Below are 72,089 nucleotides of genomic sequence, written 5' to 3'. Positions count from 1 at the left end.
CATGAAAGTCGCTGAACAAATGGTTAACATCCGTTGAACACGAACAAATTAACCTACTTGATACTTGACGATGATGTTGATAAAATGAGGTCTTTTTTAAAGCATTTGTGTTGAAAGGACCATTAATTATTTGAAATGTGCAACATTTTGTACGCAGTTACCTTGAAACTGAAATTTGGTTTTAAAGGTAAAAATTGTAATCGTATATGGCAGACCAGCGACCAAGAGGTAAAGTCACTGAACACTGTATAAGGTATTTCTCCCGCCATCTTAGCGTGCCTTCGTGGTGTAGTGGTCTGAACGCTGGGCGCGTATTCCAGAGGTCCGTTGTTCGATTCCCGGTGAAGGAGTTGCTCATTTTACATCTCTCCTGCTTTTAAATAACCTAATGATTCTACAACTGCTATTTTGATCTGGGATCGAAACTCGGCGAACAGGCTAGCTGCATGGCTAGTTTTCCCCATGTATAACGTGGAGGCACCGTTTCCTATAGGAATACAATCCTCCAAGTTACTTTGCCCTAATCAATTAAATTAATCTAAACATAATCGTATACATACTTCAGAAATACGATTTTTAAGTTAAAATCTTAATCGCGTTGCAAATAAAGGCTTCATCTGCTAAGCCTTACTGCTCCTGAGCTTTTAATTTATTTCATGACCATTAGTTTTGTCGCTTTCAAATTAACATGAAATAACACCATGTATCCATTAGTTAATTATTAAAATTATAAAGGAATTACATAAGTTTCTGTGTCAATTTTAAAAGATAAAAATATCAAGTTAAAAATTACACACGATTAATAACTAAAGCAAGAATGGTATTTAGTAATCATTAGTTTTCAGCCGTTTGGAATAATAGTTAGCCATCTTCGAAACAGGTGCACAGAATTGTTTCTTTGTATTCGTATCACATACTTCAACTATAAAAACACCACAATACCTGCTCCATCTATTGAAATATATCAGGAATATATCCAGCTGCCACCCACGCATTTCCACAGCTCAAAATTTCATTTTGAATGAAAGATGATTCAGATGATTACTATCCTCTTATGTTTCAAATAGTAACAATGGAAAATGATCTGCCATCTTCCCATTGTTCCCTGAAATATGAGCGTTTTTCACTGAATGAATGAGATAACAGTATTTCTTTCTCGGCATTCCGATATGAAGTGTTATATGATAAATTGGCCATTGTATCAAAATTTGGAGGTTTGAAACAATTTATGACTGAGAAGCATAAAAATACCAAATTTCATTCTTTTAGGTACCAGGGAGTCAAATATAGATTTTTAAGAATGATTCCTATTAATGAAAGATTATTTCCTGTTAATAAAAGTTAAATTTCATGTTGTATTATAATTTAATTACTATTTCGATAATATTATTTTCCTTCTAAAGAAGGACGTGTTTTTCTTTTTATAAATATATTATTATATTAACATTTTTGCAGATGGAAAACATTCATTTTCTTTTATAATATTTTCTCCATGAAGATTGTAGAAACATTGGGTTATTTGGGAAAGCCAGAGAGATGAAAAAGGAGCAATCGCCTTCGCCGGGAATCGAACCACGGACCTTTTGGAATATCAACCCACCGTTTAAAACCCCTACACCACGAAGGCACACAAGGAAGGCGGGAGAAATAACTTATATACTCCCTCATTTAAAGCGCGACTGAGATTTTTCTTAGGTGACCCAATCATCAAATCCTGGGTGAGGAGAATCATCATCCAAAACCCCCTTTTTTTTTAGTTCGGGCGCCACTGTGGAGACATTAGGTTATTTGGTAAAGCCAGAGAGATGAAAAATGAGAAATCGCCTTCGCCGGGAATCGAACCACGCACCGGCCCAGCGTGCAGAATCACTACACCACGAAGGCACGCTAGGAAGGTAGGAGAAATACCTTATAAGATATTTAAATGAAACCTGTCAAGTTTCTCTCAGGCAGCTATCGTACGTTTCTTAAACATGTCAAATGTATTTTTTGAGAATTCGTAAAATTTAGCATTGGTTTTAAATCCCTTCTTACAAGATGTAAGCATATCTCTTATTTTAATTCCTGTTCGTAGAAGAAAATTAGAACGCTAAATCGTTGAAAAGGAGTGAAGGTATTAATTACAAAAATATACTTAAGAATCGTTAAATACGTCAATATACGACGTTATCCTTTAAGTATTAAAATGTGATATAGCACAATCTTGTTTAATGAATGTAGAAAGACGTGAACAAATGTTTCTTGACGTCTTGATGGGGAGGTATAGACAAATTCACTAAGTTACTAGAAAAACCCTGATATTGTCACATTTGTCCATGGAAAGCAGTTACAAGTTCATAATATAGGGCATTTAACGCAGGATCGCTTAGTGAGCAAACTGCTCCCATGCTTGCCTTCAGACAAAGAGGCAAGATATTTTTGTATATGAATGAAAAAATTTAAATTTGTTGTTGTGTTATTTATTTATTAGCTTTGTAATATTTATGGTCACATTTATTTTTACTTCCTTGTACCAAAAGTATCGCAATAGCGAAAAATTTCGAGCATCATATTGTTGCGTTTTTCTTTTCTGACACCAGTTGTTACGTTATTTTCTTCCTTCACGTGCGTACGGGGTTCGTGTGGATTTGAAGTGAATAACAACGAAATTTGATGAAGTATCGAAACACATTTTATTTGCCAGTATTGTCAGGACAGCTCCAAAACACGTTTTACAGTCGTCTATGAACTACTATAAACACGCTGACACGATCAGCGACACAGCCTTCATGTTATCAGGCTATCACGGTGGACACAGCTTCACTGTAAAGCACCAGAGTACAGCTACGCACTCTGCTCGGTCGTTCTCGGATCTCCACGTACTCTCGAGACTCTCCACGTTACAACTCGCGATGGACTCGTCAACACACAGAGCACGGCTCCCGGCTCTTCGGTTCAGTCGTTCCCGGAGCTCAACACGCTCTCTCGACGATGCACTAACCGCGATACACGGTGAACTCCTTCGGTGAACTCGACGACCCACTCGGCACTCCGGCTGTCAACTCTATCGACTCCACAGGGATTGACTCGCTGACGAGACACCAACTCGATACTGACCATCTCACACTCTATGCGAGGCAAACACTCTCGCCTTCTCGACGAGGCACACTCTCTCCCTGACTGCGGACCAGCAGGGTTTATATAGCTTTTGGCTTGTGTTCGAGAACATTCTGGGCTAAACCGGTAATTATTCGTTCCAGAAGGTTCTCCCATCCGTCCATGGCATATCGCCAATTTTGTCGCCAAATGGGACAACCCTGCCTTATCTTGCCATTTTATGGTAACCCTAAAACTACTTTGCGGGGAAGCCATCTTACCGTGCCTGTACATTTCATAACACTATTTAAACGGAAATATCCGTTCTGACAGTTCTCGAATCGATTTGAGCAATTTGTTTTTGCGTGGCATCTTTATATATAAAGACTTTATATGGACAGAACAGAGGATTTTGTTTCCAAAGCGGATTATAAAATTGATTTAAAATAGATTAAAAAGGGTATAATGAGGTATAATTTACACTTAAGAATTAAAACGTGGTCTGATTATAGATGTAGAACACTTTTGTCAACAATTTGATAGCCTAGATCAGAGTAAGCCGTCTTTACTGATCAACAGAAAGCTGTTAGCTTTTTCCTAACGGAATAAAACGCATGCAGCGCGGAAAACACAATAGAAAATTAAACTGAGACGATTTGCTCCACTCACTATATCTACCAGAAATTGCTCTGCGAGATTCACATCTGTTTTAATTCCTAAAGCACTTTCAGTAGGGGGCATTATTCCAAAATATCGCCCAAATCAAAACATGGTCTTTCAAATTTTTTTGCCTTCCTACACATTTCACTTTACAAACAGGTTATCAAGCACTTTGCTTATGACGGCGAAGCGCTATGGGTAACGATGGCGACTATATAATTTATTAACATATTAAATATTGTCTGTTACCATTATTTTCGTCTGTCGTTCTAAAATGTGAAATTCTGATAAATGTTATTTGGTATCAATATTAGTTTCATTAGAATTCCCCCAAAACATATATTGTAAGTCTTTCACAAAAATTTGAAAATTGCAAACTTCTTTTCTCATTTCTTTGATGCTAAACTATTCAATTTATTTTTCGTTTTAAATAATAGGATAATTAAAAAAATCTGAAAAGGTTCAGATTTTAACGATCATCCAAAAGGATTTGTTAAGGTTTCTACATCGTCAACTCACAGTCTACCAGTCTGCTGTTGCACTCAGTCCTGCTAACCTGTTTCTTTTCGTGTGCTTAGCTTTATGATTAAGCATCATTTTCTTTGTACTTACGCCATATACAATTCAACAGCAAAATTACAAACTTTTAAAAGCAGCATATGTTTAGAATTGCAGATGAAGTGTCGGCATATGCTTCTCTATTTTTTCAGTGTTTTCTCAGTTCATCACATCAGTGTTCTGTTTCCTTAGTAAGATGACAAAAATGGTCATCTTCCTTAGTAAGATGACCTTTTTTTTTGTCTTTTTATTATTAACGTTTTGTGTGTTAACTTCCAACAGCAAAATCATAAGACATTTAAAAATAGCATATTTTAGAATTTTGGATAGACAGTCTTGCACGCTGGAGATAAAAATGTTTTATTTCATACAGTGCCTGTCACTGCTCGTTTTCAAATTGTTGAGTTTATTAATCAAAAATTCATTAAAGATTTACAAAATATGAAATATAAAATTCGACTTTCCAGGTGCACATGTTGGGGTGTTATTCAAAATACAGGGGGTTAGATAGACTCAAAACGTTTCATGACGCTTGTCAATGAACTTCCACGTGTGCCCTCTTCGTCGCACGGAGAATATCAAGTGGATATTCAATTTCACTCCAAGGAATTGGACCTCCTCGCCCAATCCATCTTCCTGTAAAATGGTCATTCAAAGAACAACGAACGATGGTATCCCAATGAGGTGGTGCACCAACTTGTTGCGAAAAAGACATGTGGCTGAAGCTCTTCTAGTTGTGGAAATACGAAGTTTTCCAACATGTTTAAGGATACGACTGATTAATAAGCAGACGATATTTAGAAAAGTACAGATATTTAGACTGGAAAATGAAATTATCTGAAATTAACCACACTCGCAGAAAATATTTACAAAAGTAAAGATATTCAAACCTGAAAAGGAAAATATATAAGTTATTCCATCAATAAATGCCATAAGTTTGTTTGTATCTTCATTATTTTATGAGTTATTAAACATCAAAATGGGTCCGGGACTTTATAAGCATCCTAAATGATGGCTCTAGATACCGCTATTTTTTCACAGGGCGCGGAACATACATGCATAGTGCAAATTATTGATTATTAAATTTTTTTAAAAATAAAACGGGGCGATAATATTTGGTGGTAACAATTTGAGAAGTTATACAGCCGACGGTAAACGGGACCAAATGTAGAGTCGCAAACTAAATATGGATGCAACATGACAAAACTTCGAACCATGCATCTCATTGAATGCCAAATTTTACCAAAAAAATGAAGCAAAAAATTAATAACATATTACATTTAATTTTAAATTATTTTCATTCTTTTGATGCATTTCCACAACTGAAAGTTAAAAATCACAAATTTATTATCTAAAATAAGTTTGTAAATTTCTGCAGCTAATTTGGTATACCTTTTAATTGTTCACCTGAGGCAAATGACTCACATGCCTCACCCTTATGCCGATTTTTGTATAAATCAGTATCGTAGAAAAAACAAAGACAGCACTTGATAAATTAATTTTCTTTCAATATTTCTTGTTTTAAAGAAGTAACCATTGGATCATTTCCATTGTTATGACTATGAAGCATTCAAGCGTAACGATCATTCTAACAATCAGTTTTCCTAGAAACGATATTCAGAGACACGGAAAAACGCTTGGGTGATGATGGGATATAAATGTGCATAATAAATGATGATATGCATCAATTGATATACACTCTTATCTCCAATCTTTGACAATGATCATAGTCAATCTCTGGTAGTGAATGAAAGGTCGCACACAGGTTTAGGGGTCTTTCGCTTATTGAATAGGTTACGGACTACTCTTCCAGAAATTTCTAGAAAATTAACTGCCTCCTTTTTTAAAAACTTGTAAATGCATTTTGGTTTTGAAGAACGCAAATAAAGAGCTGTGTATCACTTGTATTTGAAAGCTAATTAATATATTACTTGTACATAAAGTTGCAGTAAAAGCGAACTTATGAACGATGTATGCCAGTTACAAGCAGACTTTTAGAAGTTACAAAAAGTATAAAAATTTGAGAGGTACAATTAATATTTCCAATATCAATCGTCATAAAGTTACAAAAAATGCTCCGAAGACTAAACGCGCCAAAAATAAAAGTTTACTTATTTGGAATTATGACCCATGCTTAAATCTAATGGTTAAGTATAAAGTCGTTTACAAACAATAAGTACAAGACTTTAGGCGCCTCTCGGGAAAAAAAAACTAGGATTTGAAACTCTTAAGGAACATGCAAGGATTATTAAACATCCGATTTAAAGCCATAAAATGTTTCAAGCAATCATAATTTAATAATTTACGAGTTTATATACAGAGCGGAACGGAATGGAGCAAACTAAAAATGACTGACGTCATATAACTGAACGTTAAGAATTGACGTCAGGTATTTTCTGGGATGAAGCAAAACTTGATATCTTTTAGTGCTGCAGTTTTATTGCCATGAAATCACTGAATTATTACATTAAATCTTGATCTACATGAAAATTTTAAGAAACCTTTGAAATTAATACTATACATTTTAATGAATAGGAAAGAAATATATTAAATTAATCTACCCATATAGCGCTCTATTTATCATTGTATAGGCAGTACATTTTACCTTAATTTTTTAATCAAAATTATAGTGCAGCATATATACTTCAGATAATGCACAATTAAAATAATATTATTATTGCTTCTTCACATACCCTTAGGACAATCAATTTTATAATCAGTATCTATTTAAGATTGGCAACTATTAATTTTTTTCTTCATTAGAAACTTTAGTTTTAGGCATTAGCTACTACTACTACTACTACTACTGGCATTATTTAAATTGTTTCTGTTCTTTGTCATGTAGATTATTGCACAGCTGTATGTTACTGCTTTGATTTTTTGAGGTGCTGTCCTATTCGTCTTAATATTTGAAGAGCATTGCGGCCAGAAGCTGGCACTTGGCTTTTTGAGCTGGTAGTCTGCCCTGAGAGGTCAGGAGAAGAGGTGATGATTAGGGTCGCCATCCTCACCACATTCGCAGTCGTCACTGTCACGAAAGCCAAAGCGAAATTTGTATGTGAGGAATGCGCTATGTCCCGTCAGAAATTGTATCAGGTAATAATTTTGAGTTTGCATTTCTGTTGATACTTTTGGGATAAAGCTATAGACCCGACGACCAGTGGCGCCCTGATTCCATCGCTGTTGCCTTTTTTTAATGTATGAGATTAGCAATAAAGTGGCCAGAAGCGGTGACACCTAATAGGTAGCCAATGTTACCTCCTGTGAGAGGACAGACACTTTACATCTATGCCTTCTCTGAGATTCGAACCCCGGTCCTTCGGTATTGTAGTCGGCTTCCCTACCCACTCTACCATCTGGGCGGCTAGCAGATAAATATGAAAACCCTATACATCATAACAAAGTGATATCCAGTTTAAATAAGATTTAAATAAGAAATAAAATAAATTAAAGTTTAATAAGAAATAAAAATAAATATAAAAATAAAAATAATCAATCTAAACTAAATAACAGTTTAAATAAGAAATAAAAATCCATTTTCAGTAGCTAATCATTTAAAAACCTCATTTCTTGTAGGAGCCGCAATAAGCATTGTAGCAGCAGTAAAATAAGTCGGAACAACATTTGTCTCCACAGAAAACATATAGTGAGTCCATAAAATTCAGTTTTATTTTAAGCCACACACACAGACATATATATATTTTCTCAATTTTGCAGACACTTCTTTCAGTCATTTTATTTTTCACATCTTTGATTAATACATTGCAAATCAAATTTCCAGTTTAAGTTCACTTCAAAATTTTTATACCTTTTCATAAGATTTTTGTAATGTTGTTTAGTATTGCATTCAAAAATATTTTATTATCTTCAAAATATAATACTGTCTATCGTTGCTATCATACATATTTTGACTTTAAATTTCTGTTCAACTATAACATTCCAATGTACTGTTACACATTGCTTAATGAAAAGGCAGTAAATGTGTATATTTCTGATATTAACATACATTTAATACAATACTTTTGAATACTTGAGATTCCATGAAAAAAATAATCTGATGTGGCCAGCACCAGCAGCAAGACCTCCCACCAATTTCATGTTTTAATTACCAACGAGATTTAAGTAGATAAAAAGGTTGTAGTGTCATTAGGTTATTTGGAAAAGCCGAAGAGATGAAAAATGAGCAAACGCCTTCGATGGGAATCAAAGCACGGACCCCCTGAATACAGGCCCAGCGTACAGAAGCACTACACCACAAAGGCACGCTAGGAAAGTGGGAGAAATACCTTATAAGGTATTTAAAGATATTATATAAATTTACAACCAGCAATGATTTCGAATTTCTAATTTTGCCAATACTTTTTAAAATTTTGTCACCATTGTAAGTCAGAATAGTTGCTCCAGATATGCATTTTATGCAGATTCATCCTTTAAATCATATGCGTTAAATACACAATTAAGGCAAAAAAGGAAATGCAACAAATATGTCATGCAGAAATACGAGTAAATTAAAATATTTAAGTTTTATGAAGAAATTTCGATTTGATGAATACAATGGAGCTGAAACTAAAGAGACATTTCTGTGACAGATTTATAGATAGAGCGGTTTTAATTAGAGGATTATGATTAGGTAATTATTGTGACAGAGAGGTTGTAGAGTAATTAGACAGGTTGTAGAAAAATTAGGTTGTAGAACTAAGAGAATTGAATAGTAATTTTTTCGAAGTCAGGAAACTGAAGAAATCCATAGCATCCACTCCGAGATTCGAACTCTGAGCCTCCCGAACAATCATCGGACATGCTTCCAATTACATCACGAAGGCAAGGGGGAAAAGGAGGGAGAAGCTATCTTATATACTCGCCCTTTTAAAGGGCAACTGGGAAGCAGTGGACCCATTCACCAAATTTTGGTGGGAAAAAATTTTCGCCCATCACCTTTTAGTCTAAGGGTCACCTGTACAGTCTTTTAGAAGTTTTCGATGTTAGGAAACTGAAGAAAACGCAAAGCTTTCGGTGGGATTCGCACTCAAGGGTTCCCGAATGCGTGTCGAGCATGCTTCCAGTTATACCACGAAGGCATGCGGAAAAGTGGAAAGAATATACCTTATAAAGTGTTCCCATTATTAATATTAATTATGCGTTAAATTCATTATTAAGGTAAACAATTCGACAAATTTTCCAGACAGACCTTTTTTTTACAGTGATTTACTTTATTGGGAAACGCAGTAAGAGTTCTGCAGTCCTATTTGAAAAAAAAAAAAAAAAAACCACGCTCGAGGAGAACCTACAAGTTCTTTCCAAAAGTCACGGGCTCAGTTAATACAAACAGCGGAGCACAAACTCAATTCTACACTGGCCATGGTCCCTTCCCACATTATCTTAAGAGATTCGGCATACAAGCATCAGATTTGTGTGAATGTGGTGCGGTAGGTGATGCAGAACACTTCCTCTTCAACTACCCACAAACCGATAAACTGCATTTAAAAATGCCAAGCAGTGAATACTGGCCGCAATGGGCGGAGAATACCCGCGGCAACAAGCAGACGAAAACTAAACTAGAGGAGGTAATCCATGGAGGTAGGAAGTAAGAAGGAGTCGCCCTAAACAAGTTTCTCCGTACCCTGCTCTGAAGCACCGGCGATCCCTACGTGGTGACCAAAACATTGGGTCATTTACCATTGAATTCTATGGGATTTGACGCGTTCGGGTGTAAATATTTTGTAATTACGTCGCAAATATACATATAAATGTATATATTTTCTTTTTCTACAACACTTCAGAGTCCTAAGTATGTGAAAACAACATATTTTTAAACAACATTTCATTCTGAACGGAATTAAATGCTATACTTTTCACAGGACAGTTTTCTCAGAATAGTTTAATTTGAATGAAATATTTTCACAAGTTTTCGTTAATTACATTAGAAAAAAAAATTAAGGTAATTCGATTTTATTCGGTTAAGGTACAAAAATTAAGATCAAAGTTTATTGTATTATTAATATTAAAATTATGCATTATTTCTTTTCTATTTATAGAACTTCTTCCTAAAATACTTTCTTAAATATGACATGATTTTTTGGCTTCTTTTAAATCGAAAAATGTAAGTCAATTTATAATTAATGCTCTATTCGGTTCATTTTAAATTAGAGAATTATTAGGAAAATAGTATTTGACTTTCTCTGAACATTTCTGAAAGGGAATAAAATAAGTTTTTTTTTTTAAGTATTATTTAAAACTTGTAACTGAGTTATTATAAAATGTAAAGGGAATAATTCGTTTAATTATACTTACCAGATTTTTTTTTTACCCTTCATTTCAACAATACATATTCCAAAACTCTTTATTACGTTCTTAAGTGCGCATCTCATAGCATTTGCTTTACAATACCTTTTAACAGATCGCTTTCCAATACGAACAATTCTTGCTTAAATAGTTTTATAACGTATTTGTCAACAGGATTTCAATTTATGTTTACAATTCAATATTAAGATTATTATATATTTAGATAACATTTATAATCATTATAAATTAGATACATTTAATCATTAGATTTCTTCACAGTACTATCACAGTTGTTTATAAGTGAATAAATTCTTCATTTCAAATACATTTATAAATAATTTAATGAATATTTAAGTATTTTGTCAAAGACAGATACATGCTTTTTGCAAGCACATGCATAAATACCCATACATATTTCCTATTTATCATTTCCGGCATGTGCAAATCTTTAATTTCTGTGCATTCACTATATTTTTCGTGTAAAGTAATTTACACTAATTTAGCATACACCCGAAAGTTTTACATAAAAAATATATATGAATATAATTTGAATGAAAATTATAAGTATTATTTTTAATACCCACTCAAAGGTCAGTTTTTCTTCAAAATTCCTCCACGATGGCATCTCTCTCTTTAGGCAGATAGCCCTTGCATGCGTTACTCTATTTAATAAAAACTTAATCTGACCTATGTGCCTAATTACAAATATTTTAACATACATAATTTTATATTTACATTTAGCCATCAAGTTTCAAACTTTTCAAATCTTCTAGAAAATAAATTTTGGCAGATCTCTTTTAGCAATTTTCTTAAAATCTATATTTTTGTAGTGCAACAGCTTAGAATTTTATAAAACAAATTCATAATAGAAATCGCTGTTGTTAGTTATCGAAAAATAACCAAGATGTGATTTTTGCGTAAATGTCAGTAAACTATACAAATTGCTATTATCCATCACACTATGAATGTTTCTTTCATGCGAGAGTGTCCCTTTTTCGATTTCTATGGAACTGTCGTGTGTCGAAATACTATCAGAATTTTGTCAAGCGAGCTTCTGAATGTAAACAAAAACACCCCGTCTGGTGACCCAAGCTTCAAAGCAGTGCTTCACTTCTAGCGCGGAATGGCCCCTCCTCCCTTTCCTACCTCCATGAGGTAATCAGGCTTTGCTCAGCAAAATACTAAGAAATTCTCCCCCTCTCTTGAGAATTGTATCTTCGCAGCATAATTTTAATAGCAATTCAAAATACTACAACAACTGAATATCAACGCTAGGAAAATAGCTCACCCCGTAGAATAATAACAGGACTGTAAGAGCAAAACTATTGTAATGTAAGCATATTACTATGCAGTTTGTATGTACTTGATAAAAATAATATTGTAAAGCCGTTTAAATGATATTGAAAACCCAGTCAATGTGTAAATGAATTACAAGTTTAATTTGATTATCTCAGTAAAAGTATTGTAAATATGAATTCAGATATCGTTTAAATGTACACATAGCTGTCATGATTTTATGTATCTATCATATGTAACTTGTACAAGACAATGATTGTAATCAACATATCTATGCTTATACACAGGCCTTGTATGCCCATGTAATATTTATATGTATATTTTTACACGGAGAAAATTTTCCCTTCTGCCAGGATGACTATTAATTCTGTAAAACTTTTACAACAAAGTCAGGTCAGTGGTTATCCCAGGTGGCGCTCAGTGATTTACTTTTACGCCAAAATCTGTTAAGTTCTGTCTATGTAAATTACCATTTTCAGCTTATAATAAAAATCTAATATGCTATTCTGAATCATTTACGAGTTTTAAATACATATTTAAGAAGTATAGGATTCTAACATAATTCATTTTTTTCGCGAAAATCTTTTCAGATTTCTTTTTGAGGCTTACTTCTGGTTTATCATTTTTAAACAAAATCCAATATGTTGTTTCTATTGATATAAAACTCTTAAATACTGAAATTCAAAGCTTTTGGATTATATTTTAATATAGTTTTTATAAAAAACTGTTGTGGGTTTCATATAAAGTACTGCTTCAAGTTGTCCATTATAATCAGTTACGGGGTTCAAGTAAAGCATCACTTCCGTTTGTCCGTTATAAACTGTTATGGACTTCAAGTAAAATGCCAGTTCTGTTTGTCCAATTTTACCTAAAATCTAATCAACTCTTGCAGAACTAATTCAGAAAGCCTAAATACGAAAAATGAAAATATTCGGTAGTTTGGTATCAGAGTTATCGTGGATTGAAAAAATCGTCAAACATATAAACACAGATATACTAAATTGTACAAATAGTAAAAACCTGTTCACAGAAAACTCACTATTAAATTTTTAGATCAAAAGCATTACTTTCCTTACCAATGTATATAACTTGGCGAAAGGTAAAAAAAATCTTAAGACACTCGAAATAACGTTTCTAAATGTTTTTGACCAAAGTTAAATGCTTTTTATTTGAATGTTTTTGTGTAATTTGTTTTGTCTAAACATTACAAAAGGAAATTATATATATTTGGGGGGGGGAAGGGGAATGTTTGGTGAACCAGGAAAAGATGAAATTAGATTGTATGTATGATACATATGAACTAAAGATATTGGATGCTAAACAAAGGTTTAGCATTCTTACCAAACAATATCATACAAAACAACTCTACCATTTTCTCGAATATGTAACTTTTTTATTTCATTATGAGTGCTAAAGTTGTTGTTTGAGTCATACGTATTTAGTTCAGGTAAACTGAGCGCTGAACCGAATATCTACCTTCTCTTATAAAGAGGCTAATGGGATTTCAAGAGTGTAATTTTCTTTAGAGATCGCTAGTAGGAGTACATTATATCTTTTCTTCTTCCAAGGTTAAGAATAAATAAGTGAAAATATATTGCTAAAATGTTTTAGAAGTTTGAATTAGCTCTCTATTTTAGTTAAGAAACAAATTCTCAGTTACGTTTTAGTTAACTGCAGACTTATTTAGTTTGCTACCTTAGCCAAAACGTGTCAAAGAAAATGATTAAAGAGTAAAATTCTTTTATTTCTGTTTTAACGCTATTAAATGGTATGATATTCTCATTTGCTGATTAAAGTTCAAATTTAATAATTTTCTTAAAAGTTAACATAGTCTTACAATAAAAAGTATTAAAGATTTCTGATTTTCATAATGTAATTTTGGGCACCATATTAAAAATAGCTTTAAAGATTATTACGTACTAATTTCCTTGAACTTAATTTTTTTTGTGTACTAGTTAAGTTGTTGTTGTCCATTAATTTAATGGAAGAATCCATTAATTTCATGGAATTAATGTAAATAATGGAATCTTGTCCTTGAATTAATCTTCATTAATTTCATGGAATCTTGACCATTAATTTCATGGAAGAATGGCTGCCAGAGCCTCAAGGAGATTGAACTTCTATTTCCACACCAATTTTGAAGAAAAGCACACTGAGCGGTGGTGGTCCGACGGTCTCCCTTCCCTCTCCCCTACCATCAATCCATACGAGAGGACTTTCGGCTCGCCATATATTTGGAGTGCACCTATGCCGCAAACACTATACATTTACGAACATCTATGCGTCCCCCGGGTTCGAGCCCGGGCCCTTCGGTAACACAGTAGGCTACCCTAACCACTTGTCTGGTCTGGCGGCACAAGTTAATATTTGCTTATTAAAAGTCCAGCTCATACATTAAATAAATTAAGGAGAAATTTTGATAAACAAAACTGAAGACTTAAGCAAAAAGATTAAGAACTGTTACTTATTCATCTCAAATTATGAGTTTTAGAACACATTAAACGCAGACACAGTAAAAGTAATCTTTTAGAACTTCCTTTAGATAATGGAAAGAGTTAAATCTTACACCTGTTAGCTGTTCTGTATATCTCTAAGACAAAAATGCAAGTTTTAGATCAGTTCTTAGGTAATATAAAATGCAATGATCTTCATTATATGATTTAGACTAAGATATTTTGATGGTCAGTAGAACTGTTATTCTTATGTTTCCATTCTCTGTATCAGAATAAAACAAGTGTTAACATAAAGCGAAATCTCATATTGCAGAATAAGATCTTGGAAAGGAATATGCAACATTAAAATAAAAAAATAAATAATTAAAAAGTGCAGTATTTGCAAAAATTAAAAATAAATGTATGTGATCTGTGCCCAAGAATGATATGCCAAAATTAAAAAATCTGTGATGTATGAAACATTTTAAAAAACGTACATAATAATATGGAAAAACATATATAAAAGGAAACTGGTATGCAAAGTTAAAAAAAGTGTACAGCTTTATTTAAAATTCCTTGAAACAGGCAAAACCTTCGTAGCAAATAAGCTATGTAACTAAATTTTATTACATTAAAATAATGTATTTTATTACTAAAATAGAGTAAACAGATAATTATTAAATATATAATTAGTAATTAGATAATTAGTAAATAGAGTAATCAATATATAAATAAAGAAGAATGCCTGTGTGTTTGTTCGCGATTAACTCAGTCACTACTATAGCGATCGTCACCAAACTTTCACCAATTCTTTTCTGGGTCTTGGAAAAGGTCGACGTCCACTTTTTCCCATAAAAAGGAGAAATTGAACATTTTCACTGTTCAATTTCTCCTGTAAATGATTGTAGTTTAATTGAACAAATGGAACAATAGGAAAAATTTCAATGTTCAATTTTTTTCATAAATGTCCCATAAAATCAAAGATATTAATTAAAAACTCTGAAAATGCTAGTTTTCGCCCTCGTTTTTCCGAGTGGCAACAGTCTCGCGCTGTAGACATAAAAATCTGCTTGATTTCGGTGAGTGTTGCCAATGCTCGCTTTCAGATCGTAGAGTTTGTTAAAAAAAATTTCGAAGTTTCACAATGAAATAAAAATAGCACTGCCAAACATTAAATATATTATTCCGATTCCAAATTTCTGGGAAGCCAGTTTGACTGTGTACGACTTTAATCAGCCGAGATATTAATTAAAAACTCCGAAAATACTAATTTTCGCACTCATTTTTCCGAGTGGCAACAGTCTTGCGCGTTGGAGATAAAGTGCTTTATTTCGAAAAGTGTTGCTGCTGCTGGCTTTCAAAACTAAAATTGTTAATCCAAAACTTGTAAGTTTTACAAAATCTATATATATAAGGAAGAATGTCAGTTTGTGTGTTTGTTTGTTCGCGTTATTGATTTCTGATTAATTATGATAAATGTGTTGCCTGTGAAATATTGGATGGAACTTGAGTTTGTCACGTCTCCATCATAAAAAAACTTTAATGAATCTATACCATTATAAATGACAGTACAATTTCTAACCAAAATCTTATTGAGCTGTAATTGGGAGATATAAAGTTCGAGCTAAACTAATGAAGGCATTTGTTCCAGAAATCTCATCTCCATTCGTCCATAGATCTATGTGATTGTAGAACACAGAAATCAAAATTTAGTTTACTCGGTTTCGTCAAATTTTATCTATGTTCTTTTCTTTGTGTAGCGATAGTTTTGGGCCTGCAGTGCATTAATTTAAATAGTATTATTTAAATTTTAATCATTAAGCACGTTTAACTATATAAAAGGCGCACATTTCAATAGTGTAAAGATGCGATTAGTTTTAATGATAATTAAAAAACATAAAGTATTACTGCATATCAATAAACGAGTCTTAAGACGATGGTTTTACTTCCGGTTACAAAAACAGGGAAAAAATAAAATCACTTCTAATGAGAGTCTGCGTATAAATAAATAATAAATAAAGCGTAGAAATATATCAAAAACATCTTCTAAGTTGAGGAGCTATGTAAGATTTAACAAATGACAAGAATGATAAATTAATTTTGAAAGAAGAAATAACAAATGACAAGAATGATAAATTAATTTTGAAAGAAGAAGTAACAATTGAATGATCATTTAAATGAGTTCAAACAAGAGAAGAGTTTAATGGCACTATTGGATCACGTATTTATTGCTTGAGGCAACATTCGTACAGAACATATTTTTGTATTTTAAATTCATTGCTGTCAAACTAGCTTATTTCACAGTCATCTAGAGAAGTGTGACCTTGTTTGAAGGTCGCTGAAAGTTCAAATAGTTCTTTCAACTATGATTTGATCTTATTAAATGGAACAACATTTTTAAAATAATATTTACATAGCTTTAAAAAATGTGAAAATGTTCATAATTGGAGCAATTTAAGATATATGTTGGCACAAAGGTTGTGCAACGTTTTCATAAGGTATTTCTCCCGCCTTCTTGGCATCCCTTTTGGTGTGGTGGTCTGCACGCTGGGCGCGTATTCCAGAGGTCCATGGTTCGGTTCCCGGCAAAGACGTTTGCTCATTTTTCACATCTGCTACTTCCCCCCCCCAAAAAAAAAGAATCCCAATGACTCTACATTTTGATCTATCAATATTTAAGAATACGTTCTGCAATGATGAAAGCCAGTTATTTCGATATAATAATTATCTGTTATATCGGGATAACCCGAAATAACCGGCGATCACTTTGTTAACAATACTATCACATTTTAAACAATATCGCAGACGAAACAAGACCGAAAACAAAAGAAAATTTACAAGACTGAGAAATTTAAGATGCTATTTATATAATTTTCAATTTTTCATAAAATATTTAAGGTTTAAAATGTAATAAAATTAAGCAAGAGCTCTGCAATCGACCAGGCAAATCTATACCTTCAATAAAGTTTAGTGACATAGACGATGTTCTCAGCAAGACCTAGAGATGATCAGAAGCAGGAAAATACAGTAAACCCTCTCAAAGGTGAGCATCTTCTAGAGCCATTAGGTTATTTTGTAGCAGGAGAGGTGAAAAATGTTCAATGTCCTCGTCGGGACTCGAACCCTGAACCTCTCGATTACGTTCCGAGTGTGCTATTGTTACAAAACGAAGGCATGATAGAAGGAAGGAGCAAATACCTTATAACTTTTCGTAGACGATAACATCTCAAAGGGCTGATGTTTTTAAGAACTTGAATAATCGCACTGATAACTCTTATGTCATTCTCTAAATTGATTACTGTTTAATCCACCAAATATGCGCGAATGTTATAAACAAAATATCTCATTTCATTACTACGCAAAAATACAATTCGGTCATTTTAGAGAAGCTTTTCTTTGTATGCACATCGAAAATTCAGCATTCAATAATGGTAATAAATTTTATAAAGCTGTACATTAAGAATTAATAACAAATGATTCGCGAAGTCTTTTGTCAGTCTCTTTTACCTTTGATTTCAGTTATGGAGTTGTTTTAAGTTTTAATAACGTTTAAGCGTTGGTTAAACACTTTCCGATTTTCGCTTTGATTCCCTTTACTTATATTATCTTGGACCAAAAAGCTATATAAACTAAAGCACGCCTATTGTAGTTTAAATGCTGTGGAAAGTTAACTACAACTTATGCATTGTTCAGCGAACAGCCGTCTTGCTATTCATAGTTGCCAACATCACTCCAACTATCTGTATCTGAGTTAAGATCGAATGGAGCTCGCATCAAGCCTTTTTGCCGCCCGAGGGTTTTTTTTTTTTTTTTTTTTTTTTTTTTTTTTTTTTTTTTTATTTCTGCCTAATCACTCTTCCGCCTCAACAGACCTGGTATTATATTTCAGATATTATTGACCGTGTCCTCTGGAGGAAATAATTACTATCTGTGCTAAGGCTCCAGAGGAAAAGCATAGTTTAAACAATTATTTTTGAGCTTTATGAGCACACAAGGCCCTTGAAGGAAGTATATTCGAATTACGCGTTGCTAAGCAAACAATATATCATAAGCTTAAACGTTGCACTGCTAGGATTATTTACATCAATTTCATTGAATCCCATACTGTGCCACATATTACAGGAGCATTTACAGAATATATGCAAGAATCAAAATAATAATTCATTGAAATATTTACATATCAGTTACAAAATAACGGTTTAGACAACCTGAAGAAAATACGCGTATTATAGATTACACGTTATGTGAAACTGAGCAATGCACTTTGCAATAGACATTTTAGAGTTAGTCGTACTACACTGTGCAAAGCTCTTTTAATAACGATTAGCCAAATGTATAAACATATTTCTAGAAGATTTCGTTTTGATACTTGGATACTCAAGGCAGGCCACCTGACTGTTAACAGCCATTGTCGATACATAAACTATCTTTCAGTTTATAATATCCCAGGAAAGGGCGAATAAAGTTTGTTGAATTTTAATCGTAAAATGATTGTGGTCAGAGAGATTATTTAGAAAGTAACTCTTAGAAAGTGTAATTAGGTGAACATACTTTTAAGAATAAGTAGTTTAAGCTTAGCTTAGTTATATAAAATTAAAAAAAAAGAAAGCACATATTTTCGAGTTTATTTAAAATCAGAGGTTCAAGATGAGGTCTGAGATATTGATGATTATATATGGATGGTTACCCTGTAAAACCTCTAGATTTATTTCGGAGCAAGAAAAAGGAAATATCACCTACACCGTCGAGGGGATTAAAGCTCTAGACCCTCACCTGCTAGCCGAATGTGCTTCCAATAACAAAACGAAGACATCTGATGGAGCTAATTCTTTACATTCTTCTCCACTTAAAAAGTTGCAGTAAAGAAAGGAACCCAGTCGGCAAACCCAGATGGTGACAAATCATCGACTTCCACATGTAAGTCCAGGCGCCACTTACAGAAACATTTAGAATTTTTCGAAGCAAGGAAATCGAAGACCTCCACAGTGCCCTTGCCAGGACCTTCCTATTACCAGCCGTACGTGCTTCCAAATACACCACAAAGGGAAGATGCGAAGAAAGAAATAATCGATAACAACAATATAATAATAATCCATAATATTTAAGGGCGACTAGGAAGGAAATGATCCAATTGTTCATCCCTGACATTTTAGTTCGAGTTTGCTTTACTCTGAGCTGCTTTAGCAATAGCTGTTACTCATTTAGCACCACCAAGGAGGCACGTGTGAATTAAGAATATCACAGACGTGAGTAACATTGCCTCCCACCTTACCTTTTTTCTAATTAAGGTAAACTTTTTTTAATTTAACATATATTATTATTATTATTATTCTATTTTTATCATAAAATCTTTTTTTTATTACTTTTCATTGTTCTTGTGTGATACTTGAGCTGTTTTAGATATTTGAATTGATTTTTTCAATTAAGCCATATGCAACAATATTTCAGCTCGAGTGGCATTTGTATAGATATTCAAAATTTTTGGAGAAGAAAACATGGAAAATGAGCAGTGCCCTCCCTAGGGTTCAAACCCCGGAATTTCCGGCTGCTACCCACAAAATCACGCGGTGAGAAGTGAGAAGATTCCTTACAACTATTCCTTATGTGTATTCATTTGGTTAAGGTACGGGCTTTTAGTGGGATTTGAATTCAGACTTTCATCTTCTGAAGATGGATGCCCCAGCAGTAAGCACCTCAGCTGATAAAACGCGTCTTCAAACATATATCGATCTGCTAATAGACAAGGTGTGCTTTTATAATTTGAATTGAAAAATTTCATTCAATTATTCATACTGAGACGATCATTAGGTAGCCACGCGAGAGATACGGAGAACATGTAGGTATAATACAACTGAAAAATTTATTCTTAATGAAACATTTATTTCTTTATATTCAACAAATCTTTGCTTTGTATCCACAAATCCGTACATTTATTACTTAAATATTATTTGATCTTAGCTGATTTTTTAACAAACTGCGCAATTACTTTCACTGAAACATTGTTTACATGAATATTATGACTGTTGGTGGCATTTATTGGAAGTACACGATTACAGAATTTTTGTCAAATGTTTTTAAAATTCTATCCAACCTCTTATAGTATACCACGCATGCAACCTCACTTTTTAACTGCAAATTAAAGCAATGCAATAGCAGCTTCCCGTGGAGAGAGATCTTAGATTTGCTCGGAAGTAAACAGAAATTTCTCTTTTCCCTTTAAACTGGATACGAGTCATGGGATTTTGTTTGCCTTAGCAATTTAGGAGATTATTCAAATAGAATGCTAAATTATAAAAGGGAAATGCATAGTAAATTCTGTTACTGTATTTAATATTACAATTTGAAAAGAATTAGGGATTACTAAAATGCACATAGATCACACTGATCCGTTTGTTAAATTGTTACATAACGCTTTAAAGATCGTAAGTTTTACTAACATTTATTTTATTTTAAAACTGTACTATCACTTCTTATTTTCTTCTTCTTATTTTTAATTCCGGCCAGAATTAAATGCTTTAACTTGTTTATGCAAATTGTCTTTCCATGTTTCCAAAGCAAATCAAGAGAAACACAAGTCCTGACAAATCAATCTTTAAATAATTTAAATTAAGATATATTAATCAAAATAAATAAGGGAATTATAATAAAGAGTAATTAAAAGTCCGAAAACACTTTTCTATTTCGTAAACAATATTCATACTGAGAATTACAATTACAGTAATTTAACAAGATGTCAGGTATGGCTAACGAGTAGAAAGCTATTAGTAGCCGTAAAACCTAAATTTTAAATTTTGCTGGAAGTTTTCAAGTGGCTGTCGTGTAGTTGTTTTTAAAATTCTTATTCATTTGGAATTATAATTGCATATGCGATTTTGGTAAGGAGTTACAACTTTCACCTGGATTCAAATCAAGGAGAAAGGACTTTGCAAATGGCATTAACGCTCATGCTGTTGGCCATGCTTAACTCGTGATTGTGATTTAGACTGTGATTCAGATGTGTAGTATAAGCAACAGCAATAGCAAAAAGCTTCATCATGTGCATGCTGTAAGGTGCGCTAAGAGTGTTCCACATTTTGCCAAACATACAGGGACAGCCGTTTTACGCAATCTTCATTGATGTGGACTAACATAGTTGTGAAATACAATGCTAGGTATGAGGGATTCGTTTGTAGCATATGCTCAAAATATTTTTAGTATTCAAAACTAAAGACAGTCGTTTTAAGCAGTCTTTGTTGACCCTGGAGTTACAAGCCGTTAAAGTTTGCAATGAACGTGATGGACTGGTTGCTGCAATTGGACAATATGTTAAATTTTAAAAGCATAAATAAATCTCATCAAGTGGCCTAATAGAAAAAACAAGCATCGAATAGTTATGTTAGAGTATGGAAAGATGTTTCCAGACTTCTGAAATTTTCTGTATTTTTATTAAAAACTATGCAAATCCTAAACACATAGAAACATTTTGAGTTTGGCATTATGGCATAAAAGACAAATTTTGCTCTTGAGAAAATAAGAAAGATTCTTTGTTTTTGGCTTAAACGTGCTCTTTTTAATAGGCATACAAATGAGATAAAGTTATCCAACTGTTAATGTTTTTTTAAAATTTAACCTACATTCTGAACAACATGCGAGTAAAATAAAGCCTACAGGTTTTTTAAAACTACATAGAATGAATAATATTAACGCGCATCAATGAAGCAAAATCCAAACAATGAAAATTTCACCAAGTAAAAAAAGTATTGATGATATTATTACATAATTTGAAGCACTATGCAAAAAATGCATTACACGGACAATTTAATCATGCTAAGGAATATACGCAGCAAAAATTAATAATTCAAGTTATTGTGTAACCGGTTTGGCTGTTAATAAATTAATTAAGCCTTGGCTATTTTTTTTATTAATATCAGCTGTGCAAGCAAATTTATTTAACGCAGAAAGTATTTTTCCATTAAAAAATAATCCTCTTTAATTTTCGCTTTCTGTAACTCAGTTTTTTAATCATACTAGCGCAGATGCATAATTAACGCACGAAAATAAGATATGAGCTTGTGTTGTTTTAAAACGCCGCGTATTTTAGAACTGAAGATGCTAAGTGATTGAGAAAGAAAGAGATACAAATAAATTAGTATTAAAAAGCTTTGGAAGCACTTTAAACAAAAAGATGCATCTGAAAGTTTTCGAAAGAATACTGCTCTGCGTTAGTAAAATATTTAGTCTACCTAATTGAAGAAATAAAGCATTCACATCTATTATCTCAAAATAAAACGTTAAACTTAAATGCCATTTAAGGAACATTAACAAGGTGATTAAAAAATTTTCAAAACGCATATATCAGTGATGACTTTTATTACAATGAATTCAGTCTTGATGAATAGTTTCAGTCTGAGTTTTCAGAGTCTGTGAAGTATACTGCCGGCCATTAAAATTGCAACACCGGAAATGCAAAAGAGATATTTATTGTACGTAAACAGTATGGCATGAAGAAAAAATGATTAATTTTGTAAGCAGTTTGGGGATTTACAAGAGTGCAAAATTAGTGGAAACAGATGCCACTCCTGGCAAATAAAGAAGCCATTATCCGGTTAGGTATGGAGTCGAACTGGCCTTGCATGACAGAAACGGGCAACTCATTCCAAGCTGCTTCAAGTCTATGCGACATTTCATCAACCGTATTAGCTGGATAGGGATTGAAAGGTAGTCTCTCAGCAACCCATGACCAGATATTTTCAATGGGTAACAGATCTGTAGACCGTGCAGGACAGTGCAGCAATCGAATTCGCTGTGTATCGAGGAAGGCCAGAACACGACATGCAACATGTGGTCTTGCATTATCTTTTTGGAAGATGGCTTTTGGCAGGCCTCGAAGAGAAGGCACAACCACTGGACGTAAGATATCAGAAATATACCAATCTGCGTTCAAATTACCATCGATCCGAAAGAGGTGTGCGTGTCATGTTCCCAATGAGCTGCCAAGCCATCACACCAAGTGCAGGACTCCTATGCCAATATGGAATGCAAGCAGGCGACGTGCGGTCTTCCCAGAGCCTCCAGACATGTATTCGGCCATCAGAATACCGCACGCAGAACCGGGACGCATATTTCACAAGTGCACATCAGCGTAGCCACTGAGGGAGGGGTTTCGGAAATGGACCAATGAGCTGCTGTTGCTCTTGTGACGATAAATCTTCGTGCATGTGAGCATATGTTGCTTACGCTTTAATTTGCATTTGTTTCGCAGTTATAAATATATGGCGTAATAGTAGAAATCTTGTAGTGCTTTCGTTTTCTGAGTTTAATTAATCGCTGACATTTCACTTTCGCGATTTTTATCACGCATTAATATTTGGACTGATGTCCACGGCATGTTATGTAGATTAAGAGAATTAAAGTGTATATCTTTTTAATTGAGCTGAGAACGACTGAAAGGGTTACAATGAATCTAGTGTTTTCTTATTTCAGTGCTTGCATTCTTTTGAAGTGTAAGATCCAGAATACATATGAGCTGATTATATCCATTGCTATCATTAAAAATTATATGTAAATAAAGAGAATATATTCGTTGTGAATAACATAAATTCACTCTATTTGATGAGTATTTCTTGTGTAGAAAGTACATTTAAGAGTGAGCAGTTATTAAATGTGAAATTTAACAGACTAAATGTATACGAATGCAAGTTAGTAAAGTTCACTTTGAATAAAATTTTGCATTGGTTATTATTATAGAACATCTTTTTCATATAGACGGCAATAAAAAGTGCTGACTTCTATTTACATATATAACTGGTGTGAATATTTTTCTCATAAGCATAGTTTTACGTAAAGATTGCATTTGGGTTCAGATGTTTATCACATGTTTCTTTCTTTATCTTATTGACCACTTATTAAGTAATATTTCACATCGATATTTTTGCGAAGTCTCCAACATGTGTTTGTATTTATTTCAACCAGGTAGTGAAATCATCATAATTGCCTATATCTGATCTAACTTCGCAATGAAAAGTTTCAGAAGCAACCAACGAATAATTATTTTGTACAGAAAATTGCGTCTCAGAATATTTTCAACCATCTTGCTTAAATCTTAAAACACGCGAAAGGTCATGTGACATGACAGCAACTTGATGCTCATTGGTTCATCCTAGAAGCCACTCCCTCGGTGGCTACACAAATGTGCACTTGTGAAATATGCAACCGGGACTCGTCTGAAAAGACGACATTGTGTCACTCCTGTATCCAGCGTTGTCATTTGGCGCAGAGTCGCCGTCTCTCTCTATGCTGCATTGCCAAGGGAAGCCGAAGTAATGGTCGCTACGCTGCTGTAAACGTCGACGCATCGTACGAGCGGATACTGGACGTGCTGCAAATATGCCCATTTCCTGACTAATGGTCCGTGATGTGGTTGTACGGTTTTGCAGTGCTGGCTTAACAATATGTCTGTCCTCTCTGTATTTAACCATGAAAGGGCGTTGAACATGTCTTTCAGTATGAGCCTCAGCAACCCATTAGTTCCATATTGGTAAGACAGAGATTGGATGTCCACCAGTGCGACGAGCTATATCACGGAACGATAATCCACACTCTGGATAGGCAACGATCCTGCCTCTCTCGAATTCCAGCACTTGCTGGTATTCTTCTTATTTGAGGCATAACATGATATTCGGAGCAAACGCCGGCCTTACAAAGCGCATTCAGAATGAGAAATCCGTTACACAACGTTTCTTTAATCCAGTGTTTCAGATGTCGTTTCTCGCTCTTGCGTCGTCTAAATGCGCTGAAATACTAATCATTTGCACATCCCAACCTGTTCGTCCTTTCTTGCGATTTTGATATTCTTCACATCATTCCTTCCTGGTGATGCAATTTTAATGGCCAGCAGTGTATTTCTCCTTCATGACCCATGCGTTCATGGCGTAACTGGAAAGTCCGGATAGAGTCGGAAGGTCCGGAGTCTGAGTTCTGGCGAGGGCAACTGCTGATGTTTTGAAGGTCTCTACATCGAAGTAAACCTAATATCGCTACACGTGTCTCTCGATAACTAAAATGGTGATGATAATTCATCAGGAACATGGTATGAAGATTGGTTCTCCTCGTTCTCAAATTCGTTCTGCCCTTCATGTCGGAGAGAACATAAGGTTTCTCTGCTCCCCTTAATGCGTGTCGTCGTGGTGTAATTGAAAATCACCTTCGGCTAGCAATCCAAAAGTCTGGAGTTCGTGTCCTGTCGAGGGGATAGCTCGTTTTTCCCATTCCCTGCTTTGAAATATATAGTAGGAAAACTTACTATCTAGAAAACTGTTAACGTTGTCAATCAGTTTTCAGTTTTGATTGTGATATATTAATCTAGAAGAATTCATTTATAGGCAATGGAAGTATTTTGCAAATTTTAAAAAATACATGAAATCAAATTTTAATTTATGGTTTGAGAGGTTGTTACCTCATTAGGCTGTTTCAGCTGGGCACTGTATGTTTCAATAGTCCTGACTATCGTAACTGTAGTCTACCATGTTACTGTAAATTTTAGGAAAGTGGTTTACTTTATTCATTTGTCAAAATCCCTATTTTTTCTGTATTACACAAGAAGATTAATTTTAAATAACTTTATATTACATAACTCGTCACCTAAGTTACCAAACTGTGTATATGTAACGCAGCTTTTAATTAGGCATTTATTTTCTCCATCTTGATTGCATTATTCATTATATGCTATATTTTTATGTAATATCCTTTGTAAATCTTTCGCATCAAAAGAGAAATTGCAAATGTAAGCGTCAGCAATAAAGACATAAAAAGAAAACAACGATAATATACTTCCTTAACTAGGGTAAAATATCAGAAGATTAATGCAGATGTAGAGCAGTTGTTAAAGAAAATTAAGTTGGAATACTAAAACCTCGACAGAACTTGAAGTTCGCCCATCAAGCAAAGGCTGACATATACTATCTGAATATAAATTACCAAAATTCGAAAACTTTAGGACTGAATTCGTACTTGAATGAATTACAGTTTCATTTCTATCCTATGCTTTATTTTCTAAAATGCTTCCATGCTAAAAAAAAATCAGTTTCTACGTATCCAAGAATCTAATGAAATTTGGTGAGAAAACTTAAAATAGTTACAGACTAAAATTAACAGATGACATTTTGGGCTTTTCATATCTATTTACGAACTTTTAACAGTTTTCTACACAGAATTAAACACACTAACACATGCTAAAGTAATTAAATACATAAAAATTCGATGATTATATAAATGAAAAGAAAAATTCAGCAAAAATATGCGCAAACGTTTAAAAACATAAACAAGATACAAAATAAACAGGCACAAATATATAATACAACACAAATTTATATGAATTTAAGACAGTGTTAAATATGAAAGAGACATGAAAGAGTATTACTGATCGTGTTTGGAATGTAAATATACATCAGACTTCCAAGTCTTTTTGTTTATACATGATACAATGTGCCACATTTCTCGCGTAATTGTGAGAGCAATTCATTTTAGTAATAATAATTTGTTTACATTAAAGCATCTTACGCGTTTTCACTTTAGCTGTCTTTCTTACACATTTTTACTCTAGTTACGTTTGTGTACTCAATGTTTTAGCAAAATATTGCTCTGTTTTGTATCGAGTCAACTGGTTTTATGTATAAGTTTATATCTTTTCGAAGAAATTAGAATCAGAGTTGGCTTTTAAGACGGTAAAGTGCTTTCCTTCTTTAACGATATACACTTGAGGTTCTATATACACAATATGATCTAAATATTTTATCAGCAAAATTAACGATATACACTAATCTTACGTTAATCCAATAAACTGTTGCTTCTACGAGTATTTTAGTGTTTATGTGTTTTAGTAGTTTATCTTTAACTATTTTATTGTTGTGATCTAAATATTTTATTAGCAAAATTAACCATACACGCTAACCTTACGTGAATCTAATAAACTGTTGCTTTTTATAGTATTTTAGTGTTTATGCGTTTTGGTAGTTTATCTGCAACTATTTTATTATTATGACGAATACACTTACCACAGTATCTCTTCAGAATCTAAAAATAGTTAGTTTTATATTTTTTCTCTGAGAACTATTTCTTTTTCTTTATAGTCAAGTTCCCTCTTTCGATTCTACCTCCTCCCCACACACGCAGGTATAGCTGCGCCATCAGCTAACTCAGCCAAGAATTCCGAAGCAAAAAAATTGTCTATTGAGCCACAGGAAAGCATTATTGAAGTCTATATTTCAAGATAAGAGCTTAAGTTTGTTTAAAGAATCGATTGTCTTAGAAAAGCTGATAGTTATTGTTTTGTTTAAGCACAGGAAGAATGTCTTTATCAGCAAAGTAAAGTAAAAAATGTGAATACAAAAAGCAATAAAAATAAAGTTACAACAAAAATGTCGCAGATTAATCAGCTTGGGTCTTTGACATATGCTGAATTCAAAGAATTACTTAAAATGACATCTTCAGTGAGACATAAACGTATTGCAATTGAGCCATTACAAAAATTTCACAATGGAACTAAAAGCCTATTTGATTTGTTTCTGAAAATTAATGTGAAAGTAATAATAATAATTATTCTAAGCAAACCAAAAGAGTAAAGAAATAAATTAATAAAAATCTGAAATGTTTCAAATTTTAACGATGGCTCAAAAGGGTTTGTTATGGTTTTTTATGCTCTCTCTGAGCTCGTAATCTTCAGTTGCACGCACTCTTGCTAACATATTTTTTTTTGTCTTTTTAGATTTATTATTAAGTATTGTTTTCTTCGCACTTACGCTATGTCCATTTCAATAGCAAAATCACAAAATTTATAAAAGCAGCATTGCAGCATATGTTTAGAATTTTCAAAGCAGTGTTAAATGTAGGCATAACATTTTCCAATTTTTTAAAAAGTAAACTAAGAATATTAATTATTAAGAATATTGATATGATGGACTATTAAATTAACATTAATAGTATTAAATTAATAGTATAAATTAATAGCATTAATAGTATTAAAGTTAATTTAATACAGCTCCAATTTACTTTTTATGTGTTAGGTTTATTTGTTAAATATCATGTTCTTCACCCTTACGCCTCATACAATTCAATTCAACCGCAAAATCACAAAGTATTTAAAAACAGCATATGTTTAGATTTCTGAAAGACAGTATTGTGCACTGGGAATAAAAACGTTTTATTCCGTACAGGGTTGCCATTGCTCGCTTTCAAATAGGTGAGTTTATTAATCAAAAATTCATTAAAGGTTTACAAAATAATAATAAAAAAAATAAACAAATACACAACGTCATTGTGTGAAAATATTTAATATTTTTAATTAGAGAGATCATAAATTAAATGCATTTCTATCATTTAAATCAATTCGATTCAAAAGTAAGAAACGAATATTCTGAAGAACAGCATCTATTGCTTTCAGATAGCTTAGTTTGTTAATCCACAACAGAGAGACTCAGTTTGAAAGATAAATATCTTATATTTTGTCGAATGGCAACAGACTCTAATGAAAAGTGAAACGACGTACTTATAGTGATTTGATGGAAAATCCCGTTTCGAGATTAATAAACTTTTGGGGCTAATAATTTAGCGCATAGCGTTTGCTCTTAAAAAACGAAGAAGTTCAAGGGATAAGATTTACAAGTGAAATTGATCGCTAGTAAAATCCACGTAACAAAAAAGAATTTACAGATTTAGCCAACTATCCAAATGTAGAGTGTATAGCATTTTAAGAAACGTTTTATTAGCTGAAATGGAGTAAAGCGAAGAAACAGCTGCTATTAATTTAAAATGACAAAAATTTCTGAATATTCCTAGGATAAAAAACATAATGTGCCAAATTGTAACAAATAATGCATATAATATAACATTTAGAACTATTTAAAACAGGAACTATAAATACGCAGATTATATAAAGCAGAAACAGAGAATATACAATTTAAAAACAGGAAGGAAAAAAAGGTATTGAACTGCTTAGAGGTGGTGGTAGTGATGATAGTGATTTCGGCCAGTATCATGGCCCAATGTTGAAATCTCCCTGAGGATCTTCTTATTGGAATGATCACCATATAAAAGAGCAACATAACTATGTAATTAGCATTTATTTAATTAAAATTAAATAATTAAAATGATTTGGAAAACGAAAAGCCTTAAGACTGAAAAAACAGTTTACATCTAATAGACAAGCATACGTTTAAAAAAGCTTATTAATCTGACATTTTTGCTGATTTAAAAATTTTTTTAACTTTAATGTCTCTCAATAAAAAAGCTAAAACTGTTTTTTACCTGAAATTGTTTTTATAGCTTCATCAAAATTAGTGCATCTAGGTACTGCATTTTCAATGAAACTGATTACAAAACTGCTAAGTTTTACTTGGCTCATTGTTGGCCAAAGATAGCTTTTAATCAAGCTTCTCTCTGAAAAGCTTCTCTCGCAAGTAGGAGTTGAAACACACACTATCAAAAAAGGCTTTAGTGCCAAATACAACTTAGGGATTGACGCTTGGAAGTCCAATTCAGCAACAAATTTTAACTGAATGCTGACCACTTTTTATTTTTTATATTCCGATCTATAGGTACACTCTTTAAAAAATGGGACAGTTCTATATCTCCCGTTCTACTGGGCCGATTGACGAAACGCAATTTATGTTTGTCATATCTCGAAAGCGCGACTTAGGGTATATATTAGATTTATATATAGCATCATTGAAACATAGGAACTTTGACACAAAATCGGACTTTCTGAAATGACATGACATTTTTTTTTTCCATATTTCAATTCTACGACTCAAATTACGCCAAACTACCAAGTTTTGTAAAAATCGCCCGAGTAGATTTTAAAAAATTAGCTCACAAAATAGCTCACATATATACTTTAACAATTTAAGGATTAAATCTAGTTTAAATTACTGAATTAAAGGCCAAATAAATTATTGTAAGTAAATGAAATAGACTGTTGCAATTGTAAACAGTCGATAAGACCTACATGGCGAACAGGCTTGTGTAGGGTTGCTTATGCTTAGTCGCCAGTATTTTCTCCCACGCCAGCGGTACACCATTGAGCATGCGCAGTAAGCGAAATTCGTTAACATTGATCAACTCAATGTGCGGTTTGCCATTAAGCAACTCGGGAACGCAATCGACAACCTTGGCGATGATGCATTATCGTCCGCTACCTTTTAGCTCGGGTGCTACTTATAGAGTGATTATGATTTTGTCGAAGCAAGAAATGAAAATTGTGTAATACATTCAACGGGACTCTAATTCCGAGTATTCCGATTGCTAGTCAGAAGTACTTTCCAATCACACCACGAAGGCACGCAGTAATACAGCAGAAAACTTTTGCCTCTAACCCTCATATCAGTAACTCCGCTCTAGATCTTCTCAGTGCCACTGATGGGCATTAACACGTAAGTTGGGATATTACTTGAACAAACTACATATACGTTTTAGTACAAACTGCTCTGAAGACTTTTGCAATATATTTATCAGTTTGTTCAACATTACATTCCTTTATGTTGAGACCTAAACTAAAGACCTATATTATGATTGTCAATAATTCATCGATTTCCACTAGTACCATTTTATTCTTTTTATTTCGAGTTAGAAAAAATTATCTAAACTATTTTAAATTAACTTTATTATACACAGACAATCAATATAAATTATATGAGAAATTAGTTTGTGTTCTTTCTAGATAATGACTGTATGAAATACTGAATAAGATGGTTAAACATTTTAAGCTTTAAGAATATAAAAGCTTGCTAAAGAACTAATAAACTTTTATTAAAATATTTCTGTAAATACTAAGATAATAATGACTATCATAAATAAAGCTCATCTTTCGAAGAATAAATCACCCCCCGTTAAAGTGAACGTCCTTTACTTTAGTTTAATTATCTAAAACTTACTAATATTCCAAATAAAGCTGCTGATTTTTATATTTGTAATCCATATTCGATAGTATCCCTCTTGTTATAGACACAAGCAATATGTTTATGTATACATTTAATTACCTTTAATGTTTAATAACACTACAGTAATTTTTTGACAGTTTTACAATACTGTAATTCACCAGTGAAATATGATTCCGTCTGTTTATATTAGTTTTAACTAATGTTAAAAAAAAAAGGATTTATTTTTGAATAACGCGAAATAAATTAAACAACATATACCATCTATTCTGAACCGGTGGTACGTAAGAGAAAAATAGATGGCACCTTAAGAAACAAAGTATTTTTAACTAATTAAATTCAAAAATTAAATACCCCAACATCGTGTTTAAGTTTGTTCTCTAAGAATCGTAAATTTATGCGATATGAGCTTTGTTCAATCATTGTTTTTCTTTGATAAATAATTTTAACATGCATTTTCACGAGGATTATGATAGAAAATTGGATTAGAAATCCATTTTGTTCAAATGTCCCTGAATTATCTTGTGAAGAAAAAGAACAATTGATAGATATTTCCTGTAATCGAACTCGAACTGAAGATTTCAAAAATAACACAATTGTTAACTTTTGGCTGAACTGAAAAAAAGAATTTAAAGGCATTTCAAATAGAGTTAAAAAATCTTTATTGCCTTTTTGAACAACCTATTTGTGTGAACAAAGATTTTCTTCCATGTTATATTTGAAAAAGAAATACAGAACAAAAATTAAGTGGATCCTAATTTATGGTCAAAACTAAGTGAAATAAGACCAGACAGAAGAAATTGGTCTGTCTTAACCCTCTGAGCGTTATGGCCGGCTTTATCCATTCATCAGAAGTTTTGCTACTTGACATATATTAACTTAATAATTTAAGATATTTGACTTTTTTACTTTCTTTAATAATGTAAATATAATTTTAATGAATGTAAGTTTATGAAAATAAAGACTAAAATAAGTAATTAAAGCCCAAATTTTACACTAAATTTTAGAATTAAAGTATTATAACATAGATATTGATAATTAAAATAATAACCAATTTTTAATCTAATTATCTTCCACTACATTTTCATTGAGACGCGTATTTAATGCAAACAGCCAATAGACTGTGCAAATGGCAAAATATATATATTTTAAATATTTTTATTGAGAAATTGAAAAATATTCATTGTAAAATGTAGTAGTGGTTACTGAAGTTTTTCAATTTTCATTTAGATGGTTATACGTTAGTCAAAACGTTGAGAACTGCTGACATATATTATTTAATACACACAATTCCATTTTGCTTCTCTAACTAAAATGTGAAAACTATCCATTACTAGCTGCCCATATGGGAAGCTCAGCGTATAATATATTCATTAATACAGAGTTTTATTTTCAATTTGATAAACAGTCAAGAAATTTGGCATTCCAAGCTAAATAGGTGTCGGTAAGAACTTATCCCTGTAACGGGAAAATGATATTAAATGGATTGGGCAGAGATGCCAAACAAATAACGGAAGAGCAAATAAATCATCTTTCCATGAAAAGCTTACTCTGATATCTTTTCCACCATCAAGAGCCTCCTCTCTCCGAGCGAGCGGTTAATCATTTGGGATATCTCAATGACCGACACTCTAGAATGTTCACGGGATGATTTTTTTCTTCGGGATTCATCGGGGAAGAAGAAGGAGGAGGGAAAACTTGTTTCTTTCCGGAAGAAGGCAGCTTTAAGACCCGCTCTCGTGACACCCAAAAAAAGAAGACACACGCGTCAGAGAGATTTGGGTTGTCTGTGCGGGTATATAGATAGAGGACCGGTCTTGTTGTGACCTGCCGTCCCTGCTCTTGACCATCGCTATAAATAGAAGAGGTAATCCTACCTATGATCTTCATTTCGCTGTGTCAAGGTCTCTCTACTCACGTGTCGATCAGCTGGTAAGTTAACTTGTCTTGGTTTTGTTTTCGCGTGCGTCGCTTACGATTTCATTCGCCGTAGTTATTCCTTCGAGTTTTGTATCTTTTGAAAGGAGATAATAAAAAGCACAAAAGTAGAAAGGAAAAAATTTTGCAGCTCAGCGTATCGTTTAATTATTTCAAAAAATATTTTGAATAAATAAGTTTTAAGTTGTAAATGGGCCAGCATAAAGAAGTTCATAACGCTGAAATATTTAATATGTGAGTTTACTCAACGGTAAAACTATGAATTTTATTTATTATTATAATTTGCTTTTACCTTTTGAGACCACCTAAATGCATTTTCTAGCTTATTATTCGATGTTTTTACATCATGCTCTCCACGGAAAAGGTTGCATCTAATAAAATTGCAAATTAAAAACCGTGAGGTTTTCTGACAAAATATTTTTGGGCAAACACATTCAAAACATGTATTTTTGTTTTAACTTCCGAAAGAATGAACGTGCGCGATGAGTATTATATAAAAATAAAGTTGCAATGAGATCCAATCCTATTCAATTTGTTTTCATTCTACACTTTTGTTTAGTCATGGGTTTAAAGGCGAAACAAATGTGAGATTTTTGTTTTTCAAATTATCTAGAATTAAATTTGTATTCATATACATTTGCTCTAACTAACTAGATTTTTATACTGGATGTATAAGGAGAGACAAAGAAATTTTTAAAACTATGGTATGATACAGGTATAAAAAATATATTTGTATAATCATAATAATAAATTCTACAATGAGACTTTTTAAAATAATTTTTAGCACATTTTTTAAACAATTTTTTAAAATTATACTTTTTTATTGTGCTCATAATTTAAAAATATACATAAATTTTTAAAAGCGCAACTTTCAAGGAAAAGGAGCGATTGAAATATAATTAAGGTTTTTAAGATTAAATAGATGATATTTCATTTTGGCGAAAATATACAGAACATTTCCTTTTTAAGCGATTCGAAATTTAAATAATGCATTATAATGCCACTTGCGTTTAAGAGAATCACTTAAAAATAATGGAATTAAAAAAATATTGCATATATACATAATAGCGGACGGCGACTTAAAATATTTCAGTCAAAAGGCTTTTAAGAGAAAAAAAAAAAGCAGTACACGAAATAGAAAGGGCAAAATATAATACACGTGAAAAGGAAATACATGCAATCTTTAACATGCGGTTACAAAATATAAAACTGGAGTCAGCATTATTAGAATTCTGTTGAATCTGTAAATAAAATTGCGTAATATACGTGTTCGTATCCATGCTTAGTTACATGCTATTTTACAGATGCATTTAATTATTTAAAATGCACCCAAAATAATATGCATACTTCATAAAATTTATTTTTATTTTTAGTCCAAAGGGGCTTTGTCCCTGAAGGACTATTGTTTTCGTTTTGCAATTTTGCGTTGAATCATTATAAATGTCCGTTTCACTTTTCAAACTGTTGCCACCAAATGTTAGAGTTCTCCATTATATTTGAAGAAATTAAGAATGAAAAATCTGCATAAATGTATGTATATTTCTCGCATTGTGATAAAACAACCTTTCAGATTTTTTTTATTTTTAAAATATCTTTAAACTTTGACTATAACAGTTTTCAGAAGAATGATGAAAATTCCGAATTTAAATATGACTTTTGAGTTTTGACTTGTTACACTGTTTTGTTCAGGTTCATTTTTTTGTTTGGCTCTTTAGACGAAATTCTGATATTAACTCTTAATCCATTTTTTTTTTTTTTCCCCGAAAGGAGTGTTTTGAAAAATTGCACATATAACGTATTTGCTATGATAATGCATTCTTCCACCGTGATCTTTTCTAAAGTTCAATGTAGGCGATTTTCGTTTAAAATGAGTTTTGGAGAGAATTGGATGGAACTTATGCTCTTTTGAACAATCTAAATAATCATCGCACAATTTCGATTTGGGCATACCATTAGAGATAAAAAAATTTTAAAAATAAAAAAAAAAAATCTGAGAGCATTCAGATTTTACATTATTCCCAAAAGGACTTTTTTAACGTTTTGTGTGTTAGCTTTATTTATTAAATATCATGTTCTGTGCACTTAAACCATAGACTTCGATTCAACAACAATATCGTAGAATAATTTTAAAATGAGCATATTTTTAGAATTTCCGATACACAGTTTCGCGCGCTGGAGACGAAAATGTTATTTTTCCATACAATGTTGCCATTACTTGCTTTGAAATCGTTGAGTTTGTTAATCAAAAATTCGTTAAAGTATTACAAAACATGAAATCGATAATAAAACAAATTTCAAATTCCAAATTAGGGCTTTCAGAAGCCCATATTCAGTGGAGGATTATGTTATTCAAAATTTGATGGCTTATAACACAGGGCTATAATATTTGGTGGCAACAATCTGAAAAGTGATTCGCCGTTTATAGTGAATCTACGCAAAATGCGAAAGCGAAATTAATGGCCCTTCTGGGCTAATAAAGAAATTTTTTCAGGATGATTTTTTACGTAATTTATCGATTTCTCTGAAAGTGATCAATCATCTTCAGATTTCAAGGCTACTAACTATATAGATATATAGTTAAATCAAAATTGCCAATGAGAATTCCAGTTAGTTAAATGCGGCCGTGCATAATCAGATGGATCAGACATCTGATGTCACGTATTTAATTGCTCTATCAAATATAGAGAATGCATTTCTTATGTTAAGAGACAATGATTTCCGGTATTTGTTACTTTTTCGCTTCTCTGGACGATGTAAAAACTAAACGTCGTGTGCAAAGTTTTCAGATTACTTGGTTTTAATTAAATGCACTAAAAATAAAAATATTTCTTTTAGTTATTATTTCGTTTAATCAGATGTAATTGAAACAAAACTGTGTGTACCCATCAAAGCATTATACCGAGATATAACAGTTAACAGAATTTTGACTAATAATAAAACTAATAGTAAAGAACTAGTATATATAAGATTGATTGCATTCAATATAATAAATTTATCGCCAATGATTTTGGTTTAAAATGTATTATTTCTAATTGCTCCATGATTTATTTTTAATGAAGTGTGACCGACCTTGACCGATATAGTTTTTTTTTCTTTTCCACAGATTTAACTAAACCATGTAACTTTAATGATTTTTTGTACAAAAGTTAATTAAAAACATGTTTTATGAAGCTGTCGGTAGTAATCTGGCCATTATATTTTTTCTGTAAAAGTAAACTTTGATGGAGTTTAGGTTAGAAGTCCCTATGATTTTGCTAAAAAGCTCCATACATTAGTTGCTGGAATAATTTTATTAAGTTGTAATTAATAAAATTCAATTCTATTAAGAATGTAATTTCATTAAGGGGACTCGTACACCTTAAATCCCTCATGATCTTCGAATATGTGACTGTTGCAAGAATTGGAATATTTTATTTATTTTAAAAGTAATTACTTCCTAACTTTTTACAGCTGACTACATAATATAGCTGCTTTGGAAACTAGTAACCAGAAAGTTTGTGTTGCCGCAAATATTTTTGTAATTTAATCCTCTTTGTGACAAAATGTTTCGCCATGTTTCCACATTGTGCGCATGATATTTTAAAAATGGCTAATGGTATATACTTGAAATTCGATGGAATTCTTTATATGGGCACTATTTTCTAACTGAACCAACAATTTGATGAATAGTTTAATAATGAAAAATTTTATGGACGAAAACATTACAAATTTGTTTAATAAAATACATTTTATAAACTCAACTCAAAATAAAATATAAATTTAACATGGAATTTTTAGAATTTTAGGTTCACAGTAGTTTCCAAATGTTATAAAAGCTACATATTAAATATGGAATTAAACTATGAAACAGAATGTTTTAAACTGTGCGCGCAAGTTGGAAACATGACGAAAAGTGTTGTCAAAAAGCGGATTAAATTATAAAAATATTTGTGGCAACATAAACTTTCTTATTACTGTTTCAGAAAGCAGCTATATTATGTAGTCAGCTGTAAAAAGTTGGTAGTAATTGCTTTTAAAATAAATAAGTTATCCCAATTCTTGCAACAATCACCTATTCGAACATCTTATGGGTTTCAAGGTGTATGAGTCCCCTTAAGTATTACTATTTTAACGCCCTTTAAGTATTACTATTTTACTTCGACTCAGTTAGAAATGCAGAACAAATATACGTATTTTTTGTAAGTTGGATCTGCCTGCATAAATTTTATTTGTCTTTGTAGAATACCTGAATAGCCCAGCTAGAACTTCAACCGAGTATAGAGTGGAATTACAGGAATTAGTTAGTTCGGAATATTACTATTAGATACTGATTAAGAATATTTGGTACTTTGCCGTTTTGCACCTGCCACGCATTTTGATGCCTGAAAAAGCGAAGCCAAACACACACCAAGTCTCAACGACAGTGCCATCTGGGCTATCATGGTGTGTGTGTTTGTGCCTCTGTAAACTTTTCTAATAATTAGAAATCGTTTATAATTAAAACCTCCACCAGAATGCGTAGCAGGTGCATAACGGAAAAGTACCGAATATTTGTATAGAAGCTGGTTTTGATTGAAATAAAAGTTAGGATTAGCATAACAGTTTGATGATAATAGACGATACTTTTGTGAAAATATTGAAGAATATTTGTATTTATTTTTGTAGTGAAAAAGCGAATTAAATGTATAATTTTAAAATTTACTTTTTGATTGCCATTACTCAGCTAAATTGTAAATTATTAAATTTCACTTAGATCTGAAAATTAAATTTTGTATCAACTTTTTAATCTACTAGATTTTGTTTCAAAGAGTTTATATTTTTGAAATTTGATTTTATATATCATTTATTGTATTATTTACTTTAGCAGAGTTTTTAGATTTTCTTATATTTCTCAGGAAAAATACAATTTTTTTTCTACACATCCTCTTACACGTTTAGTTATGAAATTCTGAAAATCGATTAATTTATAATAGACTTTATAAGATTGACTTTGTTTGCATATTGATATGGTTTTAATTTTTTTAAAGTTTTTATTTATTTACTTATTTTTAGATTTGGTAGTTATAAAATAAGAGAAAAGCGAGCTAAATCAAAAATTCGCATTTCTTTTATTTTAACAAGATATATTCATTCAACTTAAAATTAATGTCAACTGTAATTTCAAACTAGCATTTTATTGCCGTTCTTTCCAATCACGATAGAAATCATCTGCATTGTTTAAAGATCTTAAAGCATTTCCTATTAGTAATACATCTACAAATATAAGGTACTGTGGAATATTAAATTATAAAATGTATTACAAAGCTCGTTGTTAGATCGTAAGTATTGTCTTTGCTGAAGGACGTAATATAAGGAGTTATAATCATCTGTTATTCATTAGAACGATGGTGTAAGTGTTTATAGAAGTTACCTGTTACGTGTATTATAAATTACGTGAGTTTGATTCATTATGATTTGCATTAACTGTAAGGATGAATAAAAATTTAATAAATGAGTATCTTTTATTTAGATTACCCAGTTTGTTAAGCATATTTAATTTTAATTTCAAAGATTAATTAAACATCTTATGCTATATTAAATGACAACACCACACTAAAATATCTTATGTCGCGTAAAACAGCAATATTTGCCAAGTCGCGCGAATGATGAATGCTCTGGTAATGTAATGCAGACGACTAACTACAGACGTTTCTAACGCGTTGTGTAAACGACGAGGAGACTTCACATTACTAGATCACTTTCATATGTTGTAAAAACAAGTTTGTCGTTCAGTCTGTTTGTTAGACTGAAGTATGATTTACAGAAAGATAAATTCTCAGTGAGGTATGCCGTTCTCAGGAAACCGTCACACAGAATCCGTTACGGTTGGCTGGTAAAGTGCACGATGACAGAAATGACATTTTATGTGTTCGTGCGCGCAGCTTTAGTTTTCAGAAAACCTTGAAAAAATTAGAATGCAAACATTTCCGTTCGGTATAGGGAAAGAGAATTTAAATTTAATGTATGGTTCAGGAATCTTGTTATAAAAGCGTATTTTTTCGCTAGCTATTCACTATTAACTTTTCTTCCAGACTGAAAGCAAGAGCGAATTGAAGAAATGAAGACGTGGATCATCACAATATTTGCCACAGTCCAGGTATATGAATACTTATTTATAACCACAATATGCTACATGTAAATAAACAGAATAATACATTCAAGTATCTGAGGTAGATCAGCCAAAAGGAAAATAACAAATCAAGAATAATGAATAATATATTTCGTATTAATTTATTAATTATTGTTCATTGAACGGGAGTTGGTTTGTTCCCCTTGAAAAGTCAACTAATTTCCGATCAATTACAATAATTACATGCATTTAATTTAATTCTTGCCTTTAAGTTATTCCTTTTACACTTGAAATTTTGTTATTCATGATTTAATTCCAGTCCACGTTAAAAATTTTTAACATTTTACTTTCATGTTACTTCAAAACATCTTTCAAAATATAACTTACTAGTATGGATTCACTCTTTTAAGATAATCCTACTATATTAAACTTTGGAGATAATATAATCAATTAATTAATATTATTTAGTAAATATATATATATATATATATATATATATACAAATATATATGCTACAAAATATATTTAAAATATATTTTGTAGCATTTTTTTACTTAGTTAATTAATCAGAAATTAAAAATTTAAAAAATAAACTCAGTATTTCGTGTAACTGTAACATATAATATTTTATACTTAAAGTTCAATTAGGAGTTTTGAGAACATATAACAGCATATATATATATATATATATATATATATACATATATTATATATTGTTGTTACCGTGAATATATTGTTGTTACCGTGAAAGACCGAAATTGGAGAATGTCGACTTTCACCGGAGAATGTCAACATTCACCAAGTACGTCGGAGAAATATTGAATATTTCTTTACATTCTTGTACATTCGGACCCTCACCGGTGTATGTCGACAATCACAGATATGCTCTGGTGTAGGTCGAAAAGAGAGGAGTATATGTACACGCTGCCATTCCAAACGGAAGTGTTCCACAAATAAATGCAGTTGTAAAAGCAAGGGCCTCTTGTGCAATTCAAAGTGTCATAATAGTTTAAGTTGTTGCAATAAATAAGATTTGAATCACATAATTTGGTAAGTTTATAACTTCTATTATTTTCCTTTCTCATTTTGAATATACTATGTGTTTTAAGTTCTTATATTCTTAAGTTCTTATTCTGAGTCTCAAGTGCGTTTTTTCGCGAATGGATTACGGAGAAGGAAATATAATATTCTTATATGTTCAACATTCACCATTAGTACATGGTGAATGTCGACATTCACAGATGTAAGTCAGAAATAAGAATATTTGGAAAATATTTCGGACATACACCAAGCGACTATGTGAATGTTGACATTCACCGGTGAAAGTCGACATTCTCCAGATTTCGGTGTTTCACCCTAACATTGTAATGTGCAATAATTATAGTTATATATCTACTTATCTTTTCTTGTAAATGTGAGCAGAATGATTTTGCTACTTGAGAAAGAATATAGGTGAGTATTTATTCGAAATAATAATAATAATAAAAAATAAATAAATAAATAAAAAAAAATGTATACATAAAAATAAAATAAAATAAATAATAGGATTAAAGTAAATCTAAAATTTAATTTTACCTGATTTTGTACATTAAACTAATGTACTTCTTTTCTGTCTAGAGTTGTAAGGATTATGTTAATTTTATTAACAGTTAAATTTTAAGTTAAAGTTCCTTTCCTGTCCAATTCTTAACTTCAACTTACTACTTCCGGCCAGAACCTAGTTTTGGAATCATTCTAAATACTTAATGAGGAGGAGCGGTATTTAAACCGCGAAGTCTACTTGCAGAAGTAGAGAGAATCAGAGTTTCTGATTTGCGCGCGTCTGCCTTTCTGCTACTCTCTCTCTCAAAGCTGTTATTACGCTCGGCCGTACTCAGGCCCTTGATAAGCTTCGTAATCAAATAGAGTTAAGGGGCCAACTCGATTAGAATCTTGATAGCTTCGGCTATATTTCTTTAGTTAAATCTTAGTTTTAGTTTAATTCTTAGTCTCTTAAGTTCAAGCCCAAGTGTCGCCTTTTATTGTACACTCCAAGACGGTGGTGTGGTGTATTTAATTATGGCAAAGCACACTAGGGCTATCTGCCTAAGGGGAGGGATGCCTTCGTGGAAGACTTTCTAAGGGAAACTGGCTCGTATACACGTTACACATGGGGAAAACCACGAAAACACCCATGCAGCCAGCCCGTTCGCGGGATTCGAACCACGGACCGAACTACCAGTGTTCAGCGACTTTACTGCTCGGCCGCTGGTCGGCTCACTCCAAGACGGAGTTTTGTTAAATCTTATTGGAGTAATTAAGGGTTAGTTACCCTTCCTTCTTGTTGCTTCTTGTTACACGAACTTAAGCGATTATTCGCTAACTAGTTCTTAAGATTCGTCATTTTCTACAGTAACTGAGAATTACACAAGTGAGAATCTTACAGAATGTTAATTAATGTTAACTATTTTTAGTGTATATAATTAAATACTTGGTGAAAGGTACAGTAAAATGTTTTTACTCTTTAGTATTTGTTATAATTATAGTTACTGTATCGATATTTTGTTGGGTTTGACCAAAGCATTCCAGGGCTATTTACCTAATGCGAAGAGTGTCTTCGTGAACGGCTTTAAAGGGTAACTGTTTCGTATATATGTTACACACAGGAAAAGTCACGAAAGCGGCCAGTTGTCCGGCCCATTCGCCGTGATTCGAAGTCCGGCCCGAACTACCAGTGTTCAGTGATTTTATCACTCGGCCGCTGGTGCACCTATATGGATATTCGGACGTAATATTCTTAACGCTGAATTCAGCCTGCCACGCATAACAAATGCTAGCATAGATTGAAAAATTCTCATAGTAACCGATCTGAAACATCATCTTGCATAATAAAAACCATCATGGAATGGATTGAATTCGTTATGCGAGGCATCATAATAGTTAAATTAATTCATTATCATGTATAACTATAAGTAAAATTGCAGTCATTATATATTTTCTTTTATTGTAGATCGCATTGTGTTGGGGATGTATGAGAAGAGGCGTCGAATGCATTGATTATGAAGTTATAACTAGGAATCCTGTGAGTATTAAACCATTCTTAGTAGTTGCAGACTTTGAGAATTTCTTCTGTGTCTGGCTATAAAATAAATCCTTGATATTTTTATTGAAAATGAAAATATAATTTACATTTATTACTACATATTTACTACTATAACGGAAGCGATAATTTTCCAGTTTCATATCTTTTCTAAATTAAAAAAATCTGATGTGTACACCACATGACTTCCTTGTACGGAATATTAAATTACACGCATTTTTTTCTTGAATTTCATTTAAATTGATTGGATTGAATTAAATCTACTTCGTCGACAGCGCATAAACCACAATAGAATAAATGCACTCTTTAAAATGCACTATATTTGTTTACTATAACGACACTCTGAATGCACAAACTTTATATCATTTGAAGAATTATCTTATCGTTGCCACATGTTCTATTCAAATACTATAATAAAGCTGGAACGATGGATGAAAGAAATTAAGCAAACAAAACAGAAAAGAAACAATTTTTCACAGACGATTGAGTATTTCTCATTCAATTAATTCAGTTCTCACTTCGCGACAAGGCAAAAATACATAAAAACTCATAATATCTGCATTAAAAATTACGAAGTAAATCTTAAACACTTATTTCCTCGAAAAAATTCCAGAAAGGATTAAGCATGATTTAATTCGCAATAATAAATGAAGGCGTTATCTTTGTTGTTGCGAAGCTACGTTTCTCTAGATTGGCAACAAATCCATTACTCTGCTGTTTCAAATGTAAACAAGCAATGGCCGCCATCAAAGAAAAAAAAAATATTAGGTTTAGCGGCACTTTAAACAACTTTAAAATTGTTGATAATTCTAAAAATATTGCACACAGATTTACTAAAGGCATAAAAACCTTAACTGGAAGATAAAAACAACATAATTCAATTATTTTTAAAGCAAAAAAATTACAAACATATAAGAGTAAAGAAACTGAGATCACTGAGCCGGGTAGCAGAGTGGATATATATATAAATATATTTATATACGTTTGGTGCGGTCGATTGCAACCAAAATACGAGGTGCACATCTACATGTTATAGCAGTCCTATATACAAAATTTCAACGTTCTGCGGCTAATCGTTTTCGAGTTATGCGTGATACGTACGTACGTACATACGTTCGTACAGACGCCATTAAAAATTGTCTTCAGATTTTATTTTAAAGCAGTTTTATAATTTTTTTGGAGGAAACGAGGCTTTTATTCTGTCCTTATGTACAGATATCACGCAAAAACATCGTTAAATTGCATTCGATAGCGGTGAAAATGGTTATTCTCGTTGAAATATGCTGCCTGAAACTTTTCGCGATTACAATACTTCCTTTTTCTTCGTACAAGGAAGTAAAAATTAATTTTAGCTTATATAGAACTGCAATTATTTGAAAAGATCGTCCTTCGTTTCATTCTGTTTAAAATAAAAATTATGGTTCATGTAATGTTTGTATATATTTTTATATGTTTCTTTGATTTTAATAATACAAAAATATTAAGAAAGCAAACATAATATTAAGGCTTTAAAGCAATAATACAAAAATACAAAAATATTAAGGCTTTTAAGAAACTTAAATTAATTTAGATAATTGTGTATGACATTTTATTGGCTTATATTAAAAAATAAGTTATCAAAGATAATAAACATGCTAAAATATTCATTTTATGTGAAATACTCAGAACCTACATCGAAACATATCGTAAATACGTCACATTTAAGCATTTAAAAAACGTTTCGTCGTAACAAATGCTTCCGAAAATTAGATTAAACTTCTCAGTAACGTTATATTTGTTTTTTCTACTAAGGAGATAAGGTTTGTTTCTGTTTTGTGTTTAGGTTTAAGGCTTGTGTAAATAATAATAAATTCCGTTGCTTTATTTTATTTTAAATTGGTACAGATTATATTCCTAAACAAGTAAAATATAATCTCATGAAGTAAGGCTCTTGAAGTCTCTCAAGTAAAATATAATCTCATCATTTTCAGTTTTATCGAAGTAACAATATTTTATTTAAAAAAACAAAATTGTTTTACTCTCTTAACTGAGTAAAATTGAACTTCCTTCGCTTGCTTTATAGTGAATATGTAACTGGTCTTCAGAAAAAAGGCAGTTCTAATGATCCAGGTTTTTCAAATTATCCAGATGAGCTATGCTTTCACTTGAACCAGAAAATTTGATATGTTTTTTGAATTGCTCACACAGCGCTATTTCTAATGTAATGTTTATTAAATTTCCATACAAGAATTCTTTATAAAACGTTCACACAAAATTAAATTTCTTAAGCATGTAGGGATTAATAAGTTCATGCCTTCTTTCAAGTGTTTATTCTCCTAATTGTCAATGCCAGAATATTTAAATTTGGTAGCGCGCGTGAAGGAATGCACATTGTAACTTTAGGACAAGGATGGGTCAACTATGCCTGGGGGCCAACTGCAGCCCACCGGAAGGTTCTATCCGGCCCGCGGATAGGATTTGAATCTGCCCGTCCGATGCAAATTAAAAAAAATATATATTATGTATCCACCTCTTTTCTAGTTTGTTTAAATATTATTTTTTTATTCCTTTTTTCAAAAGACTGATGATCTTTTTACTTTCTCTATTTTTGTTCTACAAAACCTAAATCGCAGAAATAGCAAGCACAGACAACTTTCAATCGATAAAGTGTTAAAAGCGTTTTTGCTATTTATAGCTGTAGATTGGCGCCAACAGGCCTTATTTCTTTCTCAGGGAGCAGATACATGGGAATCCAATATAGGTGAATTAGACATCTTAGAAAAAACTTAATAAAACTTAATCAGTTTGCTAGGCAGCTAGTTAAGAATGACTTGTCTCATTTCCCGAGGTTAAATTCAATACCCTCAGTATATGAAGAGAAGCTTAAGAATTATGAAGGTGGCTTGAAAAAACTGCATTTTGATTTCGAACGAAGATTTCAAGATTTCAGTGCCATTCAAACAGAACTGGATATTTTTACCATGCCTTTCAATGTATGTGAAGCAATTAAGTCAGATTTGCAGTTTGAATTAATTGAGTTGCAATCGAACAATCTTCTCAATCAGTTGTTTCTAAATATGCCAAAGTTAGAGTTTTACAAATCATAATCAAAAAGAAGTTTCCCAAATTTAATATCTCACGCCCAGAAAATCAGTGCTATGTTTGCTTCATCTTATATATGGGAACAAGCTAAACCTTAGAAAGAATTATTTCAGAAGACTACTAGCAGATGAGCATTTAAGCCTTGTTCCTTCGAATCAGTATATCTCACTTCGAACCTCAATATAAGGAATTTTTAAAAATGAAATCGCAATTTCATTCGTCTCATTAACATATTTAAATTGTAATACTTATATATTGTTTTTAAAATTTTAGAAAAATTTATCTTGGCCTTCCAAACTTTTTTTTTTCCTATTTTTGGCCCGCGACCGAAAATGTCTGCCCAAACCTGCTTTAGGACAAAAGGTTTAAATACTGAGTTCTAGAAGGGAAAGAGAGAGAGAGTGGCCAAGCGCAGTACCTTTGTAGCGTGAGCTTTTGGTTCTGAATTTACTGCTGGTTAGAGTGGCTTAACAGCTATTACTTTGCTGCCACTAGACTTCGACTCGGTTTTACGTAACAGGATTATCTGCTCCCTGGGAGAAATTCTACTGTTTTGTTAATATCTTTGAGTTTTTAGTTTAGTACTTGTTAGTTGAGTTACTGCCTGAGCGAGGAGTAGTTTGTTAGCGTTAAATCGACGCATTGTGAATTTTAAAGAGTTTTAATAAAGGGTTCTTCTAACCCTTCTCCTGTCTGGTTGCTGCATATACTTCAGCTGTCACTCCAAAAACTTAACAAGTAGCGATTACAAGTATATTGTTGTATATTATATTTATAAAGTTAAAAAGAGATCACACGTTTACGTTTTCTACTAGTAAAAAAATACAGTTTGTTTAGAACACTAAAATTTTTAATAACGAACTTCATTTTTGTGAAATCAATAATCTCATTTAAGTCTACCTTTTTTGCTCATTTAAAAATTGATAACACATACTGTTTGTTACATTTATTGTATTGTGTGCCTTTTTATTATTATTAGTCCAAAGAGACTTTGTCCTTGAAGGACTATTGTTTTCGTTTTACGATTTTGAGTCGAATCACTATAAACGGCGTATCACTTTTCAAATTGTTGCCACGAAATGTTAGAGTTCTGCATTATATTTGAAGAAATTTAAGTAATGAAGAACCTGCATAAATGTATTTATGTTTCTCGCATTGTGATAAAAGAACGGTACATAGAGCCATCGAATTTTAAATAACGTAATCCTTCTACGAATATGGGCATCTGGAAGCCCAAATTCGAAATTTGGAATTTGTTTTATTATCAATTTCATTCATTTGTAAAAATTTAACGAATATTTGATTAAGAAACTCAACTTTTTTAAAGAGAGCAATGGCAACACTCTACGGGGAAAGAAAAACTTTTTATCTCTAGCGCTCTGAACTGTGTATCGGAAATTCTAAAGATAGGCTCATTTTAAAATTATTTTGCGATATTGCTGTTGAACTGAATTTTATGATTTAAGTGCAAAGAACACGATATTTAATAATAAAAGGTAACGCACAAAACGTTACAAAAACGCCCCTTTGGACGTAATTCAAAATCTAAAACATTTCAGATTTTTTTTTAAGTCTGTTTTAATTTTTTTTAAGGATGGGGTTGCCGGGAGAAATTCATAAGGAATGTATGTTTTTTTAAAACACTTTGAGATTTAAATAAACATTATTGTATTGCGTATAGCATAAATTAACGTTCTGTTATTGTCACTGAGATCTATATATGTTCTTTTCTCAGTTCTCGCAGAAGGAATGTATATTTCCTTTTCCTCAGTTATTAGCATTTCAATGCTACATTCTGAATTTACCTTTTTATTGTATTTTGCATGCTTTGCTATGCAGAATCGTTTTACACCTGAATTTTTATGTTACGGATGTACGGCAATTTTTATTATCTTCTAACAGGAATATGAAGAACGCCAATACCCAGCTACAGTCTGGGTGAGCGCACGAGAGACTGGACCTTCCTTATCCAGAGCACAAATCAATCTCTACAAGAAACTATTCCGGTACATTCAAGGTGACAATCTCAAAGGTAAAACAGCAAGTTACCTCTTTACAAGAAGTAAAAATATTGCTTAATATTATTTCTGATAAATATAATTTGAAACCATCTTGATGAAGAAAATTAAATACTTTTATCTTTCTGTAAAATATACATTTAGCAATGGTCATGGATTCAGCTGATGAATGTGCTTACCTTTATTTTATAGGTGCATTTATTAACAGCACAACACCAACAAGGACGAAGGTAGTACCATGCAGAGAGGACTCAGTATGCGAACCGACTTACACTATGTCTTTGCTGATTCCAAGCGCTCTCTACAATGACCTTTTCCCTATTCCCACTGATGTGGATCTGTTTTTTGAGAGAGAACCACCTAAGAGATATGTTGTCAGGTACTTGTGTTATATTATTTATATTTTTAGCATCGGAATGACGAATAATATGCTACGTTTTGTTCTCCATATATATATTTGATTTTCCATTTCTTTTGAATTTAAATTCAGTTAACCTATATTGTCGTTATTTCTTTTTCCAAATAACTAAATTAGATTCTACAATGAACCCGGCGAATTCTCGCACAGACGTGAATAAAACCAGCACAGAAGAAAGGTGCAAGTAACCCTTTATTAAGGGGACTCATACACCTTAAACCCCTCATGATCTTCGAATAGGTGACTGTTGCAAGAATTGGGATATTTTATTTATTTTAAAAGCAAATACTTCCAACTTTTTACAGCTGACTACATAATATAGCTGCTTTGGAAATTGATAACCAGAAAGTTTGTGTTTCCACAAATATTTTTGTAATTTAATCCTCTTTGTGACAAAATATTTCGCCACGTTTCCACCTTGCGCGCATGATATTTTAAAAATGACTAATGGTACATATTTGAAATTGGATGGAATTCTTTATATGGGCACTATTTTCTAACTGAACCAACAATCTGATGAATATTTTAATATGGAAGAATTTTATGGACGAAAACATTACAAATTTTTTTAATAAATTACATTTTATAAACTCAACTCAAAATAAAATAAAAATTTAACATGAAATTTTTAGAATTTTAGGTTCACAGTAGTTTCCAAATGTTATAAAAGCTATATATTAAATATGGAATTAAATTATGAAACAGAATGTTTTAAACTGTGCGCGCAAGTTGGAAACAGGACGAAAAATGTTGTCACAAAGCGGATTCAATTATAAAAATATTTGTGGCAACACAAACTTTCTGATGACTATTTCAGAAAGCAGCTATGTTATGTAGCCAGCTGTAAAATGTTGGTAGTAATTGCTTTTAAAATAAATAAGTTATCCCAATTCTTGCAACAGTCATCTATTTGAACATCTTATGGGTTTTAAGGTGTATGAGTCCCCTTAAATTCAAATAGTTGACAGAAAGGCACGATCTTCGTGCGTTACAATGGCACCGTCACGGTGAAACTAAAAACGTAGAATATAATTCAAGTCAAAAATCTAAAATAATTAATGCTGGATAGTACGTAAGTTAAGCCTAGTAGGTTGACTCACAAAAACCTAACAGGCGGGATGATAATCCGAAAAGCAAAGAGGCTAACAGAGCGGAACAACAACGAAACGTGCACTGGCTAGCCAAAACACGCTCTGATTAAACTCAGAGATTCACCAGTTTAAATACGCACTTCACTTAACTTTAAATTTACAACCTGGCGAGAGAATGTGAGGGAAAGTTGAGAAGTTCAGTAAAGGTATCGAATTCAAAATACATTTGTTATGCAAAATAAGGGTCAAACAAATGTCACTACAAACCTTCTAGTGACATCGCTTAAACAAATATTTCAAAAAGGGGATTATAATGCATTGAAAGAAATATCATTTGTACTTAAGATCATCATTTTAAGGGGACTCCTTTACACCTTAAACCCCTCATGATCTTCGAATATGTGACTATTGCAAGAATTGGGATATTTTATTTATTTTAAAAGCAATTACTTCCAACCTTTTACAGCTGACTACATAATATAGCTGCTTTAGAAACTAGTAACCAGAAAGTTTGTGTTGCCACAAATAGTTTTGTAATTTAATCCGCTTTGTGACAAAATATTTCGGCATGTTTCCACCTTACGCGCATGATATTTTAAAAATGGCTAATGGTACATACTTAAAATTGGATGGAATTCTTTATATGGGCACTATTTTCGAAATGAACCAACAATCTGATAAATATTTTAATACAGAAAAATTTTATGGACGAAAACATTACAAATTTTGTTAATAAAATACATTTTATAAACTCAACTCAAAATAAAATAAAAATTGAACACGAAATTTTTAGAATTTTAGGTTCACAGTAGTTTCTAAATGTTATAAAAGCTATATATTAAATATGGAATTAAATTCTGAAACAGAATGTTTTAAACTGTGCGCGCAAGTTGGAAACATGACGAAAAATGTTGTCACAAAGCGGATTAAATTATAAAAATATTTGTGGCAACACAAACTTTCTGATTACTATTTCAAAAAGCAGCCATATTATATAGTCAGCTGTAAAACATTGGTAGTAATTGCTTTTAAAATAAATAAGTTATCCCAATTCTTGCAACAGTCACCTATTCGAACATCTTATGGGTTTTAAGGTGTATGAGTCCCCTTAAGAGAACTACTTTCAGAAAAGATTAAAATCTCCATATGAAATTTCTAGTGTTTTAGGTATCGGACTCTTACAGTGTTTTTCGGAAAAAAATCTAAATAACTGAAGTTCGGTCTCAGTACAAAATAATGTCTATACATAGACCAGTTTTATCTGAGTAACAGTGAGGTAATCCCTTCATATGAATCAACGTCGTTGCTCTTTGCTGGTACCAAGATGTTGCTTGATGGGTTACAACTTGTTGAATCTATTCTACCTGCCGCTCGACTGATACAAGGTTAGTGGAAGCGGTTACTGTGTTGTGAACCTGGTCGCAAATACCAGTTAAACTTTGAACTAGCCAAAGCAAAATCTGTTGACATGAAAGTTCTCGTATATTATTGGTGAAGAAGAGATTGGTGATTGCTTTCATTCTGTGCGGTCTTGAACAAAATATGGATGGTGTGGATTGAAGTTATACTATTATAGACGTCTCTTATCAAAAGAGACAAGCTTCGGAAATTTCCTGCTCAGAGTAATTTTCTGCTGACTAAGTCATATTTGAAGTTTCTGCCTTTGCATATGTATTTTTTGTTCACCGTGGACAACTCAGGAGGCATAAGCTATTCGAAAAGTTTGTGACATAGTGGTGCAGTCTCATCTCCTGTAGCAATTCGTTCCAGTACGACAAGGATTTATATGATATGGCAAGGTATGAGGCACGACAAGATGTTATTTTGTAGAGTAATTAGGTTATTTTGAAGCAGAAGAAGTGAAAAATGCCAATTCCCTCGCCGCGAGTCGAATCTGAACTTCTCAAATACGCTCCGAGTGAGTTACTGCTGCGCCAAGAAGGCATGCAGAAAAATGGAAGAAAATACCTTATAATGTGTTGGCCTGATGGCTGAACTTGTTTCGCCTCGGGAGGTGGGAGGGGGGGTAACCCCTACAACAACAACCTTATAATGTGTTTCAAATGATCCTCATTACAGTGGGTGGGTAACTGAAGCGCAGAGAGAGTCGTTGGAGAACTATGCACCCCGGAAGGAGTCAAACCATTTTCAGGCTATCTTCGATGCAATAACATCTAAATACAACACTAACTTGCTAAATATCATTTGACTTAGAGTATCCTCCATACAGCAGAAAATATCATAAACGGGTATTATTATACAATTCTCATTCCGAACTTCTAATCCTGGAAAACAGAAAGCCATTTTTCACAGTCACACAACTTCGAATTATTTCGGTGGATAGTTAAATTCTAGTACAAAACATAATTTTCCATCTGTACCATTAGTATTAACTCCCAAAAAATTTTGAAACAAAAGGGAAAGAACATTAAGTCATCTTCCGGTTTTTAGTAAATTGTTTTTAATTATTATTTTTTAAAATAAACAGGAGTGAGCACACATAGCATAAAAATTAGCATGTTAAAAGTTTTAATTATTTCAAGTAATAAATAATTATATTTGCGAAAAGTGATTCAAAATTTAATTTAAACTTTGGATTTCTGATTAAAACTTTGAAAATTTTTAAATTAAAAGTAAACATTAGTCACTACTATTAAGAAGAACATTTCAACAAAAAATAGACGAATTAAGCTCAATCTCATTCTTGCGTATCTATATCCATCAGTATTAGAAAAAAATTATTAATGCATTCAAATCATCAAACAAAAATTTAATTTTTTAAGTATTCCCTTGTAATGATAGTTGAGAAAATATATCCTTTTAAATTAACATATTATTGTAGCTATACAAAATATGATACCAATTGTAATACACACAAAGATTATATTTTTATTTTTTACATAAAACAGAAAGATTAAGTATGATTTATTAGAATGACAACTTGAAGACTGTAAACAAAGAAAATTTCTGCAATTGGTTTTAGCAATTCAAAATTAAACAAGATACTTTACCCTTGGTTATTCAATATATAAGATGCCGCAATAAATAATAATATTAAAATTTTTTTACGTGTTTTGAGCCTGTCTGATCGAATAAATAATATATTTAAATAATATTGGTTTAAACATTAGAAATATGCATTATAAACAGAACCTCGAATGCTTTTCGTTTTAAAATTATTATATAAATGATTTTTATTTTCTTGTTGAAAAATCCAATTTAATACGTTTCAACCTTCTTTGATCAATTTACATATTCTCTTTGTAAGAACTATTTTATCTATATTTGCTTTTTAGGGAATTAGGTTTTAGAGCAGAAAATATTTGACTGAGTACGTAGATTTATTAGAGTCTATGTATTATTTTCAGTAAATTAAACCACAGTTACTTAATTTATTTTCATGCATTTAGTTGTTTGTTTAACTAAGATGTTATGAAACTGTACGCGATTTCAAAATGTTCAATATTTGTTTCATTAGGAAAAACAATGGCTTTCGTTTTATACGGAGATGCCATAAGGCAGTCACAATGTTTGATTGATGACTTTAAAATTAAGGAAATATCGTTCATCTGTAACAACGAATAAATTTTCAGGCAGGTTTACCTGAGTTTCCGAACTATGCAGTTTTAAACTCCACTTTATTTCAAATCCACTTTATTTTATTTTACATTCCTCTGTATCATTAAATACTTCAAAATGACTTTATATATTCGTCAGAGTCAGCCAGAATGAAGTTCCGAAGCTATGAAATCTCAAATAACTGTCGAAATATTTAGTTTCAGTGTTTAGGTTATAAGGTATTTCTCCCGCCTTCTTAGCGTGCCTTCGTGGTGTAGTGGTCTGCACGCTGTGCGCGTATTCCAGAGGTCCGTGATTCGATTGTCGGCGAAGGCGTTGCTCAATTTTCCTCACTCCTGCTTCAAAAATACCTAATGTCTCTACAGTAGCGTCCGAACTAAAAGGGTGGTGGATGATGATTCTAAACACCCAGGATTTGGCGATTGGGTCCCCTAAAACTCCAGTCGCCCTTTTAAAGGGGGAGTGTGTAAGGTATTTCTCCCGCCTTCTTAGAATACCTTCGTAGTGTGGTGGTCTGCAAGTTGGGCGCGTATTCCAGAGGTCCATGGTTCGATTCCCGGCGAAGGCGTTGCTTAGTTTTTCACCACTCCTGCTTCCAAAATACCTAATGTCCCTACAAGGTTCGCATAAATTCACAGCAAACATTCTAATATTCCTTCACGTTTAGAATTTTATAAGTTTACTCTGTTAAGCAAATTGTAGATACAATAAACCGTTTTAGAGATTTTAAACGGTAGAATCTTAAATCTATGTTACATTACGGTCAACGTACTATGTGTGGTTTTGAGGCCCAATCAAAGCCTGCGATAAAGATTTGTAAAGGTATATTTAATATTTTTACATCAACTGATACTTCCAGTTTCTTTTATTTAATGAAAACTTAAATCTACTCTGTTTCAGTCCTCAAATGTGTTAATGATTGTGACATAAATTATCTAGAAGAGAGACGCATATATTGGAAATAATCGTTTACTAAGAAACATCTCTTCATGCATTGATAATTTATTCTTACATTTCTAGGAGCTTTGGTGGGCGACCAAGTGAATCCCAATGGATCGTTGAGGCTCAGAAGTTGGCTGACCTGTCTTTGAAGGAACCAGGAGTTGCCAGGGATCATTATTATCTCAACTGGTACGATCCCCCTCTTCAACTTTTCAATCGCCTTAACGAAGTCTGGATTCCCAAATCAGTCAACGTGAAAAACAACAACCAGAAGAAAGAAATAAAGGATCAGAATGATCTCAACGAAGTCTGCTGAGAGGCTTAAACACCTTGTTCAAATTTATTATTCATTCTTTCTCTACCCACCGTATCTTCAAAGGACTGAGGAATTTTATCTTTTTGATTGAATTTAGATACAAAAGCTTTTCGCCAATCCTGTGGAAATGAATGGATATTTATCTTTTAATCTCTGAAATTCCATAATGGACTAGGATTGAGAAGAAGTTTTAACTACCTTCCTTGCAAACTCCAAGCGTATAAATTCATTCTAACGTTAACGTTCCACTCGGGCTACATTTTCTTCATATATGCATTCGCGGATTTGTTGAAATGGCAAACGCTTTCGCTGCTTTCTAATGGACAGATTTCTTGGACGAAGGTTTTATAATTTTACAGTATTCGAGACTTTATTTATCTCCCTAGCACTTATAACAACAAAGGTATTATAAGTGTAGTGTTCTCAGAAATGACTATTTGCTCCGATTATTATACTAAAATGATTACTGTCAAGTTTCACAAAAAATTTTGAACCTCATCAGTATTTATATTTAGAACAGTTCTGATGTTTGTTTTTGTGTTATGACTGTTGTTGTCTGTAGTGAGTTTTTTATATTTATTATTAAATAGGCATCATTGATTTGAATGATGAAAAAACTACTTAATGCAGGTCATTTAGTATCATCATATTTTTCATGTATCAATAAACACAATTGTTTTTAGTACTTGTTGCAGTCTGTGGTTTTATTAATATGGGATATGAATTCTTATTAGTGTGCAAAAAGCCGGAAAGTGTAAATGACATGTAAAGATTACTTACAGAAAAAAATCTGATGTGTGCACCAAATGACTTCCTTATATGGACTATTAAATTATACGCACTTTTCCTGCATTACATTTACACATATTGAGTTAACAGTTACCGAATTTTGAATTAAATCTACTTCGTCGAAAGCGCATGAACCACAACAGAATAAATGCACTCTTTAAGTTTACTATATTTATTTACCATAGTGACAGATCGGCGCTACGTTCACTTAACAGCATTAACATTTAATTTAAAACTCAGAGTGCACAAAAATTATATCATCTGAAGAATTACCACAAGCTCTATTCAAATACTATAATAAATCTAAAACGATGTATAAAAGAAATTAAACAAATTAAAAAAAAAAATCTGAAATGTTTCAGATTTTAAATTACGTCCAAAGGGGCGTTTTTTAACATTTTGCGTGTTACCTTTCTTTATTAAATATCATGTTCCTCGCACTTAAACCATAAGATCCAGTGCAACAGCAATATCGCAAAATAGTTTTAAAACGAGCATATCTTTAGAATTTCCGATACAGAGACTCACGCGCTGGAGATAAAAATGTTTTTTCTGCACAACGTTGCCATTGCTCGCTTTGAAATCCTTGAGTTTGTTAATTAAAAATTCGTCAAAGTTTTAAAAAATAGGAAATCGATCATAAAACAAATTTCAAATTTCAAATTTGGTCTTCCACATGCTCATATTCGTTGGAGGATTACGTTATTCAAAATTCGATGACTCTATGTACCGTTGTTTTATCACAATACGAGAAATATACATACATTTATGCAGATTTTTCATTATTTAATTTCTTCAAATATAATGCAGGACTCTAACATTTTGTGGCAACAGTTTGAAAAGTGAACCGACATTTATGAGTCCGACGCAAAATGACAAAACGAAACTAATAGTCCTTCGGGATTCAAATCCCTTTGGACTAAAAATGAAACAGTTTTTCGCAGACGATTCAGCGCCGCTTACCTAATGCGCATGCGCTACTAATTAATTCAGTTCTTACTTCGCGGCAAGGCAAAAGAAAAGAATTCAAAATATTTGCATTAAGATTTGAAAGCTATAGAAAAACACTAAACACCAAACACAGTTAAAACAATTAAAAGAACAATTTTTACAATTAAAATTAGTTTCGAAGACAAAACAAGGTAATAACTTAAATATTAATTCCACAATGAATTAAGCATAATTTAATTCGCAATAATAAAAGAAGATGCTGCATTGTTGTTGTGAAGCTTAGTTTCTCCAGATTGGTAACAAATTCACTATTCTGCTAAGTTTCAAATGTAAACAAACATGGCTGCCATGGTAATCAAAAATTAGACTTAGACGTATTTAAAAAAACTTTTAAATTGTTGATAATTTCACAATAATTGCATGCAGGTTAACTAAAGGCATAAAAACCTTAACCAGAACAACATAATTCAATCATTTTTAAAGCAAAAAATGCACAATTAACAAACATATAAGAATAAAGAAACTGAGCTCATTAAGCCGAGTATTAATAAAACTAATAATTCACAAAATAGCATAGACTTTCTAGATCTTCAAATCATTAACTACAAAAAAATTTTACTTTTTGACAAAACAAGAAACTTCAATTTCAATACTAACAAATTAATAAATTGGAACTCCAACATATCCAAAAAAGTAATTAACAATACTATAATTAATCAAATACAACGAATTAAAACTATATGCACAGATACAATAGATTTACAACGCGAAATTTTGATCCTTATCAAAATTCTCAAAAATAATCTAAGTCCCTTTCAATTTATCAACCATTGCCTTAAAAGAGCAGGCGTTAAATACTCACTCTAAATCATTTAACTGATAGGGATATGATAATTTATTCTTAAATCTGAGAAGGCGGTATAAGTTGGATGACTGTCAGTTGGAAGATTTGTATATAGTGTAATTACTAAATTTTATATATTGTAAAAAGCTAATTGTCTTCAGACATATACTGTTACTAAAAAAATGGGCCTATTTCCTGCCTTTAGACTGTCTATTAGCTCTTGGACAGCGAAAATGTTTTTTTCCTTTCTTAAATTCTTAATCATTGCGACACGACAATTAGCCAGAAATTAATTAATTTCCATTCACTAGTATTTTCAAAAAAATCTTAACAGACGGTCTCTCTCAGATAAGAACTCCACAAAATACATCCCTCAAGAATTCCAAGTCCCACCCACTACCATAAATTACTTCACCCAAGTCTTACCGACTGATATTATTCAAAGCCCCTACTGCCGCTAAGAATTTTCGGACACCCTACACTTCTGAGTCAGACACGAAGAGAACACTTTGCCAACTCCCCCACTAGAAAGAATATAAGTTACTTAACACCTTTCTGGCCTTTATATCTTCATGTACATTCAATGATCTTATTTATATTATTTTCTATGTTATTTTTATATTATTTTTATATTTTCTTTGATTTGTTTTTACAAAGTTTGCATTATTTATCTTTTTTTTATAATCTTCTATGTTTATTTCAACTTTACTTTGATTTCGATTTCATAATGACAATTTCCAATGTTTAATTTCTACAAATAATATAGTACTCAAATGCATAAAGATGAAAGTGTCGGGGACGGTTACTCGAGTTTTACAGGATTTCTCTACAGTAATTGATTTTTACTCCAAATTGAATTGACTAAAATGCTTCATGAGAATAAGTTCTTTGAGTATCAGCATTGGTTTATAATTCCTACTATTCGCGGAAATATTTGGCCTAACTAGTATTGCCGGTTTGGCTTTAACTTATAACTCGAGTAAAGACGAAACACTTTCGTATTTACGTATTTTTATCAATTATTGTTCATTGAACGGGAGTTAATCAATTAATCAATACTGTTTAGTATTGATTAATTGATTATATTATCTCCTAAGTTTAATTAAAGTAGAATTATTTTAAAAGTGTGCATCCATACTGGTAAGTTATATTTTGAAAGATGTTTTGAAGTAATTTGGAAGCAAAATGTTAATAATGTTTTAACGGGGACTGGAGTTAAATCATCACGAAGAATAATATTTCAATTGCAAAAGGAAAAATTAAAACATGTAATCATTGTCATTGATCGGAAATTAGTTGACTTTTCAAGGGGAACAAACCAACTCCCGTTCAATGAACAATAATTGATAAAAATACGTAAATACGAAAGTGTTTCGTCTTTACTCGAATTATAAGTTAAAGCCAAACCGGCAATTCTAGTCAGGCCAAATATTTCCGTGAATAGTAGGAATTATGAACCAATGCTGATACTCAAAGAACTTATTCTCATGAAGCATTTTAGTCAATTCAATTTGGAGTAAAAATCAATTACTGTAGAGAAATCCTGTAAAACTCGAGTAACCGTCCCCGACACTTTCATCTTTATGCATTTGAGTACTATATTATTTGTAGAAATTAAACATTGGAAATTGTCATTATGAAATCGAAATCAAAGTAAAGTTGAAATAAACATAGAAGATTATAAAAAAAGATAAATAATGCAAACTTTGTAAAAACAAATCAAAGAAAATATAAAAATAATATAAAAATAACATAGAAAATAATATAAATAAGATCAGTGAATGTACATGAAGATATAAAGGCCAGAAAGGTGTTAAGTAACTTATATTCTTTCTAGTGGGGGAGTTGGCAAAGTGTTCTCTTCGTGTCTGACTCAGAAGTGTAGGGTGTCCGAAAATTCTTAGCGGCAGTAGGGGCTTTGAATAATATCAGTCGGTAAGACTTGGGTGAAGTAATTTATGGTAGTGGGTGGGACTTGGAATTCTTGAGGGATGTATTTTGTGGAGTTCTTATCTGAGAGAGACCGTCTGTTAAGATTTTTTTGAAAATACTAGTGAATGGAAATTAATTAATTTCTGGCTAATTGTCGTGTCGCAATGATTAAGAATTTAAGAAAGGAAAAAAACATTTTCGCTGTCCAAGAGCTAATAGACAGTCTAAAGGCAGGAAATAGGCCCATTTTTTTAGTAACAGTATATGTCTGAAGACAATTAGCTTTTTACAATATATAAAATTTAGTAATTACACTATATACAAATCTTCCAACTGACAGTCATCCAACTTATACCGCCTTCTCAGATTTAAGAATAAATTATCATATCCCTATCAGTTAAATGATTTAGAGTGAGTATTTAACGCCTGCTCTTTTAAGGCAATGGTTGATAAATTGAAAGGGACTTAGATTATTTTTGAGAATTTTGATAAGGATCAAAATTTCGCGTTGTAAATCTATTGTATCTGTGCATATAGTTTTAATTCGTTGTATTTGATTAATTATAGTATTGTTAATTACTTTTTTGGATATGTTGGAGTTCCAATTTATTAATTTGTTAGTATTGAAATTGAAGTTTCTTGTTTTGTCAAAAAGTAAAATTTTTTTGTAGTTTATGATTTGAAGATCTAGAAAGTCTATGCTATTTTGTGAATTTATTAGTTTTATTAAGACAATTCGGATAAATGTCGGAGTGTTCAATTTTACCAAAATTATTAATTGTAATAAGGTCATCAATATATCTGTAGGTGTGTTTGTTGTAATTTAACTCTTGTGGTTGTAGATTTTTTTGGAAGTTAAATTCTTTGACAAATAAAAAGGTATTACGAGGTGCTGGAATGTAAGCCCATTGGCAATCCTCTGACTTGTTTAAAAAGTTGATTTTGAAACTTGATGTAGTTATGAAAAAGTGTGCATTTTAGGTAGGTTTTCCATTTGTCAAGAGTCATGATATTGAGTATATTAGGGAAAAGTTTTGGTAGATCAAGTAGACTGGTATAGATTTCTTCTAGAGGAAGTGAGGTATATAAGTTTTCAAAATCATAGCAGTTAATGTGTTGGATGTTAATGGTATGAATGGTATTAATGACAGGAGTGTTATTATGAATGATCCAGCAATAGTTATGATTAGTGTTACAATCATTGAAAATAAATTTACAGATTTTATTAAGTTGAATTGAAAAATAATAGTCTACATTTTTCTTGTAATTATTAGTTACATTAGCTATAAATCTAAATTTTAATGGTGTTTTATGGAATTTGGGAATCGCATAAAGATTAGTAAATCTGTTGTAGTTTGCATTGAAAGTAATATTGAGTTTGTTATGAAAAGTTTTAATCCTGTTTATTATAGATGTTTCTGTAAGGTTGGCTAATTGATAAGTAGTTGCGTTGAGAAGTTCTTTATGAATAATTTGAGTGTAGAATTGTTTTCATATAATGCTAAAGTTATTGCTTTATCTATTTTTGTAATAGTAAAAAGCTGTTTTAATTTATTAATATCTGATGTAAGTTGCGACCAATTCAGTGTACTTTTAAATTTGAGGTGACTGATTTCGGTGGATATGCGTTGAAGAATTTAGCTTTCCATTTTAAGAAGGTATCTATGGGTAAATTCAGTTGATAGCTTGCTTTAACTATAAATTCGTTGATGTTGTTTTCGAAAGTCTTGTAACAGTAATTTGTAGTCATGTTTCTGACTGGTCTAAATTTTGTACCATAACTCATTAGTGTTTTTAGTTGATGGTTTTGTATGCTATTCAGGTAACCAATAATTATGTGCTGGTGATGAGAATCTACGTAATTGCTGTAAATTGGTGTCTTACAATGTCATTCTGCAGTTTCATCTATTTCATGGTGGTTAGTAAGCAAGTTGCTTAAGGTCCTTTGATATTTAAATGCAATCATTGGTATTGTGTCAACTGCGGGGAAGTAATCTTTACAATCTCTGATGATTCTTGAGAAATGAATATTGTCAAACTGCGGATGCAGAAAATTGACTTTAAAATAAATTTTGCGTTGAGTGAGACTATTAGAGAGTCTGAAAAGACTAAAATCAAGAATCATGTCCTTAATGATTTGTATGTCGTCGTAGCTTTCTTGAATGAATTTTTTTAGTTTGATAAGGAATTTATTAGTACAGGAGTGTAACCAGTTGAGAAGTTTCTTGGGAAAGCAGTCTGAGTCAAAAAAACATTTCAATTGTTTTTTCAATGTAAGTGTATCCAAAGTGGATAAAAATCTCGCATTATTTTTTATTTTGCTTCCTCTTTTTCCTCTCTGCGTTTTAAATTGGCTGAAAATAGACTTCTTAGAAGTATCTCTATGACTATGTATATAAGTGTTAAGTCCATATGGATAAAGTGAACGTTGTTTTAGTATATAGAGAGATTCCTGAAAAATTCGTGTTTTGTGATTGGGTATTATATCTAGTATCTGAAGTTGAATAGAGTTGAAGTCATGGTGTTTAAAGTGTTCTAATTCTGCTGTATTAAGTTGTGATGGTGTACTTATTTTAATGCTATTTTTTGTGCGTTGAATTTTTTGATTTGAGCTCTATGGTTATTGATTCGAAAGTTAAGATTGTTTTTAGTCTGTCCTATATATTTAATATGTCAAGTACCGCATGTAATCATGTAAATACAGTTAAATGTTTTTCATAGAAATTGTTTTTTGGGTTTACCTGTAGCAGGCATGGCGTTAAATTTTCAAGTTTGTCATCTAGTGGAATGACATTTAGTGATTTCAATATGAGTCAAACTAGAAAGATATAAAAGTAAGGAGGCTGCTAACCTTCAATACAGTAAAGTTTTTGTATAAGAACTTTAAAACTTAAAAAGGATGGAGATAATATATAAAGTGGGTACATTAGGTAAGAGATAAATAGCGCTAATACCTGCTATTTAGCATATCAAATGTTGTATGATCGTAAATTCATTTAGTGCGAATACAAGTTATTATTACTTGCGCAATTGCTGCAAAGTTAGTTAATAATAATTTATTTCCTAAACAGTATTGATTAATTGATTATATTATCTCCTAAGTTTAATTAAAGTAGAATTATTTTAAAAGTGAGCATCCATACTGGTAAGTTATATTTTGAAAGATGTTTTCAGTCCTGTGTACAAAATTTCAACGTTCTGATGCTACTCGTTTTTGAGTTATGCGAGATACGTACGTACAGACACCACGAAAAAAAATCTCTTCATTCATTTTAAATCAGTTTTATATTTTTTGGGGAAAAAGAGTGCTTTATTCTGTTCTTGCTTACAGATATCATGCAAAAACATCGTTAAATTGCATTCGATAGCGGTCAAAAGGAATATTTTCGTTGAAATATGATGCCCGAAAATTTTTGAGATTACAATACTTCCTTTTTACTTCGTAAAAGTAATAAAAAGAAAATGGAAACAATTAAATTTATCTTTTACAATTCAGGAGTTAGAATCCTTTCTATTTCAGCATGAGAAATCCCATGCTTTCAGCTGAATGGTGTCACCACTTGAGTGCTCAACTTAGATTATATTTCATTAAAATGTTTTAGTAGTGCAAAAAATATTTTGAGCAATAACTCCTTCGTAAGATTTACATAATAATTAAAAAAAATCAAAACTTATATTTTTATTAAAATTAAAGCAATTAAAATTTACTATGGTCTCTGACCTCTCCCTTAATATCGTATCTCATTTGCGACTTTTGTCAGATTATGGGTTGATATAGAAAGCGATCAAAATATTTCATTTGATAATCAAATGTGAAAAGTACTCATATTTGTGATCCGCAAAGTTATCCAGACACATACTGATATGCAATATCATATCCCCGATTTTAGCTTTAGTACACTTTGGTTCATACTCTGTATGTGTCCCTTAATTGCGGACTGTAATTAATTCAAAGTATAGAGTTTAACTGGATACAAGTTGTTTTTTAGTGCACCTCTAGCATGGAGATCTGGAATTTCAGTACCTATAATTTAAGAAATTATTTTAGTTTTGAAATTTGAAATGCTATTTACCCTCATGCGAAAGATTAAAATATAAAAGAAGATGCTGCCATACTTTTTTATCAAATGATAACTGGTGTACATTATTATGGATGTGAAATTCATCGAGAATTTTATATCGAACTTTCAACAGGTTTTTTTTCTACGTATTACCGTCTCAGCAGTTATGAGGTCTTTACCCCTGAGTTCTATTCGGAAATTTCTCTTTAAAAGCAAACACGTTTGTGCATGTTTTATACTGTATCCTTTTAATGGCAAAAATATTTTTGGCTTCATGAATTAGCTATTTTTCGTGAGAGGTTTCGGAATATAACAAAGAATTGATTGCCTTGACTACAGTACAGTAAAAGATTTTTTTTTTTAATACGAGGACATCTCCACCTATGTTATTAAAATTGTGTGTTTCATACAATAACCGTCAAGGTCTGTCGATTCTAGAACTGGTTTTTCAATATTTAATATAAAAGACTGAAACTTAGTTTTCACGCAAAGGATTATGCTAAATAGCAAAAATTCGAGAAAAAAGTCAGATAAGTCAGTTATCACTGTTAGTATTTATGAGTCATTTGTAATGGCCACTTCTTATCGAATGCATGGAATATTAATTAGTTAATTACTGCAAAATATTTAAGAGTCATCTGCCCAAGAAATGTGTATTGTTCCAAGAGAATAAATTTCGTATGCGATGTTATTTTCGCAGCAAGTTCAAAGAGACGTGTGTAAATTTCTAGAGGTAATTTCTTTACAATGATTATAAATATGATATTTCTTCCTTAATAAAATATGGTATGTATATGCACATAACATATCAAAGGGACGAGATCTGCGGATTTTAAAGACTGCTTTACTCATTTAAAATAAATAATGCTTTGAATTTGCTATAAAAATTTAAAGTTAGGATGGTTTAACAAATGGTGTCAGCGACTTTAAGCCCATTTTTCTAAAAATTACGTTGTTGGAAGTAGTAACCATAGTATTTTGATAAAAGGTGTTTTTTTAACAAAGATTCATCTCTTTCGTTACTAAATTCTTTATGACTGCATCTATAGCACACATGTTTCTAACATGTGCGAAACATTTTGCTGGTATTTGATAGTTTTTCCCTTTTTACCATAGGGCCCACCAGCGGCCGAGCGGTAAAGTCGCTGAACACTGCTAGTTCGGTCCGAGGTTCGAATCCCGGGAACGGGTTGATTGCATGGTGGATTTCCCCATGTGTAACGTGTATACGAGCCAGTTTACCTTACGAAGGCATTCCTCCCATTAGGCAGATATAGCCCTCGTGTGCTTTGCCATAATTGAATAACCTAACCTAACCTTTTTATCATTTATGACAATTTAGCTATTAATTAACTTTTTTAATATGCCAGTTCCATATGTAAGCGGTTTTCTAACATTTGTGGTAGGTGACATTTTGCTATGGGCTTCGAAGGATCCAAAAAAGGGCATTAGCCCAAATGGGGTATTAGTCTCAAAACGGGATTTTGCGTCATCCCAATATCAAAGGCTGTATCACTTTTAAAAATATTGTCACCCTTTAATATTTTTAAAGAAATTAAATTATGAAGAATCTTTATTATATGAAAAAAAAGTGGGCAGGACAGTTCTGTACTCGCATTCTACTGGACCGATTAACGAAATTCAAACTGCATTTTTCATGTCTCGAAAGAACTACTTAGGATATATATTAAATTTATATATAGCAATGGTTCTAATATAGGTATTTGAAATGAAATAAGAATATTTTTTTTCCATATTTCGATTCTACGACTCAAATTACGCCAAACTACCAAGTTTTGTAAAAATCACAAGTGTAGTTTTTAAAAAATTAGCTCTCAAAATTTTAGTTCCTCAATGTTAATTGAATTTGGTATATATACATTAATCTCTCTTTTTTTATTAAACTTATTTCATTATACTTTTCACATTTAAAAATTTAGGTTCATTCCATATAAAATTCGCCCATTTTTTATTATTTATTTTTAAAACATGTATTTTTAAATAACTTTTATTAACTTTCCGAAAAATATTTTGAATTAAAATCTATAAAATTTTTATCATCATCTTAAAGTAGATGTATTTCTAAGCATACATGCAAAAAATTAGAGTAATTTTTTATTCCAAATTTCCGAAGAATTATTCGGATTTGGAATCCGAATTTGGAAATTTGGAATTTAAATTGAAATTGAATAATTGAATTTAAATATTGGCGCATTTTGGAGTTTGCATTTTGGAGTTGTTGGCATATTTTTTTAAAGCCATAATAACATCAAATGTGGTTTAGGTACGTCGTTAAAATTATTTGAAAGTAGGAACTATGTCGCTTTTTTCGCGCTCATGCACATTGTAAAAAGGGAAAAGAAAATAGGATGCTATACATATTAAGAAGTTCGCTAGGTGAATTTATTCTTGGCGCAAACTGAAAAAAAGAGCCAAGATAAATTTTTGAATTTTTCCATAGATTTCGCGCCAAATTTTACAAAATGTTATTTATTTTTAAAATTTGTAAATTATTTATTTAAAAAAATTATTTATTTTTAAAATTAAGGCATAGTTTGAGTCGTAGAATCGAAATATGGAAAAAAAATTGACATGTCATTTCAGAGAAAGTCTAATTGTGTGTCAAAATACTTAATTAGAACAATGCTATATATAAATCTAATATATATCCTAAAACAAATTTTGTATAACGTAGTCCTTCACCCAAACATGTGCACCTGGAAGTCCTAGTTTTTAATTTCGAATTTTATGTTTCGTATTTTGTAAAACTTTAATGAACGTTTGATTAAACGAACTTAGCAGTGACAACATTGCACGGAATGAAACATTTTTATCTCCAGCGTGTGAGACTGTATATTTCAAATTTAAAAAAAAAAAAAAAATGTGATTTTGCTTGAATTTTATGTGGTATAAGTGCGAAGAAAGTGATATTTAATAAATAAAGTTAACGCATAAAACGTTAATAATAAAAAGACAAAAATATGTTTTGCAACAAAGCTTAGTAAGAAAACTGAACATTGATGTGATAAACTGAGAAAAGTCTGCAAAAAATAGAAAAATCTACGCCAACACTTAACACTGTATTGGAAATTCTAAAATGATACTAGTATGCTTTTAAATTTTTTTGCAATTTTTGCTGCTTTTAAATTTTTTTGCAATTTTTGCTGTTGAATTGTATATGGAGTAAGGGCGAAAAAAAAAATGCTGCTTAATAATAAAGCTGAAAAGACAAAAAGAAATGGGTTAACAGGAGTGAGTGTACGAACAGAATGGTAGACTTGGAACTCATCGAGAGAACCAAAAAAACCTTAACAAATCCTTTAGGGCAAACCTTATTTTTTGTTTGAGAGTATTTTATACTTTTATAATTTTAACATCGTTTCATTCGTATTATTAAAAACTCTATTTTATCATGAATACGGATCACAACAGCATAGGTAAAATTTTATTGATACTATTTAATGTCACTTTATTCCAAAGGATTCCAGATGGATCAGAATTGACACCATGGGTGTCGATGAAATTTTGTAGGGAGGTCAGTGATAATGAGGGGGGGTTGATAGTGGACTATGCGCTAGAGAATGATTTGTATAATGAAGATTTATTACAAAAACATATGGGTACTCTAGGTTTTAAAATTTAAGCCATCCTGGAAAATTAACTTAAAACAAGTATTATTACCAAACCAATATATTTGACTTTTCCTTCCTCTTATTTAGTGCAAGCAGGCTTCTCTAAAGTCAATAGTTTACTATTGAAAAATTATTGACTTGTGCGAAGAGACTAGTGCACGTGAGCGAACAGATTCTCTGACCTACGCTAACGAGAGCCCTAACATGGTCCATGGCATTTGAGCCTCTAAAGGTGATCCGCGGCACAAGCCTTCAATGTTCAACCAGCCCCCCCCTAGAATGAACACGATTTCGATAAGTGTGAAGTTTCTTTTATTAACAAGAGTTTCTCAGCAATTAAATTTGGTAAAATCAGTAATGATAACTTTTAATGGAAATAAAAATTCTATTTATTCGGATCGAAAACATTCTAAAGATAAAAATCTCGGTTCTTCACATTCTAATGAAAACAAGGTATTTTCCAGATTTTTAAACAATGGGAATTAAATATGAAAATTTAAGTTTATAAGGTATTTCTCCCGCCTTCTTAGCATGCCTTCATAGTGTTTAGCACGCTCGACGCGAATTCGAGAGGCCCGTGGTTAGAATACCGACAAAGGAATTGCTCATTTTTCATTTCACCTGCTTTCAAAAAATCCTCATGTCTTTATAAGTCCAATTTATTCATAAGCCGGTCGAATTGATATTTAACAAAGCATCTATAAACTTACCGAGGACGGCAGTGACGTAACGAACTGCGCGCCGAGGCAGTTCAACCTAGGGCAACAATGAACAAGATCAGGTTTATACGTAGGGTGACCAGGTGGCCAAATAAGACAGAGAGAACTTTTGACGCAGTCGGTCCCCCTGAGATGACCGAGGCGAACCCCCCTTCCCACGAGCACAGGGCCCCTATTATATGGCTATGACCACACAGCCCGAGGCAGACTGGACAGTACTGTTTAAACGGTTCTTGTCACACCTAAACAAACCACAGAGGTAGTCACTGTGAAGACTGATTATGTACCCCAGAAGACGAGTCTGTACAGGTCTTAGTCAGAATGTCGAGTTTGCTCTCTGTCGACCCTTCCAGGGCAAAAAAAGGAACAAGTTGAATATTTTTAATATGCGGAATTAAGAAAATTAAATTAGCAAATTCATTCCAAATATTTTTAAAAATGCATCAGTGCATCAAACGCATGAATTAAAATCGAATTTTTGTGCAATCAGAATCTGTGATTTTACTTCTGAAAATTTGTTTGTAAAATTAAAAATAATAAAACATTATTCTAATAAACTATTTAATTTTTTTCATGTTTTTAGTCTAACTGTTATTATTAGGTTATTTATGTGCCATTACTTGTGCTATGATTAAGTTGTATGTGCTATATGTTGTAGAGAAAAATGATGTTGTAGAGATCTCTGATGCATACTGTAAATTTCTTCTTCGTCCTTTTATTAATCCAGCCGATTTGAAACCATTAAATCTCTGGCATTTGTTATTTAAATCTAGTCATCTCTAACTCTATTTTAGTAGAAGCAGAACATAAACGACCTGTTAAAAGTTATAACAGCTACTTAATAAAACCACATTTAAAAACTTTTATCCTTTTATTTTACCGGTAAAATTTTTTACAAGATTTTATTTGTAAAATGCTAGTTCTTACAGAGACCACAAGTTTTTTAAATTATAATTTTCTTTTTTCTCTTCATTGAAAGTCCTCCAGTCGTGACCACTCAATGAACTAGCCTGAAATTACTTATCCTTAAACTAAAGATTAGAACTACTTATGTATTTTTAAAAATTAAATATTCAAAATAATGAGTAAAAAATTGTATTAAATGGCGTAACAAAATGTATATTAAATTGCTTATTTGCTTCTGAAATTAGGTATCATCGTTTTCACTGTGCTAATTTTCTGATCTGAGAAAAAGAAACTGTTGCCACTTCACTTGTGAGAAATATTTATTACAATCCTTATGCCCAAGCAATGCGGAAGAAAAAATGTACAACATAATTTCATCTTTTCTTTATTAAATAAAAGTTTTCACGTAGTAATAATGAAATAATATCATAGCAACATCCCCCTATGGTTTAATGTTGCATTCTGAGCACTCGTTTAAAATATTCGACCTAATATTTCGCATCTTGAATTTAGAAAATTACTTCCTTATTGTAACTAATTCCTACAATACTGAATAATAATTAATATGAATAATTAAGCAATATATATTTCGAAAATTTTCGATCACTAAAATATTATATTGGAAAGTGGTGCTTTCCCCCTGGCCTGTAAGAAAATTTAAAATATATTTATTTTAAATACTGAAAATGTGAGTTATTTACTTCACTTGAAAAAAGCTGTAAGAAATAATTCGATGCGTGTTAATAAAACAGCAAATTTTATCCGTCATAAACATACAGTTTATTGCAAGGAATCATACCATTTCAATAATTTAAGTTTCGTCTCATTAAAGATAATCGCATTAACTATGTAACATGTAATTATTCATTTAATCAAAATAAAGAATACATCTTAAAATTTTTTGGCCCTTAAGAATTTTTAGCATTTTAGTTGCGCCATCTATTGACCAAGTCTAGAAGTAGAAACTTCAATGGAGAAGTTGAAACAATTTGGAGGTTTTAATTTTCTTTATTAACGTTACGAAAGAAAAAAAAAAAAAAAAAAAAAAAAAAACTGTTGAAAGAATAATTTATACTGAAGTAACTGCAAAATAAAAGCTTCTTTTTATTGAAATTAAAAAAAAAATATTTTTGTTTGTTTTCCTAACCAATTGCATATCTATGTTTTATACTAACCACGGATTTTTCTCATCTTCCTTCTTTCGATCACTTCAGACTAATTACAATAAGACAGAGTATATTCCCTAATATGCAATTAAAGTAGTGCTTAATATTGTTCTTTAGGTTAAATAATTTTGCAACTTTCGTTCCTCATAATTTTTATTTCTAACTCGTGTTTCAAAAGGGCATTTAAAAATAGGATTTTTTTAACATTTTTGTTTTTTACTTATTCGCTAACATTTTCTAATTTTCGCAAGTATCCAGGCGTATGAAATTATTCAACACTGATGAGTTCGATTTCCACCAGTTGAGGTTCTGAGTATGATATTCGTGGCTTTCCCTAAGCAAAAGAAAATTGCGTATCCTTTACACGACGAATGCGAGTTTTCCATACGCTGTCGGTTTTTAGTTTATTTAATTACGGTAAAGTACGCAAGAGCTATCCGCCTAAGGGGAGGGATGCCTTCATGGAGGCATTTCTAAGGAAAACTGGTTTGTATACACGTTACACAAGGGGAAACCCACGAAAACGCCCATGCAGCCAGTTCGTTCTCTGGAATTCGAATTCCTCATGAGTTGTCGGACCATCATAATAGTGGTAGCTGTTTTCATGGCGAAAAGTTGGACCAAATATTAATGTTTTCATTTGTGAGAATCTCACTGCAGTTCCAGCTCGTCTCTGGAATATTCCTCTTGAGAGGATGAATGTGAGGCCTAGCATAGAGATGTCTTCGTGGAGGACTTTGTAAGGAAACCTAGCCTGTATGCATTTTGCACGTGGGTAAAACCACGAAAGCGCCAATTTATTCGCTAGAAATCGAGCCGGGGTTGACTCAACTCAGCGACTTTAAGATTCAACCGCTGATGAGCTTCTTGAAGATGATTTAAAGATGCTACGAAACACTTACGTTCTATTCCCCAAAAACATTCTGATCGAAACTGCGACCGAGCTAAGTAAACTCGCATTGCCATCATAGGTATTCAAGATCTGTGACCAGTTTTAAGCCCAGATGTAACCAATCAGGATTTTTCAAGAGATCATCCTAATGTGGTAAATGTGTAAGTCGGAATGAACAGAAATGAAAGCAGGTTTCCGCGTCCTTGAATTTGTTCTTCATTGTTCTTGAATTGCAGCGTCGCATTCAATCTTGCCATAATAACTTCCTTGGCCGGCTCGCTCTCCGGATCTTTCGCCGATAGAAAACATGTGGTCCATGGTTGCTGAACAATTGACCCAGATTACATCTCAAGCTGCCACACTACATCAACTTTGGCAACGTGTGGAAGCTGCTTAGTCTGCTGTACCCCAAGAAGACATCCAAAGTCTCTTTGAATCAATGCCGAGGCGTGTGATCTCCAACAATGGCGGCTACTCTGGCTACTGATTCTGGAAGGAACCACACTTCACTCTATAAATTTAATCATTTGATACTTGGTTAACATGTTATTTACTAAATAAATTTTGTTGTGATATCTCTTGTCTTTCTTTTGTTGTGATATCTCTTTGTTGCAATTTGGGTGGCCAGTAGTGTATACGTCGTGTGTGTGTGTGTAAAATAATAATAATAAAAAAAAAGATATGTAGATCAGATTTCTAACATTAATTTGAAATAGTCTCTTAACTTTCTGATCGAAACATAAATTTATACTAGCTGTTACATAAGATGCCATTTACATTGTAAAACATTGTAATTTAATTTAGATATTTCTGTTTTCCATCTTTTGCATAATGCTGTGATAATTTACAAATTGAAATTTGCACAACCAGTGGGAAAATTTTAAATAACTAACGAAAAATTGTAAACCTTTTTTCTTATGAACAGTAGATCCATCTTGGAATACAAAACATTTATCTTTCTGCCTTGATTTTGACAACTTGCTTTAGTTGCTGCCTGCTTTCTGCAAAATTTTGTTTTAAAAATTTATCGACACTGATATAAAAATTTCTTTAAGAACAGGCGCTCTTGCAACGCCTATTTATCTATGTCGTTATTACAATATTCGTCAACTGCGAATTAAAAAAAAATAAACAAAATATTTAAATCGGCTTTCACTAGAAGTTTCTTCATTGCACATTTACTACGCCACCAACTTTCATAAAATACAGCATATATATAGAGATAGATATAGATACTCATACATACATACTATAATGCAAAATATCTATAATGCAAAATAAATAATATTGTTTCAAAAGAATATAGTAAAATTAAATTAAATTTAAATAATTCTCTTGCGCCGTTGCTGTATAGAGAATGCTTGTTAAATTCAAAATAAATAATACGTTATTTACAATTCATCCCATAATCAATTCGAAATAAACATATGCAAAATCAAAAACAAAACAAAGCAAAAAAAAAAGCTTTACTTTACATAAATTTTACTTTGACTGAAATTTAATTTTTCGTTTTAACCTAAAATTATGACGGTTAGTACTAAACTTAAATTTCGGATTTGCAATGCAGGTAATTTGATGATTTTTCCTTTCTACTTTTATAAAATAATTCATTTTTGGTACATCATTTTTGCTACACCATATTTAATGTTCCAGTGAAAGCTTTTTTCTAATTATTCTTATTATTAATCAGTCAAAAGTTCACAGTTTATCTAAATCCATTACTTAGCACATTATAGGCATAGCAACGTTATTTTGCTACCAAAGAGAACGAATATAGTATATTTCTTCGTTTCAAAACTTTTGTTGCTCTAATGTTACAGATCTTAAGAACTAGCTGCTTTTTTATTTTTTATTTTTACTTTTATTATTTTAGTTGAAATTTTCATATGTTAAATTATTTCTGTTTTACCTGTTATTTTTGGATTCAGTCCATTTTAATTGAAATTATCATTATCAGATGTTAAAGCTTTTCGTGCTTGCTTATGATTTGTTGTTATAAAAACGATTTTTAAAAGTTTCTAACCCGATTAGTATGGGCTCAAAATTTGCATAGTATATTGTTATTTTTTCACGCATTGGATTGTTCATATTTCCACGGTTTTTTTCAGGGGGTGGAACTCGATCTTCTCAAAATTATAATATTTTTTAAACATGCTTAGATTTTTAGGGTAAAATATTGCAATTTTTTACATTGCTTATATCGGCTTCTGGGGCTTGGATTGATAAAGACGCAGATTAATTAAACTGTTTTTCTGAGATTATTTTAAGTTTTAAATTTCAGCCTGTGTCTTCGCTGGTTCCGAAATACGCTGGGTTATTTACTTTTTTCGTTGTACCAACGCCCTGATTTAAATGCGGCGAAAGATGTAACTTTCCTTACTTCATCCTTGCCTTTTACGTGTTTTGCCTCGCCCCTTTCGTCAGTTTGCCAGTGTGC

The 72,089-nt window shown here is 31.9% G+C and overlaps 1 protein-coding gene across 1 annotated transcript; it reads left to right on the top strand.

Moving 5' to 3' along the window:
• Positions 1-32,999: 32,999 nt before the first annotated feature.
• LOC118186241 (heme-binding protein 1-like) lies at positions 33,000-54,445 on the top strand. Its single transcript, XM_035356327.2, has 6 exons — positions 33,000-33,142; positions 39,199-39,263; positions 42,226-42,297; positions 47,299-47,428; positions 47,607-47,793; positions 53,523-54,445. Exons 2-6 carry the CDS (start codon positions 39,225-39,227, stop codon positions 53,758-53,760), a joined length of 666 nt encoding a protein of 221 aa, XP_035212218.2. The 5' UTR covers positions 33,000-33,142; positions 39,199-39,224; the 3' UTR covers positions 53,761-54,445.
• The last annotated feature ends 17,644 nt before the right edge of the window (positions 54,446-72,089 follow it).

The sequence above is a fragment of the Stegodyphus dumicola genome, chromosome 9 (genome assembly GCF_044657685.1).
Source record: "Stegodyphus dumicola isolate Sdum_Otavi_A_Nest chromosome 9, ASM4465768v1".
NCBI lineage: Eukaryota > Metazoa > Arthropoda > Arachnida > Araneae > Eresidae > Stegodyphus > Stegodyphus dumicola.
This window is presented reverse-complemented; position numbering and strand designations above follow the sequence as displayed.

Bases quoted from the DNA above. Each gene is read 5' to 3' on its own strand.
- LOC118186241 (XM_035356327.2), top strand. From the start codon at position 39,225: ATGAAGACGTGGATCATCACAATATTTGCCACAGTCCAG. The intron at 47,429-47,606 runs GTAAAACAGCAA...TTTATTTTATAG, and splicing joins TCAAGGTGACAATCTCAAAG to GTGCATTTATTAACAGCACA. The intron at 47,794-53,522 runs GTACTTGTGTTA...TTACATTTCTAG, and splicing joins CCTAAGAGATATGTTGTCAG to GAGCTTTGGTGGGCGACCAA.